Source organism: Suncus etruscus, chromosome 2 (assembly GCF_024139225.1).
Source record: "Suncus etruscus isolate mSunEtr1 chromosome 2, mSunEtr1.pri.cur, whole genome shotgun sequence".
NCBI lineage: Eukaryota > Metazoa > Chordata > Mammalia > Eulipotyphla > Soricidae > Suncus > Suncus etruscus.
In genome coordinates, this window is record NC_064849.1 from 127,459,950 (window position 1) to 127,528,532 (window position 68,583).

The 68,583-nt window shown below is 42.9% G+C and overlaps 1 protein-coding gene and 1 non-coding gene across 2 annotated transcripts; both read left to right on the top strand.

Annotated features, from left to right (window-relative positions):
• Nucleotides 1-22,035: 22,035 nt before the first annotated feature.
• Nucleotides 22,036-58,179, top strand: SLC30A5 (solute carrier family 30 member 5). The gene is made up of 16 exons (XM_049768756.1): nt 22,036-22,176; nt 27,721-27,843; nt 29,998-30,061; nt 32,213-32,298; nt 35,256-35,343; nt 36,581-36,668; nt 38,560-38,636; nt 39,407-39,577; nt 40,527-40,815; nt 40,961-41,169; nt 43,953-44,110; nt 44,923-45,052; nt 48,479-48,686; nt 52,979-53,205; nt 55,817-55,945; nt 57,353-58,179. Exons 1-16 carry the CDS (start codon nt 22,085-22,087, stop codon nt 57,521-57,523), a joined length of 2,310 nt encoding a protein of 769 aa, XP_049624713.1. The 5' UTR covers nt 22,036-22,084; the 3' UTR covers nt 57,524-58,179.
• Nucleotides 53,915-54,053, top strand: LOC126002505 (small nucleolar RNA SNORA58). The gene has a single exon (XR_007493196.1). It is a non-coding gene; the product is annotated as a small nucleolar RNA SNORA58 (small nucleolar RNA).
• Nucleotides 58,180-68,583: the final 10,404 nt, after the last annotated feature.

Here is a 68,583-nt window from a genome sequence, read left to right on the forward strand (position 1 = left end):
AGGCAAGTGACTTAGAGAGATCCAGCCCAGTTGAGAATGATATGAAGAAAAGAGAAACTGTATCGATTCCAGGATCTTCAGTACAGAACATGATACCAACAACAGAGACTGTGAAAAATATAACTGTATGGGCACTACAGACAATGACTGGGATTGGACAAACTAGTTTGCCTGGAGCCTAGAAATGGTCTTATGTCAGGAAACTTCAGGGGTAGGGTCTCCGTGTACTTAGGCCAAAGTTTTTCCTTTCCATGACCCCCATACTTTGGTGGGCCCATGCAAACAATAATTGCCACTCTAACATTGTTTTTACAGTGCTCCTTTGACTCTAAACCTTTAAGAAACCACTAGTAAAAATATCTGGAACTGCATATATGCTTTTAGTTACACTAACATTCTGGGGGATAAAGGAGGGAGATAAAGGATATATGCTTGGGAACAGGGATGAAAGGAGGACAACACTGGTGGTGGAAAGGCCCTCATTTATTATCACGGTGTACCTTAAATATCACTGTGTAAGATTTGTGAAAAAAAAAATAAAATGACTCTAATAATGTAAGCCATTACGATAAAAAAAAAGAAAGAAAAGAGAGACTGTATCAAGAGACTCCTTAAAGAGATTTAATACTACTTCCTAGTCAGATATCTTCCGATCTATTCCACATGAAAAAAGTATATAACTTAATATATCTATAAAGAATTCTGAAATATTTTGGGGGGGGGGTGTTGGTTTGAACCACACTTAGTGGTTCTCAAGGCTTATTTTTGGATTTGTATTCTGGGATTACTCTTGGCAGTGCTCAAAGAGACCATAAGGGATGATGGGGATGGAAACTCAGTCCACTACATGTAAGTCCTGTACTGTCTTTCTAGATCTGTTTAAAACTTTTTGAATCAGTCAAAGACCTCTTGATCCTTCCTAAAATAAAGCAAAGCAGTTAGGACAATTCTAAAAGGAATAAAAGAGAAACAATGCCAACAGCTCCTTTTTTTTTTTTTTTTTTTTTTGGACCCTACCCAGTGACACTCAGGGGTTACTCCTGGCTATGCACTCAGAAATCACTCCTGGCTTGGGGGACCATACGGGACACCGGGGAATTGAACTGCAGTTCATCCTAGGTTAACGCATGCAAGGCAGACACCCTATCGCTTGTGCCACCGCTCCAGCCTCCCAACAGCTACTTTTTTTTTTTTTTTTTTTTTGGTATTGGGGCCACACCTGGCATTTCTCAGGCATTACTCCTGGCTCTGCACTCAGAAGTTGCTCCTGGCAGGCTCGGGGAACCATAAGAGATGACGGGATTCAAACCAGGGTTCGTCCTGTGTTGGTCACGTGCAAGGCAAATGCCTTACCACTGCGCTATGGCTCTGGCCCCAACAGCTACTTTTAAAAACTGCATTACCTCCCAATATTTTTTTTCCTCCTGAATTTGAGTTTAATCATGAATTGCTACACCAAGAGTAATATTCCAGACCCTACAAAGCACAGACTACAATATTCCAACACACTAAAAATAATTCAAGGGAATCGTGTTTAAGGAGACTCCCTTCCATAATCTGGGAGTTCCTCTGCCTTCTTTTCCCTTCCTTCTGTTCTCTAAAATAAAATCTTTTCTATTTTTCCCAGGCAATAAAGCCCAGAAATATGGAATGATTCACAATTCCTTGTAAACCCAACTCCTCCACTATAAACTTTTAAATGTTCTGAATGACTTCTTAAAATTATGTAGCAGAAATAAGAACAAGTGAAATATTATTAATAGGGCCAGATCTATAGTTCATAAATTGCTTCATTGCCAATTTTCCAACTTTCATCTCTGCCAAAAAAGATAATAGGGCAGAAAATAGTAGACCAAGAAACCAAGGAGATGATCCCACAGGCTGGAACATATGCTTTGCATGCAGGAATCCCAAATTCAATCCCCAGCACTACAGGGTCCCAAGAAGACTGCTGGAAGTAAGCCCTTAACACAGTTCCCAAGTTAGGCCCTCAACCTAATCATGTTCTCCTTTCTGTGTTTGAAGTAATGTTTGAAGAAACAGTGGGGAAAGGAGATGCCTTGCATAATCTGGGAGCTTTCCCTGCCTTCTTTTTCCCTTCCCTGCCTTTCCCTTAAATAAAATATTTTCTGAATTCAGAAAAAAATCAAAGTGATGTTAGATCACCTGTCTGAGAATTGCATTGTCCGTCCTGCCTGAGATTCACTTAACATAATGAATAGCAGTTCATTTATCACCATGTTTTCAGCAGTAGGGGATATCGTTTGTCAGGACCAGGAGGCTTGCATTGATGGAGTAAATGCAGATGTTCTCTTAAAAACACACAGCATTCAGAAAGGTTAGGATGGTTTTGTGCATTAACAGCACTTTCCTCAGTCTTTTATTTTATGGTGTTTTCTCCCTTACTTCTGTTGTTGCCTTTATTGCAGTGAGATGTCTTTCTTTTTTTTTTTTTTTTTTTTTTGGTTTTTGGGCCACACCCTGTGACGCTCAGGGGTTACTCCTGGCATGCGCTCAGAAGTTGCTCCTGGCAACATATGGGAATCATATGGGACGCCGGGGGATCGAACCGCGGTCCGTCCTAGGCTAGCGAAGGCAAGGCAGGCACCTTACCTCCAGCGCCACCGCCCGGCCCCAACAGTGAGATGTCTTTCACACAGACTTGGTTACAGTGTTCATTAAGGGTCATATGCTTTGAACTGTGGCTGGTCATCACCCATGTGCACGTCAAGGGGTCACACTCTGACTGCCCAGGGTGTTCACATATTTGGGTGGGGGAGACTATGGAGGTGCTTGGGACCCAACCCAGAGTCTTACATAAGCAAGACAAGTGCTCTACCACTGAACTATATCCTAGCCCTTCGCTCATCTTTTCGTTAAAGTTTTCACAGTGGTCGCACTTTGAGTTGTCACCACCAAACTCCTGGCTACCATGTGGCCAGACATTGCTTGTGATGCCCAGAAACAACACAAAGAACATTAGCCAGGATCGTGCATGATGGCTGTGGGGAATAGTACCTGGCATGCAACTTGAATTCTGACACCTGCAAGGCAGGAGCTTTAGCCCCTGAGCTATTTCCCTGCCCCTAAAACTTTATTTTATCCCAGAAAAATTGTGCCATGCTGATAAATCAGAAAAAGCCACAAAACTTCCCCTTCAGCACTTAAATTCAGCATTTCACCAAGACTCTCACCATTTGAACAGAAGGAGGGATGTGGCCCTGAGGACCACAGAGACAGATGCTAATCATGAATCAATGTCAGCTCAGAGCTTCTAAAGCCCTGGGATTCCTTCTCTGTCTTGTCCTGCTCTTGGAGTAAAGAACTGAACAGAAAGCAGCAGCTTAGTACCTTTTTGGTGGCAGGGAGATGTAGTCAATATGTGCAAATGTCAGAGTTAAGTTTCTAAGGCCTGGATCAGAAAGATAGCACCGTATGGCTCTTACCTTGCACATTGTCATCCTTGATTTGAACACTGGCACTGCATATGACCCTCACCCAAAGTGATCCCTGAACACAAGGCCAAGAGTAAGCTCTCATCACCACCCAAGTATAGCCCAAAAAAACAAATATAGAAATAACAAGCAAGGGTGTTTTTTACATGACTGTAATCATACAACTACAATTATATTTGTAATCACGGTGTTTAAATAAAGATAATTTAAAAAAAGAAATAACAAGCAAAAAATTGTTAACAATAAGTTTTTGGTTTGTTTTTATTTGGGGGGTCATACCTGGCTATGCTCAGAGCTTACTCCTGGCTCTTCAGTAAAGGATCACTCCTAGAAGGCTAAGGGGATCATTTGGGATGCCAGGGATTGAATCCAAGCCCACCATGTGCCTTGATTACTTACTTGCCAGGTAAAGCAAGTGCCCTACCTGCTGTACTATCTCTCCAGCCCCCAACAATAACAATTTAATCGTAACAAACATTAAAGCTTTTTTTTTAATTTGTAAAAACAGAATCAGGAAAAAATATTTAAAAGGCTAAGCCACCCATGAAACATAAAGAATTTTGTTTTCTGCTTTTATCACTTCCCCTTCCTAAAACCTACCAAAATGATCGCGATGAATGTTTTTATAAATAAAAGTATAAATCCAAAAGAAACAAAGAGAATGAGAGAAAATTAGAGAGCCAGAAATGTCAACCATCATCTGAAGGTTGAAAAGCAAACAAGAAGTAATTTGGCAGTACCCACCAGAGAAGTACCAGCAAAGAAAAATGCTAATGAGAATGAAGTCATTTCCCCTAGAAAGGCCTAAGAAGCTCGGGCACTGCAGGAGGGAGGAGTAAAGAGGCAGAAGTGTGTGTAATCTAAATAGAATGAGCTATTCTTGAGGCGCTTTTCCACTCACGGAAAGTCTCAACCTCTATCCAATAGTCCCCCTGGCATGTAGTTCTCATAATCAGCCTATAGGTGGCACTGCGGTATAAACTGAGCGCGAACGGCTCCTCCTAGCTATTATCCTGGGCTTTGTATAAGATGATGTAATTGCTAAAATGTTTGTGAATTTTAAGAAATAGGGAATTTAAACCCATAGATTCCAAACATCCAAATACAATATTACTAGTGACTCATAGTTCTTCGTGCGAGGCCGTTTGTCTTCCTTATCAGCTTTGTTCTGTCATATTCTTATTTGACTGTGATATTTCCCCTTAATGTGAGTTATCCTTGGACCACAAAATAAGTCAGATGCCAAAAAAAACTGCTCCATCACTGCCAAGAGCCATGCCTTGTTACACATCTCCTTTGTCTTAGGGTTTCTTCAAAGGTGTGATTCTATAAGCTTTATCCTCTTTGTTTTTTTAAATGTAATCCTAAAACACTTAATACATGCAATCGTATTTTTCCAAAACAATTTTTGGCCACACCCGTTTGATGCTCAGGGGTTACTCCTGGCTAAGCTAAGGCTTGGGGGGACCAGATGGGACACTGGGGGATTGAACCACAGTCCTTCCTTGGGTAGCGTTTGCAAGGCAGACACTTTACCTCTAGCGCCACCTCACCAGCCCCTTTCCAGAACAATTTAAACCAAGATCTCAAACATATAGGTTATCTGACTGTTTTCCCTTCCCCAATAGTGAAATATATTTTTCTTATGAAAAGCTAATTATTTCTGGGGCTGGAACAGTGGCACAAGTGGTAGGGCATCTGCCTTGCACATGCTAACTGAGGATGGACCGCAGTTTGATCCCCTGGCATTCCATATGGTCCCCCAAGCCAGGAGCAATTTCTGAGCACATAGCCAGGAGTAACCCCTGAGTGTAACTAGGTGTGGCCCAAAAACAAAAACAAAAGAGCTAATTATTTCTTATTTATCTCTTCTTGACAAATCTTGCAATTTATTAAACTGGTAAGATATGGTTTATTTCTTTAATCTGATTCAAATTTGCTAGACTCCCAAGGAATATCTGCTCTTCACCAAGAAGCATCTGTTTTAATTCCATAGATTCAGAATTTTTCTCGGGGCCAGGCAGTACAGCAGTAGAGCATTTACCTTGCACACAGCTGACTTGGGTTTGATCCCCGGCATCTCAAATCACCTTCTCTCCCATCTAATGGCATGGGTGGAGGTTAATTTTATAGAGGATCATGAGGACAACAGGGTTAGGGAAGAGGGGAATCTGTAGATTTCTTGTAAAACTTTGTTCAAAGAACTGGAAATTAAATGGCCATAGGGGTGCTGAGGGATTCTAGTGTGGCTATTCTGATGGACTCTCCACTTGTATCACCAGCAAAACTTCTATCAGTCAGATCCCTCACTCTGAGTTACTTGTCTCTCCCTCATAGCTGGCATCATCTATAACTTGTGCTGACTCATTGTTTATATCTAGGGATCCATGTATTGCCCTTCCCATGGGAGTGCCATGCTGCTATTTTTTTTTTTTAACCAACTCTGTCTCTTGCTATGTATCGTCATCACAAATTCTTGGGTTTATCTTTTTATCTTCTCCAGACCCATTAAAAACTCTTGAGCAGGGCAGGAGCAATGGCACAGCAAATAGGGGTTTGCCTTCCATGTGGCTGACCAGATTCTATCCCCAGTATCCCAGATGGTCCCCCAAGCCTGCCAGGAATGATTTCTGGGCGCAGAGACAGGAGTAACCCCTGAGCACCACCAAGCATGGTTCCAAAACAAAAACTAAAAACAAAACAAAACTCTTGAGCAAGGGAAGTAAGAGACAGTAGAGCAGATAAGGGATACCTGGCACGTGACCAAACTGGAATTACAAGGAGCAGTTCTTTAGCCCCCCACGGCTAGGTGTGGCACACACACACACACACACACACACACACACACACACACACACACACACAAATATCTTGAGCAAGGAAGTTTGATTAATGTTCCTAGGAAAGATAGTCCCACCTTGCCTCTGCATATACACACCCTGGAATTTTCAAAGTTGGGGAGAACGCAAGTAAAGGTTTATTAAAACACAGATTGCTTTACATCATTCCCCAGTTTCTAATGCAGCAGCTCACCAGTGGAGTCCAATTATTGTCATTTCTAACAAGCCTCCAGGTGATACTAAAGCTTCTGATCTTGACACCACACTCTAAAATATACTGCTGAGCTACAGGTTAAAGGTCTTTTGGTAAGATGCCCATCAGTGGTTAGCAGGGGGTAAATTATTTTTATTTCACTGCCACCTGTGAAAAAGGAGTCTCTTCTCTCAGCAGTAGGCTGTAAACATGAAACTTCTCTTATGGCCTTATGGCCAAGAAAATCACAGCCAAACAATTTTCCTTGGCTGCTCTTTTCTAAGCAAGGTTCAGTAGCATTCATTGAGTGCTCAGTCAGCCTTGGTTGTAATGAACACAGGAGCTACAAAACTAGATTTTAACTAGGTCATTTTAACATAATAACCAAGGACTCAGCTAAAAAAATTTAATCAAAAGTAAAAGATAGGGGGTCGGAGAGATAGCATGGAGATAAGGTGTTTGCCTTTCATGCAGAAGGATGGTGGTTCGAATCCCAGCATCCCATATGGTCCCCTGTGCCTGCCAGGGGCGATTTCTGAGCACAGAGTCAAGAATAACCCCTGAGCGCTGCCAGGTGTGACCCAAACCCCCACCCCAAAACAAAAGTAAAAGATAGGTGGTAGATAGATAGATAGATAGATAGATAGATAGATAGATAGATAGATAGATAGATAGATAGATAGATAGATAGATAGATTAAGCTAGAGTTAGGGAGGTAGTACCGAGGATAAGGCACTTGCCTTGCACACAGCTGGCCCAGGTTTGATCCCCAGAATCCCATATGGTACCCAAAGCGTTTCCAGGAGTGATTCCTCTGTCCAGAGCCAGGAGTAATTAAGACCTAAACCAGGTGTAGTCCCAAACCACACAAACAAATAAGAAAACAAACCTGAAGCTAATATTTTTTTTCCCATTTAAACAAAGATTCATCAAACTAGGGGCTGGAGCAATAGCACAATGGGGAGGGCATTTGCCTTGCATAGGAGTGACCTGAGTTTCATGTCTAGCATCCCATATGGTCCCTCAAGCCAGCCAGGAGTAATGGAGGAGGAGGGGGAGGGGGACGGGCGGGCAGGGGGAGGGGAGGGAGAAGGGAAGAGGAGGGAAGAGGAGGAGGTGGAGAAAAGAAAAAACATCATCAAACTAAAACTGCAGTATTTTTTTTTAATTTCCAGTAAATCGAGACTAAGACCCTACCCTGCTGAAGTCCTGGCAGCTACACCCACACCCCTCAGCCACAACCATACAAACCATGCAAACAGCTCAGCTTCACTCCTTCATAACTAATCTCCACAGAGAAGACAAATCAATGAAAGTCACAGATACATTAGTCTTCAGGCTGAAAACTCTGGTTTCTTCTAGGGTAAGGGTGGGCATCCTCCCCTAATCCCCCATAAGTCCCAGCAGCCACAGCTATATCCCACAGTTTCCATCATGTAAACAATTTCACAACTTCATGAATAATCTCAGAAGAGGTGCAAACCAAGCCAACAAAATTCACAAGTACACTGGTCTTCAGGCTGAAAACTCTGGAACCTCCTTAGAAGGGGGGTAGGCAGAGAATTGTCCCAATTGCACAGGTCATAGAGCACCTGAAATGTACAGTTGCATGTGCAGTCACACAACACTTCCAAATTCCACATTACTGGGGCAGAAGTGACAGCACAGTGGTAAGGTGTTTACCTTGCACACGACCAACACAGGGCACACGGTGGTTCGAATCCTGGCATCCAATATGGTCCCCTGTGCCTTGCCAGGAATGATTTCTGAGCACAGAGCCAGGAGTAACTCCTGAGCACCGCTGCGTGTGACCCTCCCCCCCCCCCCAAATCCACATTACTGTCAACCCATTAGAAGCACAGCAAATTAGATGGGAAAAGTCAACTAAGAACAATAAGCAAAAACAACACAGAAGACTCAACTAGCAACAAAAAGCGCAACAAACCCTCAAGGAATGAAATTAGTGATCCCATTATGAGATATAACAATTTTTGCAAGTGTTCTTTTTTTTTTTTTTTTTTTTGGTTTTTGGGCCACACCCATTTGACGCTCAGGGGTTACTCCTGGCTATGCGCTCAGAAATCGCCCCTGGCTTGGGGGGAACATATGGGACGCCAGGGGATCGAACCGAGGTCCGTCCTACGCTAGCGCTTGCAAGGCAGACACCTTACCTCTAGCGCCACCTTCCTGGCCCCATGCAAGTGTTCTTTTACTGAAGTACTTTTCAATAATGTCACTAGTCATTTTGTTGTAACAAATATAATTAATTGTTATATAATAAAATTTATATAAATTATTTTGTGCCTGCTAAGGGGGGAAACTTGGGGAGAGGGGTTACTAGGGATAATGGTAGATGGAAAAATCACACTGGTGGTGCGATTGGTGTTGGAACATTGACTACCCAAAACAATTGTACTGATATGGTAATAATACCCAGAGAGTGTAGAGATGAAGGCCAGAAGGATCAACCCATGATATAAAGCTTACCACAAAGAGTGGTGAGCTCAGTTAGAGAAATAATTGCACTGACAATTATCATGACAATGAGAGAGAGAGAGAGAGAGAGAGAGAGAGAGAGAGAGAGAGAGAAATAGAATGCCTGTCTCAAAGACAAGTAGGGGGAGGGGAAGAGGAAAATGGGGAACAAATGGGGAACATTGGTGGTGGGAAAGTTTCACTGGTGAAGGGGTGTGGTCATTCTATGACTGAAACCCAACTACAAACACTTTTACAACCACAGTGCTCAAATAAAGAAATTATTTTTAAAAACTGTATTATGAACAACTTTGTAAGCTATGTTGTTTAAATAAAGTTAACCAATAAAATAAAATAAATTCTAATACTCACAGTGTGAAGAAATCAGAAGAGTGAAAGATACAGTAGAAAGTAAAGCACATTACATAAGTTCAGTAGGAGCAACCAGAGCTATAGTACAGCAGGTAGGATACTTGCTTTGCATATAGCTGACAAGTTTAATCTCCAATATCCCAGATGGTTTCCCCAACACCACTAGGAGTAACCTCTAAGCTCAAAGTCAATGGTAAGTCCCAAGCACTAGGTGTGACCCCCCACAAAAAAAGCCAAATCAATTACTAAATAACTGATTAGTATGACTGTGAGTGATAGAACAGAAGTAAAGCCACTCTTGCATACAGCTAATCCCAGTTCAATTCCTGGCATTGCACCATGGAATGTGCCCAACTGTCCTCCCCCCAAAAAAGAACTTATTATAAATTCTTAGAACATCTACCTCTGAATAAACCTGAATGTATAAAAACTATCCAAAGCTACCAGCACACAAGGAAGTAAAGGCAACATATCTGAACAGGAGGAGATGCTGAGCACAGAGAGGTAAAAACCATATTATTGTACAGGTGTGAGAAATGTCACCTCCAACTATCCTGTGAACAGGAGAGGAGAATGCTCTGTTTTCACTTGACAGTAAAACTCTAGAGAAAAACTACAAACCTACTCTCTTCCCTAGCTATTCCTTGCCTCTTTCCAGCCTTTTTGCATCAGGCACTTTGTAAACTCACACTGAATTGTGTTGTATTAGATCGTCCTCTAGTGGTTTCAGCACTTCCTCCTCTCCTTTTTTCTGAGGGCAGAATTTATTACTCATGTTCTGAGCAAAGGTCTGTTAAGTGGAAGGAATGAGAAACCTACATGATGATTAGAACTGGATTAACATGATCTGCCTCAGGTCCCTTGGTGAAGTGAGTGTCCAGGGAATTTTAGCTCAGTTTATCCAGGCCTTTGCTGGATTTCCTTTAAAGCAGCTGATTCGGGTTTGCTCTCTCAGACCCGGGTTCTCTCTTGAACACATATCTGGCTTACTTGTCCCTGTATCTTTTTGCTGTTTTTTTTTTTTTTTCCTACTCTGGAGAAGTCCATCTTCTCTCTTGAACACATTCCTCTCTTTCTTCCCCTCACATAATTCTAGTAAGTTTTATTCAATAAAAACTATCTTGCTACACTTAAAATATAAAACTAAAAAATGAAGCTGAAAGTACAATAAAACTTGCTCTTGTCCATTATATAGGTTCAAGAAAATCCAGTGCTGCTTTTTGGAGGTAATCTAGACTAAAAAAAAAATCCCAAGGAATAATTAAAAGTACAATCTTGATTGCAAAACAGAGTAAGACCTTAGTTCTGCCAGTGAGGAGGAGGAAGATGAGGAGAAGGAGGAAGAGGAGAAGAGAAGGAGAAGCAGGAAGAGAAATACAGTTCATTGGAGTGTTGAGTCTGTTCTCCATCCCAAAATCTTGATTCCCAGCAGGTATTTTGGCATATGGCCTCCCATTTTAGCCCTGTCTAATAGTGAATACTTGGCCTTTGTATCCATCCAACACACATTTATAACTTCCGGTATATGGGAAGGACGAAGCTTCCTGAGTGATGGTCAGGAAGGGTGGAATGTGCAGGCCTTTCCTCTGTTCACAGAGTGGGAAGAAACCACATTCAGGGTTGATGCACACAGAATGTTGGGTGTCAGAGAGGGAAGACATCTTCCCTGAAATCATTCTCTGTGAACATATGGCTCCTGTCTTTCTTTTAAAGAAAGACGAACAACAGCAAGCTAAGCATAGCTGAGCATCAGGCCACAGGGGCTGAGTGCTGATGGTATCATCTATTTTAGAATTGGGACCAAAGACATAATATTCTTCCTTTCTCAGATAGCAAAAATATTATTGACTTTCAACCTAGCAGAGACATGTACTCAAATACATTGTCTTTGGGCTAGAGAGATATTAACAGGTGTTAATGCACTTGCCTTTCAGGTGTTGACCACATTTTGATCTCTGGAACCTCTTATGGTCTTCAGAGCACCAACAGGAGTGATCTCTGGATCAGCCAGGAGTAAACCCTGAGCACCACCAGCTATGGCCCAAACACTCACCTTCAAAAGGAGATTGACTTTAAAATATCTTATCAGTGCCATCAGGCTGAATAATTAGAAATATATTCACCATAACAGAATAGATCATAACATGAGAAAAAGTTGCTTAGGCTTAGTAATCATGCATTATTAAATCAGAACTGATATCCTGGGTCAGAGAGATAGATGGCTGAGAATATGCTTAGAATATAGATCTGATCTTTGACACCAAAAGTTCCACTGAGCACAGCCTGGATTTACCCCCCAAGAAAAAAGGCTGGGAGTAGCCCCTGAGCACTGTACAGTCTAACCAAATAACTTAAGATTAAAAAGAACATGGGCCTGGAGAGATAGCACAGCGGCGTTTGCCTTGCAAGCAGCCAATACAGGACCAAAGGTGGTTGGTTCAAATCCTAGTGTCCCATATGGTCCCCCGTGCCTGCCAGGAGCTATTTCTGAGCAGACAGCCAGGAGTAACCCCTGAGCACCGCCAGGTGTGGCTCAAAAAAAAAAAAAAAAGATTAAAAAGAACAAACAAAATAGATCCTGTCTGTACCTTATTGATTACTCATTTGAAGATCAACTAAGAAGCCGAAGCAATGGTACATATACACAGTGGAATTCTACTCGGCTACTTATTTTTGTTTCTTATTATTTTGGGGCCACATTAATTAATCTAGGGGTTACTCCTGTCAAAGGACCATGTGTGATACCCAGGGATCAAGCCCCAGTAGGCTACATGCAAGGCAAATGCTTTACCCACTCTACTAGGCTCCAGCCCCTCAGCTATTTTTTTAAAAAAGTGGGTGTAGGCTAGAGAGACAGTATAGTGAGTAGGGCACTTGCCTTACACGCTAAGCTGGTCTAGGTTCAAGCCCCTACATAAGGGTCCCCCTTATGTAGTGAGCATATCACTGAGCACTTCCAAGTGTGATCCAATTTTAAAAAGAAAAGGATGAAAAAGAAATTGATGGAAGGAAGTTGACCCTGGTTGTGGGTTGAGGTGGGAATATTGTATGCCTGAAACTTGAATATAAATAAAATTTAAGTTATTGCATGTTAATAAATAGTATAAGAATATAACATATGGGCCCGAAGAGATAGCACAGCGGTGTTTGCCTTGCAAGCAGCCGATCCAGGACCAAAGGTGGTTGGTTCAAATCCCGGTGTCCCATATGGTCCCCCATGCCTGCCAGGAATTATTTCTGAGCAGACAGCCAGGAGTAACCCCTGAGCACAGCCAGGTGTGGCCCAAAAACAAAAACAAACAAAACAAACAAACAAACAAAAAAAGAATATAACATATAATAAAGAAGGTCTGAGGAGAGAGTTCAAAGGACTGAGCAAAAGTCAGGCTTGCATGAATGCCTTAAGGAACTATTGTTGACCAAGATCCTTCCCCCAACCCCACTGCTAGGAAGTTTTACAAATATATGAACTCTTGCATTCTGCTACACCATAGATGGAACCTGAGGGTATCATGCAGAAGTTCATTAAGTTCAACAAGTTAAACAATATCACCAGAAACACAAGCACCAACCAGATCAGTAAATCCTTCAGCATTATCAATGCTAAGAACTCAAAGAAACTAAGGCACAGGTAGTCAGCTAAGCACAAGAAAATAAAAGAGCAGAAGTGAGAAAACTGCTATAATCCTAAATGAAGAATATAGTAGTTGTTATAGAAAGACATCTCTAAGTTTTGTTTAGAGCAAGTAATATAAAGTAAATTTGTTTTATTTTTTTACTGGGGGGATAAAATACAAAATAAATTTGTTAGATGTCTGACAAAGATACAGGTTGAATGGGAAAGAGATTCTAGGGCAGGGGTCTCAAACTCAATTTAGCTGGGGGCCGCAGGACACAAAGTCGGGGTGAGGCAGGGCCGCTTAAGGGATTTCACACAAAAAAAAGTCCTCAAACATCATCATTAACAGTTTTAATTATTTCTTCTGAACATGAATAAAACACTGAGTGAAGATCATGAACAGTTCTTCTGAACATGGCATCTTTTGCCTATTCCTTGCTGCCAGAGACTTGACAGTGCTTCTTCTCACAAATCTGAACCACATTTGGCTTTAGTGAGGAAGTAGTTGAGACCCTCAGTATGGCTTGAAGATGATCATCATTAAGTCTAGATCTGTACTTTGACTTATTGAAGTTCAATGTGGAGAATAACTTTTCACACAAATATGTGCTCCCAAAAAGGAACATGGTGCGCTTGAACATTTGGGAAAGCTCAGGGAAGCTGGGGGCAATTCTCTCAAAAATTGCCCATGCATGTCTGCTTTTCCACTAATCTCCCTGAACTTGGCTTTGAGATCAGAGTTGCTTTGCAGGTCAACGAGCTCTATTTGAAGCACAGGAGGGGCATCTTGCACATCAAAGGAGAAGGGGTCCTTTGGAAAGGAAAATTTGGAAAGTGGCTCTGTGCTTTTTGAAGTCTGCAAATCTGTGATCAAATTCCTTCTCTAGCTTAAAAATAGCATCAACATATTTCTCACCACTAAATGAAATGCCTGCATCCACAGTTCCTTGCATGCTGGGAAATGGCAAAGGGTTGTCTGAGAGAGCTGGGATTTCCACAACACTAGTTTTGTGGAGAATGCTCTCACGTTGTCATAGGCAGCACTGCTAAGCTGCCCCGGGCCTTGTAACATCTTGTTTAGTACATTCAGCTTATGTGTGATGTCAACAAGAAAAGCTAAGTCCATGAGCCATTTGTGATCACTCAACTCAGAAACAGCATTCCCATCCTTCTCCATGAAGGCTTTCACTTCTTCTCTCAACTCAAAAAATCTTTTCAGGACATTTCCCCTGCTGAGCCAATGTACCTTGGTGAAATAGAGCACATCTCCATATTCTGACTCCATTTCCTCTAAAAAAGCACGGAACCTCCTGTGCTTTAAGCCTCTGGATCTGATTTGATTGATGAATTTCACAACAACAGACATCACATTGTCACACGGCAGGCATTTACTGCAAAGGGCCTGCTGATAGATAATGCAATGAAGAGCAATGGCCTTCTCTACACCCTCTTCTTCAAGTTTTTTTGAACAAGTGCCACCAGTCCATTTTTCCTCCCTGTCATCGATGGCGCTCCATTGGTTATTATTCTAACAAACCTCTTCCATGGCAAACCTGCATTCTCAATGGCATCACACAGATGCCGAAATATCTCATTAGCGGTGTTCTGACCATGCATTGGAATTATTGTGAGCAGCTCCTCTGTCAATTCAAAATTGCAATCAACACCACAGACATAAATTGTGAGCTGTGCAGTGTCTGTTATATCTGTGCCCTCATCAAGAGCAACTGAGTATGAATCAAAACATTTGGCTTTCTCACACAGTTGATGATAAATGTCACTTGACATGTCAGAAATGCTCTCTGCCAGTGTTGGCAGAAAGGCTGATTTTGCTAAACTGACCTTTCTTTTCTGGACAGATAATACTTGCAGCCTGTAACATGCATTTTTTAACAAACTCTCCTTCTGTGAATGGTTTCCCTGCCTTAGCAATCATCTCACTAACCATATAACTAGCTTCGACTGATGCAACATTCTTTTATTTTATTTTATTTTATTTGGTTTTTGGGTCACACCTGGCGTTGCTCAGGGGTTATTCCTGGCTGTCTGCTCAGAAACAGCTCCTGGCAGGCACAGGGGACCATATAGGACACCAGGATTCGAACGAACCACCTTTGGTCCTGGATCGGCTGCTTGCAAGGCAAACACCGCTGTGCTATCTCTCCGGGCCCTGATGCAACATTCTTTTTGGTTGCTTTCTTGAAGAAATCTTGTTGCCTCATTAGACATGCTTTAAGACTGGCAACTCGCTTGGCTCTCTCATTTCCTTGATATTTTGCACATTCCTCTGCATGTTTAGTTGAATAATGACATTTCAAGTTGTATTCCTTGAGCACTGCAACTTTCTCTGAGCAAATAAGACATGTAGGGATGCCCCTGTGCTTAGCAAAGAAATACTGCGTCTCCCACTTTTCCTGAAATTGTCTGTGCTCGTCATCAATCTTTCTCTTCACTGCAGGTTTTGATGAAGTCATAATGAAGGTATGACAAAATCTAATTCTGTAATAAATTTCTCTCCCTTCGGCCTCCGATAATGAAAGGGACAGCAGGCAGGAGCAGTGGAAATGACCTCTGCGCTAGGCACAAAGTATCCGTGATTATTCACTTACCGAATATTTGCAATAAAAAATCGCATTAGTAAGAAAAAAAAACACAAAAAATCGCATTAAACATTTGCATACTCTGAACGGAACTGCTCAGGGTATGCGAATGTTTAATGCGATTTTTTCTTACTAATGCGATTTTTATTGCGATTATTCGGTAAGTGAATAATCGCGGATACTGAGATATTTGAAGGCCGGCCACAGGCCACAAAATGTACAGAGGGCGGCAAATGGCCCGCGGGCCGGGAGTTTGAGACCCCTGTTCTAGGGACATTGGAAAGAAGGACATTGATGGTAAGATTGGTGTTAGAACATTGTATAACTGAAATAATTTTATTATGAACAACTTTGTAAATCACAGTATCTTTTTTTTTGTTGTTTTGTTTTGTTTTGTGTTTTTGTTTTTGGGTCACACCCAGCATCGCTCAGGAGTTACTCCTGGCTCTATGCTCAGAAATCGCTCCTGGTAGGCTCAAGGAACCATGTGGGATGCTGGGATTCGAACCATCGACCTTTTGCATGAAAGGCAAATGCCTTACCTCCATGCTAGCTCTCCGGCCCCAAATCACAGTATCTTAATTAAAAAACAAGGGAGCCTTGGGGCTAGAGAGATAGCATGGAGGTAGGATGTTTGCCTGGCTTGCAGAAGGACGGTGGTTCGAATCCCGGCATCCCATATGATTCCCCCAAAGCCAGAAGTAACCCCTGAGAGTTTCTGGGTGTGACCCAAAAAACAAAAAACAAAACAAAACAAAAAAAAAAAAAAGGTGCCAGAGAGACAGAAAAGCTTTTTTTGTTTGCCTTGCATATGGCCAACCCGGGACAGATCTGGATTCGGTCCCCAGCATCCCTTATGGGCCCCCAGCCTGCCAGGGGCAATTTCTGAGTGCAGAGCTAGGAGTAATTCCTGAGCGCCACCAGATATGGCCCCAAAACAAAATAAAACAAAAAGCTATAGATAAAAGCTATGTGACACTGTAAACCAATATCTCTTCAATAAAATGTTTTTAACTTAAATTTTGTTTTGTTTTGTTTTGTTTTGTTTTTTTGAGCTACACCAGGTGACACTCAAGGGTTACTCTTGGCTACTTGCTCAGAAATCACTCCTGGCTTGGGGAACCATATGGGACACTGAGGGATCTAACTGAGATCTATCCTAGGTCAGCTGCATGCAAGGCAAATGCCCTACAGCTGCACCACCATTCTGGGCCCTAACAAAAATTTTAACACCAGGGCGTGAGTGGTAGTACAGTGGTAGGGCATTTGCCTTACATGCAGCTGACCCAGATGGACATGGGTTCGATCCCCAGCATTCCATATGGTCCCCTGAACCTGCCAGGAGTGATTTCTGAGTGCATAGCCAGGAGTAACTCCTGAGCATCATTGGGTGTGGCCCAAAACACGCGCACGCGCGCGCGCGCACACACACACACGTACACACACAAAATTGCTACCAATATAACTTTATTACCTACTTCAAATAAGAAAATATGTATTTATAGGCCCGGAGAGATAGCACAGCGGCGTTTGCCTTGCAAGCAGCCGATCCAGGACCAAAGGTGGTTGGTTCGAATCCCAGTGTCCCATATGGTCCCCCGTGCCTGCCAGGAGCTATTTCTGAGCAGACAGCCAGGACAGCCAGAAGTAACCCCTGAGCACCACAGGGTGTGGCCCAAAACCAAAAAAAAAAAAAAAAAAAGAAAATATGTATTTATAGTTTAAAAAATATTTTTTCTGGCACATTCTCTACCCTGAAGATGGTACATGTCAATCTGAGATGTTTGCTCTTGATTTTTTTCCCTCATGCCCTTGAACATACATCTCTCTTTCTCTTTTTTTTTTTTTTTCCCTCTTTTCACATTTATGTAAATTCCTTTAAAGAATACTATTTTAGTGGCTGGAGAGTTGGTACAGCATTTCTTTTTTTTTTTTTTTTTCTTCCTACCCGGTACAGCATTTCTTGATTGTGACTGACATAGGTTTGATCCTGGAACCACATATAATCCTCTGAGAGCTGTGAGAAATGATCCCTGAATCTAGAGCCAGATATAAACCCTGAGAACTGCCTCTTGTGGCCAAAATATTTTTAAAGAAAGAACATAGGGATCAGTGGGCCAAAGAGATAACATGGAGGCAAGGCATTTGCCTTGCAATCAGAAGGTCGGTGATTCGAATCTCGGTTTCCCATATGGTCCCCCGAGCCTGCCAGGAGCGATTTCTGAGCGTTGAGCCAGGAGTAACCCCTGCGCGCTGCCGGGTGTGACCCAAAAACCAAAAAAAAAAAAAAAGAAAAGAAAAGAAAAGAAAAGAAAAGAAAAGAAAAGAAAAGAAAAGAAAAGAAAGAAAAAAAATAGGGATCAGAATTTGAGCTGAAGCTATGGCGCAAGCGGTAGGGCGTCTGCTTTGCATGCGCTAACCTAGGATGGACTGTGATTTGATTCCCCAGGAATCCCATATGATCCCCCAAGCCAGGAGCGATTTCTGAGCGCATAGCCAGGAGTAACCCCTGAGCGTCACCGGGTGTGGCCCAAAAAACCAAAAATAAAATAAAACAAAAAAAAGAAAATAAGAATCAAACCGGGATTCACTATACACAAGGTACCTTACCCCACGTGCTATTTCTTCAGCCCTTTACTTTTAGATTTTGACACCTGTGTTCTACACAGCAAACATAGTATGTGTACTCCCACAATGCCTTTCTCCCATACCCAAAATTTTATTTAAGTTCTAGGCCAGTTTTTTTTCCAGTGAATCCTTTATAGTTAAACCTATTTCCTACCTTAATTAGGGAACCTTAGCATCTGTACCTTTCATGTGTAATGTGGCTAACATACCTTGCTATCGGATTGCTAAATTTTTTCAGAGCAGATTATGAGTCTCATCATCGAGATTGTGATTTCTTGTTTTTATGTTACTGTGTTTTTTCATGTATGTTAAATTAAACAAAGTACTGTAATCTAATCATACTTTTCACTGCTCAGAACATCATTTTCCTTCTTTGAAGTGATTAATATTTAGAATTTTGCTTAATTCTGCCTTAGAATTTCACCTTTGCTAAACCCTGGAAACATTATTACAAAGCGGGTAAAATCCATTAAGCAGATCTGTAAAAAAGAAAATAATTTTTAAGGACGATTTATGGAAACACTATGATTTATAAAGCTGTTCATAATAGAGTTGATTTCTGGTGGCTTCCTCAATCTTGTCTTGGAGCTCCTTGATGTTTTGCTAAATTTCTGTTTTTCTGCTGTTCAGAGCTTCTATTGACTTTTTATATATTACCTACCATCTTCTTAATTTCTGTGATTTCTGACTGTAGTAGTTTTTTCATTTCAACTCTCATACTTTTTTGTGTTTTGCTGACTATTTTTTGCTATTGTTTCTCTGAACTTATTGAACATCCACATCATAGTGTCTAAAGACACCTAAGACTTACTGGTTATGTATGTCTTTGGTGATATCATTTTCACTCATTGAGTTTGGTGGGTTTCTACATATTTTCTTCATTGGTTTTCTGTTCTTGATGTACTGTGGTGAGTCTTTGTCTCTTACAAACCTGGAAGATGCTGAAGAATTAAGCTAGAGGTTTTTCTCTGTCTTCTCTGCCCATCTTCACAAAATGATGGAAAATAGTTTCCCTTGTCTTGTTCTTTGCTGAGTGGATGGGTCTATCTCAAAACCACATACGCAGCTACAAACTTTAGGAGCTGTGCAGCCACATATGTTGGCCCTTAATATGGCAAAGATCATGTGTGGAGATTACTGGGACTCAACCAGGTAGGAAGGGGCTCAGCCTATTGGTCTGGAATAAGCCCAATTGATGTCACCCAGAGGCAATCCTCACCTGGGATGGTGGAGCAGCAAGCAGAAGGTCTAGCTCAGAACACCATTTTTTTTTTTTTTTTTTTGGTTTTTGGGTCACACCCAGCAGTGCTCAGGGATTATTCCTGGCTCCAGGCTCAGAAATTGCTCCTGTCAGGCACGGGGGACCATATGGGGCACCGGGATTTGAACCAATGACCTCCTGCATGAAAGGCAAACGCCTTACCTCCATGCTATCTTTCCAGCCCCAAGAACACCATTTCAATGAAAAAATTCGTCTCCAAATTTTCTCGAGTAATAAAAATAGCTACAGTTTACTGACTGCTATATACCAGTTACATATTAACTTCTTATATTAATATATAATATTCTCCCATCCACCCTCTGATATAGATATTATTATTCTTACTTGACAGATAAGATGTTAAAGTACAGAAAGTAGAGGAAGGATACAGAGGTTGAGGCGCTTATCTTTGATGCCACCCACTCTGGTTCAGTCCTCCACACTGCATATGATCCCTCAATATGATCAGAAGTCATCCAGATCGTTAAACCAGGAAAAGTCCCTGAGAAGCCCTAGGTGTGGCCCCAAATGACATAAAACAAAATGAAAAGATTAAAGTACAGTCCAGATGACACATATGACTAAGCAGCAAAGCCGAGATTTAAAGCGAAACAGACCCAAGAATGACGAACATTTTAGCAAGGGATGGTATTTTTAGAAAAATGCCCTTAACGGGTCTAATCCTGCTTGGCATAATTCTCTCGATGTGCCAAAATTAAGCAGTATAGTTTAAAAGTCATCTTTAGGGGCCAGCACAAATAGTGCAGCTGATAGAGCGTTTGTTTGCCTTGCACACAGCCCACCTGGGTTCAATCCCTGGCATCCCATAGGATCCCCCCGAGCACGCCAGGAGTAATCTCTGAGTCTAGAACGAGAAGCAACCCCTGAGCACCTCCGAAACGAAACAAAAGAACCCAACATTAGAAGAAATTCTTGGGGCCGGAGAGATAGCACAGCGGTAGGGCGTTTGCCTTGCAACGCAGCCCATTCAGGGCGGACGATGGTTTGAATCTCGGCATCCCATAGGGTCCCCCGAGCCTGCCAGGAGCGATTTCTGAACGCAGAGTCAAGAGTAACTCCTTCAAAACAACGATGAGATACCACCTCACACCGCAGAGATTGGCGCACATCACAAAGAATGAGAACAATCAGTGCTGGCGGGGATGTGGAGAGAAAGGAACTCTTATCCACTGCTGGTGGGAATGCCGTCTAGTACAGCCTCTATGGAAAGCGATATGGAGGTTCCTTCAAAATCTGGAAATTGAGCTCTCATTCGATCCAGCTATTCCACTCCTAGGGATATACCCTAAGAACACAAGAATACAATACAAAAACCCCTTCCTCACACCTATATTTATTGCAGCACTATTCACAATAGCCAGGCTCTGGAAACAACCAAGATGCCCTTCAACAGACAAATGGCTAAAGAAACTGTGGTACATATACACAATGGAATATTATGCAGCCGTCAGGAGAGATGAAGTCATGAAATTTTCCTATACATGGATGTACATGGAATCTATTATGCTGAGTGAAATAAGTCAGAAGGAGAGAGAGACGCAGAATAGTCTCACTCATCTATGGGTTTTAAGAAAAATAAAAGTCATTTTTGTAACAATCCTCAGAGACAATGAGAGGAGGGCTGGAACACCAGCTCACTCCATGAAGCTCACCACAAAGAGTGGTGAGTACAGCTATAGATATAACTACACAGAGAACTACCATAATCAAGTGAATGAATGAGGGAACTGGAAAGCCTGTCTGGAGTACAGGTGGGCATGAGGTGGGATGGAGGGAGATTTGGGACATTGGTGGAGGGAATGTTGCACTGGTGAAGGGGGGTATTCTTTACATGACTGAAACCTAATCACAATCATTTATGTAATCAGGATATTCAAATAAAGAGAAAAAAAAGAAAAAAAAGAGTAACTCCTTAATGCTGCCGGTGTAACCCTCCCAACTAAAAAGAAATTCTAGAATTTGCAAATTCTAAAATTCTATTTAAATTTTAATTATTTATATAATTAATATATATCATATAGAATAAATTATTATCATTTAATTATTTAATTCCCAAATTCTAAAATTTTGGAGTATTTTGTTGTTTGTTTGTTTGTTTGTTTTTTTAAAAGCCAGTCCAATTGAGCAGTGGGGTAAAATTCTGTTTTAAATCCACATTGTCCTTTTCTGGCATTCCTCCGCGTAACCTGCTCTAAGATCCCGTTGTACCCCCAGACAGCCTACAGGTGGCGCTGCAGAGAGAGACAGGTGCGAGCGCAGCCGAACCGAGGCACCCGGACGGCGCGAGGAGGAGGCCTCGCTCAACGCCGCTCCCTCCCAGGGGCTGCCGCCGCGGTGGGCGGAGCCTAAAGACAGCGTGCGTCCAGTCAGTTAGCTGTGCGCAGGCGCGGGGCGGGCGCGCCAGGGCGAGCGAGGGCCGCTGGGGCCGGTGACGTGGCCCGGCAACGTCCGCTGACCGGAAGTGGCGCCGGCCTAGTCGTCCAGGCGCGCGGGTGAGACGGAGCCCGAGCCCGGCCATGGGGGAGTGACGCCCGCGCCCGCCCCGCGGTTCCGCCGCAGCGGCCCGACATGAGGCCACCCCGCGGCAGGGGCAGCGGCGGCGGCGTCTCCTGAGCCCGGGATGGAAGCGACCTACGGCGGGGACGTGCTCCCTGGGCCCGCCGGGGGCGGCGGCGGCGGCAGCCTGGGGCCGGTGGACGTGCCCAGCGCTCGGTAAGGGGCCGGCGGAGGGCCCACTGCGCCTGCGCCCGGGACGGACCCGGGGCTCGGCACGGCCGGTGGCTAGCGGCTCCCTCCGCCCCGCTGCCTGCCCTCCGCTCGGCGGGCTCCTGCTTGCCCGCTCTGGACGCGGGCCGGCTCCGGGTCTCCGGGCTGCGAGGCTGGCCCGGGGGAAGTTGCCTGCCGACGGGGTGCGGGTCCCGGAGTGCCTGGCTCGCGGCCTTGCTCTTCTTGGCCGGGTGGAGGGGCGCCTGCACTCCCTCTCGTCCCGCCGGGGACCTCCGAGCCAGCTGTCACCGACCTTGCTTCTGGACCAGAAGCCCCAAAGTGACGGACCTGTGTGTTGGGGGGACCCCGCGCGCCAGAAACACAGCCCCTCTCCCCCATCCTCTAGTTGAACTTTTTGGGGGTTGACTTTCCTGTTCCATAAGATCGGCCTACTCGTTGTGGTCTTCATCCCCCCCCCCTTGAAAAACCCCCAAGCACACAGTGCAAAAAAGTGACTTAAAAGTGAAACCCCCGTGGTGCCGGAGAGATAGCATGGAGGTGAGGTGTTTGCCTTGCATGCAGAAGGACCACGATGGTTCGAATCCCGGGATCCCATATGGTCCCCCGAGCCTGCCAGGAGCGATTTCTGAGCATGGAGCCAGAAGTGACCCCTGAGCCCTGCCGGTGTGACTTAAAAACTAAAAAAAAAAAAAAAAAAAAAAAAAGAAAGAAAAGTGAAATCCTTCTCTTCCACTCTATGCACTGTCTCTTATTGAACTGAACATGTGTGGGGTCATGTCCCAAAGGCATCAAACTTAAGCTCCCAGCAACTTAAGCGGGAGCAGTATTCATTGCCTTTCATTTGGGTTGATTTGGGTTTTTGTTCTTCTCATTCTTGAATTTATCCTTGGTGATTTTTGAAATCTGAAGACTTTAGAACTTCATTGTGGGAAGGGAAAGAGCGCCTAAAGTGCTGGAACAATCCAAATCCATCGCGTTTTGGTTACCGACATTTCAATTTCTGATTTTTGGTGTGTGTGTGTTTTAGTAACTGACATGTAAATAACAGTATATCAGTTACTGTTTGCTAAAGTGGGAGTGCTAAGTGCAACAGGCAGAGTAAATGGAAAACAGTGCTATAAAGGATTGTACTAGGTCAGTTGACGAAAAAGGACTATGGACAGCAGATTAGAGTGTCATATCTGTTAAATTACCTAAACTCGATAACCACAGATTTTTATAAGATGCTGCCCATGTTCTTGAAAATACGAAAAGTTGGGCCGGAGAGATAGGGAGGTAAGGGAATTGGCCTTGCGTGCAGAAGGGGCAGTGGTTCAAATCCCGGCATCCCAAATGGTCCTCTGAGCCTGCAAGGAGCGATTTCTGAGCTCATAGCCAGGAGTAACCCCTGAATGCACACCGGACCCAAAAACCAAAAAAAAAAAAAAAAAAAAAAAAGAGAATACAAAAGTTTAGGAGTATGGAGGGGGAATGCTGTTAAAACTTTCTCTTAATGCTGGGAATGAAAGGTACTTGGAGAAGAGACGTAAATGGGACACTTGACTAGTTGCGGCATCTAGGTCAAAGGGTTTGCTGTTGTAATTTATCTGTGAACTTGGATGGCTTGATTCCTGGATTGCTGTTGTCATTGGCAGATCAAATTCAACCTGGGACTGGTTGGATTTTTTTTCCTCTTTTGTTTCATTTGAGGGTTACCATTTGGGTGGGGATATTCAGATTAGTGCTGGGAAGGGGGTGGAGTGAGTGTTCTCAGGTCCTAGGGGACCTGGGACTCCCACATACAAAGCATGTGCTCAGTTTCTTGAGCTTTATCTCTGGACTGGTTGGATTTTGGCGGAGGAGTATTGGGTTTTTGGGTCACACCCGGCAGCACTCTGGCTCTGCGCTCAGAAATTGCTCCTGGCAGGCTTGGGACCATATGGAATTCCAGGAATCGAACCAGGGTCCATATAGGATTGGACGCATGCAAAGCAGACTTCCCACTACTGTGCTATCACTTCAGCCCTGGACTGGTTGGATTTTGAAGAGGTTTCAGATGGCCAAGAGTTGCCTTTCTGTAAGTTAAAAAATATTGAGGGAGGACGGGGCCGGGAAGGTGGCGCTAGAGGTAAGGTGTCTGCCTTGCAAGCTCGATCCCCTGGCATCCCATATGGTCCCCCCAAGCCAGGGGCTATTTCTGAGCGCAGAGCCAGGAGTAACCCCTGAGAATCAAACGGGTGTGGCCCAAAAACAAACAAAAAAAAATATTGAGGGAGGAGCTAGAGAGATAGCATGGAGGTAAGGCGTTTGCCTTGCATGCGGAAGGACCGTGGTTAGAATCCCGGCATCCCATATGGTCCCATATGAAGCAATTTCTAAGCATAGAGCCAGGAGTAACCCTTGAGCGCTGCCAGGTGTGACCCAAAAACCAAAAAAAAAAAAAAAATGGAGGGAGGGACTGGAGCTATAGTACAGCTGATAGGGCCCTTGCCTTGCACATAGAGGACCAAAATTAAATTCCTGGCACCCCAGAAGCCCACCAGAGTTAGTACAAAGCCATGAGAAATCCCTGAGCACCCCAGGGTATGACCCAAAATCCAAGAAAGAGAATTAGTGTATCTGCAACAAATTCTATTTGACAAATCTTTTAATTATGGGTAGTATTTTGTTTCTGAGTTCATAAATACTGATTGTTTTAAAGAATTTCTGTTTGGGGGCCAGGAAGGTGGCGCTAGAGGTAAGGTGTCTGCCTTGCAAGCGCTAGCGTAGGACGGACCGCGGTTCGATCCCCCTGTGTCCCATATGGTCCACCTAAGCCAGGGGTGATTTCTGAGCACATAGCCAGGAGTAACCCCTGAGCATCAAATGGGTGTGGCCCAAAAACCAAAAAAAAAAGAATTTCTGTTTGGAAAAGGCAGAGGGTGACATGCAAACACTTGCTAAACACCTCCCGCCCCCTTGTTCAGGATGCTTTGAATACAGTATCTCACTTAATTGTTACAACAGTGTTAACACACTAAGCGTGTTTTTTCCTAAATACTTTTTCCCAGTTACATACCTCATAACTGAGAATCTTATTATCCTAGACCCCCACATAGTGTCTCCTACATAGTACAGCATACATGTTTATTGAATCATTGAACTTGAACACACTGGTTCTTGTTGGGTTTTTTTTTGGGGGGGGGGCGGCACACCCAGCGACACTCAGGGGTTACTCCTGGTTCTTTGCTCAGAAATTGCTCCTGGCAGGCACGGGGGACCACATGGGATGCTGGGATTCAAACCAACATTTGTCCTAGATTGGCTGTGTGCAAGGCAAACACCCTACCACTGTGCTATTTCTCCCACCCCTGGTTGGTTTTTTTTGGTTTGGTTTGGTTTGGTTTGTGTTTTGGGTCAGACCCTGCAGTGCTCAGAAGTCACTCCTGGCAGGCTTGGGCGACCATATGGGATGCCGGGAATTGAACTGGAGTCCATCCAGGGTTGGCTGAGTGCAAGGCAAACACCCTACAGCTGTGCTATCTCTCCAGCCCTTGTTTTTTTATTGGAGATCTATGAACTGCTGCAGGAGACAAAATCCAAGAATCAGTTTTGAGCCCAAACACAAATTTCAGTCATCCCAAATTTAGAGAACTAGGGCTATTTCAGATTCTTCCTCAAAAAGATGACCCAGGTTGGGGCCGGACTGAAAGTATAGTGGTTAGGGTGTTCACCTTGCACAGGGCTAGCCAGGTTTGATCATCAGCATTCCTACCAGGAGTGATTCCTGAGTGCAGGAATCTGAGCATAGAGCCAGGAATAACCCCTGGAGTTAACCCAAGATGTGGCCTAAGAACAAACAAAAAAGACCCATGTTGGGGCCGGGAAGGTGGCGCTAGAGGTAAGGTGTCTGCCTTACAAGCGCTAGCCAAGGAACGGACCGTGGTTCGATCCCCCGGCGTCCCATATGGTCCCCCCAAGCCAGGGGCGATTTCTGAGCACATAGCCAGGAGTAACCCCTGAGTGTCAAACGGGTGTGGCCCAAAAACCAAAAAAAAAAAAAAAATCATGAAAAAAAGACCCATGTTACTTTGAGTGAGACTAGTTAATAGCCAGTATGTATTTGTAACCTGGGAATGTGCATTGGATTCCCTTGATTTGCCCATATGGTCAGTCAGTGCCTCAAGCCTGTACTAGCCTCCCTTTCCATGCTTCACCTTCCCCCCTTAGTAAATGAAAGTGAGTTGTTTTCCTCTGCAGCATGAACTAGGATTACCTACTCCTGTCCTTGTATTTCCATTCACACTCCAGTATCACTGGAAATGGAATGACTCCCAAGCTTTATGCTGATAATAGACTAACTGTTTAGCAGACTAAATGACTAGGTGTGCACTACGCTTAACTCTCCTTCCCTACCAGTCCAAAAAAAAAAAAACACAGAAGACTGCTGTTTAGGGACTTTTCCCCTCGTGGATTCCTCTAAAGTAGGATTCTTTGGTCAGGAGATTGAAGCCTGGCTCTTAGAATATTGATATTAAATGAGGGAAGGGGAAATCTGGGGCAAGAAAAGAAGCGTTTTTTTAATCTTCAAGCTCTTAGATCAGGGCTTTAGCCTTATGTCTGGACCCTTCCTGAGGCTCATGTTCTCTTGATTACCTGATTTTACTGGGTAAGAATCTGGTTCTATTATTGTAAGACTGACCAAAGAGCCTTCATTTCTCCAGATCTCTGTAGCAGGTACTTTCAATTCCAGAGCCTTTCCAGGCTAGAGTTACTGTCACTTGGCTTTTTAGCCATGATGCTTACTGCTGTCACTTGGCAAAACAGGGGAGGAGGAAACTTAAGGCCTCCCCATTTGTATTTCTTCCTACATTACAGTCCTCTAGATTCATCAGGGAGTTTGGTTTTCATTTTTGTAATATGGGGTGCAACTGGCGCTGTTGATAGGGAGTAGGATGTTGAATTAGGACAAGGAATATAATATCAGGATCAGACTTGGGGCTTCACGTACGCTATCCATGTACTGTTCTGCCACTTAATACCTATCTCTGGCCCTAGATTTCTATCTTTATTCCTTTAGAGAAATTGTTCATTTTATCTTGTCCCCTTTTTTCAGGGTGCTGGGGGTGGCAGAGGCCTTCTAAGCAGTTCCCAGAGACCTGAGTGCCATGCCCAGCATTACTCTAGCACTCAGACATTACTCTAGCACACTGACAGCCAAGGGTAGAGCCAGAAGATGCAGAGCAGCTGGACCCCTGCAGTGCTGGGGATCACTGTGCTTTCGCCAGTAGGGGAGATCTTGAGGTACACAGGAATCCCTAACTTCTGTACTATCTCCCTGTTGTTTTTAAAATTTTAAGAGGCTTTGTAACATACATTTATGCACAATGAAAGGATTCTGAAATACAGATATTAAAATGTTAACAGTTGTATAGTTGGTGAGAATTTTAGTACTGTTTCATTTTTATTTATATGAATTTATGGTTTCTGTTACCTGTCTAATAAAGGAGAAGAAAACCCGTTCTCGGGGTTTTAACGATACTGAGACTTGTTTTTGCTTATATTTTTCAGATTAACGATATATATCGTGTTACTATGCATCACTAAATTTTTGAAGGCTGTGGGACTTTTTGAATCATATGATCTCCTAAAAGCAGTTCACATTGTTCAGTTTATTTTTATATTAAAACTTGGGTAAGTGTCATTTTTTCTTGACTAATGTTTCTTATTTCATCTTTTTAGTGATCCTGTTTTATCTGAATATCATTAGGAAATACTGCATGGAATGTTTTGTTCCTTTTATTGCTCCTGGCAAGCATTTGATAATTTATTTCAAAAATGAGTACCTGAGGTTAGCAGCCCGCCATAAGTGTTCAAGAGTGCAGTACGAGAAAAAAACCCTGAGCATTGCTGAGAGTGACCCAACCCACATCCACTCAGCTAAGTAAAAAGAAAATATATTTTTAAGAAATTTTGGGGGGCCGGGCGGTGGCGCAAGAGGTAAGGTGCCTGCCTTGCCTGCGCTAGCCTTGGACGGACCACAGTTCGATCCCCCGGCGTCCCATATGGTCCCCCAAGCCAGGAGCAACTTCTGAGCGCATAGCCAGGAGTAACCCCTGAGCATTACCGGGTGTGGCCCAAAAACCAAAAAAAAAAAAAAAAGAAAGAAATTTTGGGCCTGGAGAGACAGTGCAATGTGTAGAGCACTTGCCTTGCATTTGGCCAATCAGAGTTTGGTCCCTTGCACCCTATATGGTCCTAAGTACCGCAAGAGTAACCCTTGAACACAGAGGGAGGAGTAAGTCCTGAGTATCACTAGATATTCCCCCCAAACAAATATTGTTAAAAGCTCTAGTGAGTATAATTTTAGTAATTATGAAATGAGACTCAATTAGGAAAATTGAAGCACCACTCTATGTTATTTTATGTAACTAGTTTAAAAATAAATGTAGGGTCAGATGTCAGTACTTCATACTGTTATTTTAAAATTTGATGTTATTGAAAAAAATAAAATTTGATGTTACCAAATTTGGGGTAAAATATGAATTATTTTTGTTAAAGAATGAAAGAATGCTGAGGCACCTTCCATTTTGTGCTTTGTGAACTGATTGTAAAGATGGCTACCAAAATATAGGAATTCTCAAAACATTGCAATAGAAGCCTTACTTAAATAAGTATGGTTCTTCTATAAAATTTCTCTAGAAAATAACATATTTTGCTATTTCTGGAGTGCTCATTTAAAATAAGTGTCTTGGATCTGGAGTAATAATAGTACTGGGACCTAGAGCATCTATCTGCTTTGAAAGCTTAAGGTTTGGAGTTCAGATTCTAAGAGTCAGGAGCGAACTTAGTGTCCTGGTGCATGTACTTTGCATGCTGGAGCCCCAGGAGTGACTGCCAAGCGCCAAGCAGAGTAGCCCCTGAGTACCTACCTTGCTGGGTCTGACTTAAAAGCAAGAAATATCCTTTGTGTGTTGTTTATTTCAAGCAATGCTCTTAGAGCCCGGAACCTCTGCTGTCTGATCCCTGATATTGAAGGCAAGTGTCTGGCTACATGCAGCCAAAAAGATGTCTGAGCATCGTGTCCAGACATAAGACCCCCAGTTGAGCACATAAGTGAGCATTGCAGATGTCCCTGGCAAACACCACAATCATAGCTTGTTTGCACTCCACTAAGAGTGTGATCCCATGAGCACATCTGCCAAGCACTACAACTAAAGGAATACAAACTAGATGAGCACCACTACTGCCTATGTAAGCAGCAATGCCCAATATTCAACCCCTAGAGACCATTGCCAATATTTGTAAGTACCACAGCCAGACCTAGTGCAACCCCTGATCTTTTCAACATCAACAACTAAGGGAAACGGGGATTTTTAAGCATAGAATTTTGGGGGTCAGAAATAGAGCAGCAAGGGGCCGGAGAGATAACATGGAGGTAAGGCATTTGCCTTTCATGCAGGAGGTCATTAGTTCGAATCCCGGCGCCCCATATGATCCCCTGTGCCTGCCAGGAGCAATTTCTGAGCCTAGAGCCAGAAATAACCCCTGAGCACTGCCGGGTGTGACCCAAAAACCACAAAAAAAAAAAAAAGAGAGAGAGAGAGAGAGCAGCAAGTAGGGTGCTTATTTTGCATGCAGATGACCTGGGTTTGATCGCTGGCATCCTAAATGGTCCTCCAAACCCACCAGAGGTGGTCCCTGAGTGCAGAGCCTGTAGTAAGCCCTGAGCAAGGCTGGTGGGATCCACAAACAATAAAAGCATAGATTTCTTATAAATAAAGTGTGGTTACTTCAGTCTATACTTACATATGAGATTGATTAATGTTAATGTTTCAATATTCACAGGACTGCATTTTTTATGGTTTTGTTTCAAAAGCCGTTTTCTGGAAAAAGTATTACCAAACGCCAGGTGAGTTAAGAGTGAAACCTTTGGGGGACGGAGAGATAGCATGAAGGTAGTGCATTTGCCTTGCATGCAGAAGGATGGTGGTTCAAATCCTGGCATCCCATATGGTCCCTCAAGCCTACCCGGGTCGATTTCTGAGCATTTAGCCAGGAGTAACCGGAGCACTGCCGGTGTGACCCAAAAACCAAAAAAAAAAAAAAGAAAAGAAAGAAAGAAAGAAAATGAATTAATTTGTTTGGTGGGGAGGGTGTTGGATCACACTCAACAGTAGAGGCTACTCCTAGCTCAGTGCTTTGGGATCTCTCTTGGTAGTACTATGGATCAAACTAGGGTCCCTCACTATTGGTTCGCAGTGTACAACTTAGTTTCACCCAAAACAAAGATCTTCCTTGGTTTCTTTGTTTTGGGTGAAACCAAGTTGTAAACAGACAAGAAGAAATCAGGAATGATCTTTGTTTTGAGTGAAACCAAGTTGTAAACAAACAAATATAACCCACTATATGCTAAGTGCCTCATAGTCTGTACTTATCTCTCTGACCCTAGGATTTATTTATTTATTTTTTGGTGGGGGACACCCTGTGGTACTCAGGAGTTATTCCTGGGGAGACTGGGGATTGAACCTGGGTCTGTCCTGGATCTACAGTGTCTAAGGCAAATGCCCTACTGCTGTGCCCCTAGAACTAATATTTTTAAACTTCATCTTAAACTACCGCTCTGCTAGGACTAAATATGTATTTTTTGTGTGTGGGGGGCACACCCAGCGATGCTCAGGGGTTACTCCTGGCTGTCTGCTCAGTAATAGCTCCTGGCAGGCACAGGGGGACGATATGTGACACCGGGATTCGAACCAACCACCTTTGGCCCTAGATCGGCTGCTTGCAAGGCAAATGCCGCTGTGCTATCTCTCCGGGCCCCTAAATATATTTAAACTTTAAACTGCTTTTCTCTTTTTCTAGATGATTCAAAAAAAAATCTGACTATTGCTTACAGGAGAAAATGTAAAGACTGAAACATGTTTTTGTTAAAAAAATAAATTAGTAAGACTTTGGGGCCAGAGTGATAGCACAGCGCTAAGGTGTTTGCCTTGCACGTGGCCAACCCAGGACGGTTCTGGGTTTGATCCCCGGCATCCCACATGGTCTAAGCCTGCCAGGAGTGATTTCTGAGCTCAGAGCCAAGAGTAATTCCTATGCATGCTGGGTGTGACCCAAAACAAAAACAAATTAGTAAGAATTTTAATTTTATATTTTTTTTTTTTTTTTTTTTTTTTTTTTGGTTTTGTTTGGGCCACACCCGTTTGACGCTCAGGGGTTACTCCTGGCTATGTGCTCAGAAATCGCCCCTGGCTTGGGGGGACCATATGGGACGCCGGGGGATCGAACCGCGGTCCTTCCTTGGCTAGCGCTTGCAAGGCAGACACCTTACCTCCAGCGCCACCTACCCGGCCCCCTTAATTTTATATTTTTAGTGAAGTAAAATAGTTTTACTGAAAAAGGAGTCAGATTCTAAGGAGAGTTGGAGGGAGAGAGACACAGATGGACAGGAAAGGAAAGGAGGGTGGGGGAGGGAGGGATGATGGGATAAAGGGAAGGATGAAGCTAGGGGGGATGGGGACCAAAAGAGAGTAAAAGAAGAGAAATTAGGCACTCCAAGCTTGGATCAGGGTGATTTTAGGAAAGAGTATGCGAGAAAATTGTGTTTTGGAGATAATAAAATCTAAGAATCAGAGATGTGCCTGCAAGGTAGGGCACATACTCTGCACATGTATAGCCTGGCTTCAACTCCTGGAATTGAGAAAAGGCGGTGAGAAGGTGAAAACAAACTTTCCAAGATCCAATATTACCTATCATGCAAACTTAAATTGAGTTAAGGAATCCTAACATTGTCAATTTACTTTAGAATATGCCTTTATTGGGGCCAGAGTGATAGCACAGCAGCAGGGTGTTTGCTTTGACCATGGCCGACCTGCAAGTGTGACCCCAAAACAAAAAAAAAATATGCCACATTATGTAGTCTTTTGATTTTATTGCACCATTATCTTTATCTGTTTCTCATTATCTTTCATTGTCTTACTGAATATTTTGAGATAGTTCTCAAAGCATATATGTATATAAAACTGAATTTTTAGATGATGATGTTTCTTTTTATTTATAGTGGATCAAAATATTTAAACATGCAGTTGCTGGGTGTATCATTTCTCTCCTGTGGTTTTTTGGCCTTACCCTTTGTGGACCATTAAGGTAAATTAAAATGTCTATTTTTAATATTTCTATTTTCTAATACTAGCTTTTTCTATTATACTTGTCAGATTACTTGTAAATGTTATTTCTGTAGTGTTAGCTATAACAGCAAATGTGTAGATCAAGTTACATGTCTGTAGGCTAGTTCTCTGATGAATTCATTAATGTTACAGATATTTATTAGTGTGAGTTCACAAAGTTTCAGAAAATTATTTGCCTGTTCGATTTTTTTTTGGGGGGGGGATTCACACCCGGCAGTACTCAGGGGTTACTCTTGGCTCTACGCTCAGAAAAGACTCCTGGCAGGCTCAGGGGACCATATGGGATGCCGGGATTCCAACCATCATCCTTCTGCATGCAAAGCAAACTCCTTACCTCCATGCTATCTCTCCGGTCCCGCCTGTTTGATTTTTTATTCATTGGTGTTTTAGTAGCTGATAGTTAGAAATTAAAAGTTCACAGAAAAGAAGCCAGTAAAAAAAAAAAAAAGAGCAGAATCTTTGAAATGTTATTTGGATATTTTTCAAAGTACTGTGATTTGATTGTACATTTCGTGTGATTCGAAATATCTTGGGAAGACTATCCATCCTCAGATTAAAGATTGAATTAACTGGGGTTGGGGGTAGATTAATTTGGGGACTGGGAAGATAGTTGAAAGGGAAGAGGGAGACCCAAGTTCTATCATCAGCACCTCATGGTCCCCCAAGCACTCTTGGAAGCAAACTCCATACACTGAGCCAGGAATGAAGAGCCACTGGGGCTATGGCTATAACATAAAATCCACAATTGTGAATGTTAAGAGCAGGGAACAGTCTATAGAGATCTATTGTAACCCATCAGAATAGAGATGCAGAAACCAAGCCTTGGGAGTAGGGGACATATTAGACACACCAGCTAAAGTACAGCAGGAAGGAAACTGGGCTGGGGTCTCATTCCCAGGACAATGCTATTTGAAACATTTTGGAAGCAAAGATTGCCATTCTGGTGGGGTTATTTTAGGTTAGATAGGGAAGGGTAGTTTCACATCTCACGTACCTCTCAATCTGTTTGCTCTAATACTTTTGTGTAAGTGGTCCAGTTCCATGGGACAGTGATAAAAGAATAAAAAGAGCCTCTTGGGCCTGGAGCTGTGACGCTAAGCAGTAAGGCGTCTGTCTGCCTTGCATGCGCTAACCTAAGATGGACCACAGTTTGATCACCCAACGTCCCATCTGGTCCCCCAAGCCAGGAGTGATTTCTGAGTGCATAGCCGAGAGTAACCCCTGAGCATCACTGGATGTGGCTGAAAAAACAAAAACCAAAAAAAAGAGCCTCTTTTTTTTTTTATAATTATCTTTATTTAAACACCATGATTACAAATATGATTATAGTTGTATGATTACAATCATGTAAAGAACACCCCCCTTCACCAGTGCAACATTCCCACCACCAACTTTTTTTCTTTTTTTTTCAGGCCACACCCGTTTGATGCTCAGGGGTTACTCCGTGCCCCTGGCTTGGGGGGACCATATGGAACACCGGGGGATCGAACCTCGGTCCTGATCCTTGGCTAGTGCTTGCAAGGCAGACACCTTACCTCTAGCGCCACCTCGCTGGCCCCAAAAAAGAGCCTCTTAATGTAAAAGGCATCATAGCATGTAACTGAAAAGTTATCTTTTAATATTTTCCTATGTCCAAAGAGTTTTTATTGAATAAAAGTATAAGAATGAGGGATCTTGGGCCCGGAGAGGTAGCACAGGGGCATTTGCCTTGCAAGCAGCCGATCCAGGACCAAAGGTGGTTGGTTCGAATCCCGGTGTCCCACATGGTCCCCCGTGCCTGCCAGGAGCTATTACTGAGCAGACAGCCAGGAGTAACCCCTGAGCACCGCCGGGTGTGGCCCAAAAACCAAAAAAAAAAAGAATGAGGGGTCTTGCTATTGATGAATGGAGGGAAATATGAGATGGTGGCTTGGAATAAAATGTGTTCTCTGGACTGGAGCAATAGGACAGTGGTAAGTCATTTGCCTTACATATGACCAACATAGGACGGACCCTGGTTCAAATCCCGTCATCCCATATGGTCCCCCAAGCCTGCCAGGAGCAACATCTGAACACTGAGCCAGGAGTAACCCCTGAGCGCTACCAGGTGTGACCTAAAAACCAAAAGAAAAATAATGATGTTCTATCTCATTCTGACTATAGAAGTGGGCAAAGTTAGACGAGATAGTTGGGAAATGCTTTATGAAAAATTCTTTGCCACTACACAGCCTGTAGAATAGCCACTAGATTTTGATTCCTTTGACTTTGGGTTTGCTTTCTTTTCTTTTTTTGGTTTGGTCATGGTTTTTTGGGCCATATCCAGAGGGTGCTCTGAGGGGTATTCCTGGTGTGGTTCTGGAGGACTGCTTTATAGTACCATGAATCCAACCCAGGTCTTCTGTCCTACAGGCAAACCACACGGTACTATATTTATATGGGCATTTATGTTTCCAATCTGGGGCTCCTGCAGTCATTGTTGTTACAGACATCTTCTAAGTGTTTTCTATACACATACACAAGAAATATTTGGTATAATCTCATAAGTATTATTGTTGACATTAATTGTACTACTAGCGGATCTGAAATGGTGGTGCATGCGGTAGGGCATTTGCCTTCAATGTGCTGACCTAGGACTGACTGCGGTTCAATACCCCGGTGTCCCATATGGTTCCCCAAGCGAGGAGCGATTTCTGAGTGCATAGCTAGTAGTAACCCCTGAACGTCACCAGGTGTGGCCCAACTTTCCCCCCTCCCCCAAAAAAAATAATACTACAAGCTTCAGACTTTCTATGCAGGTAATGCCAAAATATTTCCTAAATCATTTGTACCTATTATTCCCATAAAATCGGGACTTTTTTTTTTCTCTAACTCCAATTTAGTTACTTGTTCGGTAAACATCAGATACATCTCACCAATGATAATGTTTTATTTCTGTAGGACTTTGCTGCTTTTTGAACACAGTGATATTGTTGTCATCTCACTACTTAGTGTTTTGTTCACTAGTTCTGGAGGAGGACCAGCAAAGGTAGAATTTTTTATTATTAATGACTTGAAAATTGAAAGTATGCAAGCAAAATATTATCCCAAACAATATATTGTAGCACTTTAAAGTATGCAGGACTTCTTGTTGTTAATTTCATTTTCTTACAAATATTTGGTTGTTACTTCCCCCCACCCCCCACCCCGTTGGACAGCAGAGGTGGGAGCAATACCAGCAGTACTCAGAGCTTACACCTGTTTGTGCTAAAGAGGGCACTCTGAATGGTGCTCAGGGGACCATACATGGTACCAGGGATCCAACTGGCTTCTGCTTTTTGCAAGGCAGGTGCCTTCTCTCCTGTACCATCCTTTTAGCTCTGGTTTTTGAGTCACACCCGGCAGCGCTCAGGTTACCATGCTATCTCTTTGACCCCTAATTTTTACTTTCAATTTGGAAATCATATATTCCTTAGAAGTTTCAAAAAGAGGGGCCGGAATGATAGCACAGCAGGGATGTTGTTTGCTTTGCACACTGCCGATCCAGGCTGGACTCAGGTTCGATCCTCGGCATCCCACATGGTCCCCCGAGCCTGTCAGGAGTGATTTTTTTAAGTGCAGAGCCAGGAGTAACCCCTAAATGCTACTTAGGTGTAGCCCCAAAACAAAAAGAAATTGCAAAAAGAGCTCAGTGATCTCTATATATACCCTTTGCTTAGTTGAGTCAGTTGGCTTTTTGTTTTAATCTGTTTTTGTTTTGGGCCACCATATACAAGTAGTGCTGGGGGAGGGGACTATGCAGTGCTAGGGGTCAAACCTAGGCCCCCCCCATATACAAAGCATGCACTCTCATCTGTCTCTGTAAACCAGTTACTCTGTTCCTTTAAATACTCTGCAGAATATGTTGATGTTCTTATAAATCTATCTCATTTGTATAGCTTAAAGCTGTTATGTCAGATATATATTTTTTTTTTTTTTTTTTTTTTTTTTTTTTTTTTTTTTTGTGGTTTTTGGGTCACACCCGGCAGTGCTCAGGGGTTATTCCTGGCTCCAGGCTCAGAAATTGCTCCTGGCAGGCACGGGAGGACCATATATGGGACGCCGGGATTCGAACCGATGACCTCCTGCATGAGAGGCAAACGCCTTACCTCCATGCTATCTCTCCGGCCCCAGATATTTTTAAATCATTTTTGAAAATTTTTAGTTTAGTATTTTATGTAGTTGTAGTTTGAAAAATCAAGTCTTTAAAGAAAAACCTTTCTCACTATTATTTTCTTTATTTTCAGACAAGAGGGGCTGCTTTTTTCATTATTGCTGTGATTTGCCTGTTGCTTTTTGACAATGATGACCTCATGGCAAAGATGGCTGAACACCGTATCCTTTTATAAGTACAGAAAACTAGAAGAATGGTAGAATTGGGATAGAAGGAGTGACTGCAGTAAATTATCACAATTGTTTATAGCATCTTGATACCTTCTACAGCACTTCAGATTTAGGGACAGTGGAAGGTATTTTAGAATGTTCAGTGCTAAAAAAATGTATAAAGGAATATTGATGATTTATCCCTCAACAAAATCAATTTACTTTTTTTTGTTGTTGTTGTTTTTTTGTCCACACCCGTTTGATGCTCAGGGGTTACTCCTGGCTAAGCGCTCAGAAATTGCCCCTGGCTTGGGGGGACCATATGGGATGCCGGGGGATCGAACTGCGGTCCTTCCTTGGCTAGCGCTTGCAGGGCAGACACCTTACCTCTAGCGCCACCTCACCGGCCCCAAAATCAATTTACTCTTATATTTAAGTTAGGGGTCTCAAACTCAATTTACCTGGAGACCGCAGGAGGCAAAGTCGGGGTGATCCTTGAGTGCAAAGTTAGTAGTAAGCCTTGAACATTGGGGAGTGTGACCCAAACAACTAAAACAAAATAAAACAAAAAAAGGTTCCTCTAGGGCAGAGCCACAAAATGTTGTACTGAGGGCTGTTTGCGGTTCACGGAGTTTGAGACCCCTGATTTAAATGTTCTTTTTAGAAATCAGTGGCAAGTATGAACTTTAGTTGAGAGTAAATGGAAAGTGTGGCATCTTTATGACTGAATAAAAAGTTCAGATTCTCTTGACGTGATAAGTACATTCCTGACCTAAATTATTTCTAGTTTAACCCTCTCTTCTATAAACTCCATTTTCCAATCAAGCTCATATCTACAAGCCTTGTCCATTCCATCTAGCATAATCAGAACAAGTTTTGATTGTTATGCTTACTGATACTCCCTACCCTCCAACCTATCACTTAACTGATAGTAATTTATGCTTTGTTTAAAGTAACTAGGTAAGATGACTTTGATTAACTCTGGGTTGCTTGTATTACTCTTCCACCCCACTCTCTAACTTTACTGATGCTTATTTGGTCAGTGATTTAGAAACAGATTTACAGCTGATCTTTGAAAAGAACAACCTTAATTTCATTTGTAGGAACTTCCCAAGACGTTTCCTTGCTCCTGTCTCTGTCCTGCAAACATGTGTTGTACATGTGTTATTTCAAGGTTGAATGCTAAAATTAAGCATAAATGAGGCTGGTGAAGTTGGATCCAGGCCAGTAGAGATCTCACAGATACAAAATACATCCACAAGCCACTTGGGGGGTGGGGGAAGGATAACTCCAACAACCCTTTAAGTGAGGATGGAATATTTATAATTGTCTCAGCCAATCAGGTTAGGAAGAAAACAGGAAAAGTAGGGAAAGCAGGATAAGTTTCTGTTTAAGGAAAAAATAAGTTTTGTACTCTGTTTAAAGGAAAAACAGGACATGGACTCTATCTAGGGAGAAATATCCTCTGTTAGGTTCTGTGTATTTAGCTACAATAAGCAACCATGTTTTTTTATGGGGGGGGAGGTTGGGACCACACCTGGAAGTACTCGGGTTACTCCTGGCAGGCTGGGGAGGGGGTGCATATGGAATGCTGGCAATCGAACCTGGATCAGCCGCTTGCAAAAGCAAATACCCTATTGCTATGCTAGCTCTCCGGCCTCAGCAACCATGTCTTAATCACTAATATACTGGCTTTGGAGACAACAAAAAGAATAAGGCTTATCTAACTGATAGACATCGGAAATACTTGGTTTTGTTTTTAAGGGAACAAGCTGTTGAGCATAGTCATATTTGGGAAGTCTGGGCTAGACTGTTCACCCCAAATAATTTAAAATTCCAGGAAGACTTATGGATTCAGATTTAATATTTGGAGTTTTTTTCCTTTACTCTAATTCACCCTTAGCTGAAGGACATCATGATAGTGCTCTTACTCACATGCTTTACACAGCCATAGCCTTCTTAGGTGTGGCAGATCACAAGGTATGTGCTTTTCTTTGTTGCTAACATATTCAAAATAACTTTAAAAATGCATTTAAAAGGGGCCGGGGAGAGAGCATGGAGATAAGGCATTTGTCTTACATGCAGGAGGACAGTGGTTCGAATCCCGGCATCCCATATGGTCCCCAGAGCCTGCCAGAAGCGATTTCTGAGCCTATATAGAGCCAGGAGTAATGCCTGATCACTCCGGGTGTGACCCAAAATAAAAACAAACAAAAAAAAATTGCATTTAAAAATAAATTATTGGGGCAGGAGGGAGAGGTAGCACAGTGGTATGGCATTTGTCTTGCACTTAGCCAACAAATGATAGATCTCAGTTCGATTCCCGAATCAATATGGTCCCCGTGACTGCCAGGAGAGATTTCTGAGCTCAGCCTGGAGAAACCCCGGAGAGCCACCAAAAAACCAAAAACCAAAAAAATAAAAATTAGTAAAATTACAATACTGCATGCCATTAGAAATTTGATATGGGAAAAGCATTAGTTCTTTTTGTTGTTGTTTTTGTTATTTTTGGGCCACCCTGTGGTACTCAGGGTATTCCTGGCTCTGCACTTAGAAATTACTCCTGGCAGGCTCAAGGACCATATGGAGTGCCAGGGATCAAACCCAGATTGGCCACATGCAAGGCAAATGCCCTCCTACCTGCTGTGCTATTGCTCTGGCCCTGTTCCATTTTTTTTCAGATATGGAATATACAAGGGCTGAGTCTTATATTGCATGATTCTAACGAAACTTGTTTAATTTTCCCTTAGGGTGGAGTGTTGCTGCTAGTACTGGCTTTGTGTTGTAAAGTTGGTTTTCATACAGCTTCCAGAAAGCTCTCTATAGATATTGGTGGAATCAAACGTCTTCAGGCTTTATCTCATCTTGTGTCTGTGCTTCTCTTATGCCCATGGGTCATTGTTCTTTCTGTAACAACTGAGGTAAGTACAGAAATTTATTGTTTATAACTAAAAAGTATTAGTATTATGTTATAGTTTAGTATGTTGTTTCTTCAATTTAAAGTTACTTGAGTCTTAAGTTATCTTTCTTTTTTTTTGTAAATAAAATTTTTTGGTGTTTTACTGTTTTTATTTTTTGACTGTGAGGTCACACTCAGAAGTGTCTAGGGTTCCTCCAATTGGGTGATTAATTGGGAACCATGTAGTGCTGGAAAGTGAACCTAGGCCACCTGCATGTAAAGTATGCACTCCAGACTATTGAGTTTTTTCTCCAACCCTCATTTTATTATTAGTAGAAAATACAGAGCCGAGGCCAGAGTTCTGTGGCGCAAGCAAAAGGTGTCTGCCTTGCCTTGCCTGTGCTAGCCTAGGATGGACTGCAGTTTGATCCCCCGGCATCCTGTATGATCCCCTAAGTTAGGAGTGATTTCTGAGTGCATAGCCAGGAATAACCCCTAAGCGTCACCGACTATGGCCCAAAAAACAAACCAGAAAAAAAAAAGTAGAGGAGCTAGAGAAAACACGGCATCTAAGGTTGTTCACTTTCCTTGTTGTGTGGCCAATTGCTGTTCAATTCCTGCTACCACATGTTTTCCCAAGACTCACAAGAGTGATGGCTTAATTATGCTCAGAAGTAAGCTCTGAGCACTGCCAGGTGTGAGCTAAGTACCACCCTCCCTGTACCCCCCCTAAAATACAAATCAAGTATTACTATATATGTTGCTTCCATTTTTGTAGCCCAAAGGAATCAGCTGAAGAAATAATTTGTTACCTCTTATGAGTTAGGCACAGTGATTATGGGATACTTTGTAAATCATACTGAATTGAGGATATTTATACATAAAAGGTTTAAATAAGACATCATGAATTTTATACCCATATAGTATTGACAAATTTTGTTGGTTTTTGTTTGTTTGTTGTTAATTTCTAGAGTAAAGTCGAATCTTGGTTTTCTCTCATTATGCCTTTCACAACGGTTATCTTTTTTGTCATGATCCTGGATTTCTATGTCGATTCCATTTGTTCAATCAAACTGGATGTTTCCAAATGTGCCCGCTATGGATCCTTTCCCATTTTTATTAGTGCTCTCCTTTTTGGAAATTTTTGGACACATCCAATAACAGATCAGCTGCGGGCCATGAACAGAGCCACACACCAGGAGAGCACAGAACACGTTGTGTCTGGAGGAGTGGTCGTGAGTGCAGTTTTCTTCATTTTGGGTGAGCGATCTTCCCTGCAGCATGTTCTTTTCTGTGTAATCTGATATTCATGGCCTTTTCTTATTTTGGAAATTGGTTTGTTGGTTTTGGTGGCTGGAACTTTTAACATTTTTGTAATTGTCTTTTTTTTCAAATTGTCTTTTAGCTGCCAACATCTTATCTTCTCCCTCTAAGAGAGGACAGAAAGGTACCCTCATTGGATATTCTCCTGAAGGAACGCCTCTCTATAACTTCATGGGTGATGCTTTTCAGCATAGCTCCCAGTCCATCCCTAGATTTATTAAGGAATCACTTAAGCAGATTCTTGAAGAGAATGACTCGAGGCAGATCTTTTACTTCTTGTGCTTGAATCTGGTAAGAGTTTTAACTATTCATGACATCTTTTAAAAAGCTTGCTCCTTCAACAGTTCTTTCCAAAAGGGGTGTAATTTGGCAGTTCTCAGATTTCTAGTAATTAGAGATGCTCACTATATTTTCTTTAAATGGAAGAGAAATTATGGAAATATATTACAACTAAGCAAAGCAATTTGAATTATTTCAAAAGCACTGGTTTAGTGTATCATTTCATATCAGTAGATATAGCAGCTTCTAAAAACCTTTATCTACTCATAAAGAAATACCTCTTTTATAACTTAGGGTGATGTTTTTAGTGTAGCTCCCTAAATGTATTAGACATAAAATTAGTCAAGTGTGCTCACTGGACCCGTGAACATGGTACCACATGATATGTCACTCTTGTCTCCCCTCTTATGATGGGGATTTTTTGTTTGTTGTAGTGTCTTTGTTTTGGGCCACACCCAGCAGTACACAGAGGTTACTCCTGGCTCTGCACTTAGAAATCGCCCCTGGCAGGCTTGGGGACCATACAGGATACTGGGAATTGAACCCTGGTCCATCTTGGGTTGTCTGCATGTAAGGCAAACACCCTACCACTTTGCTATAGCTCCAACCCCAAGATGTGGATTTTTATACTTTCACTCTGGGACCTGTACCTAGGTTCTCTCCACCTTTAGAGAAATCCACATTATTCTTTGTGTGTGTGTGTGTGTGTGTGTGTGTGTGTGTGTGTGTGTGTGTGTGTCTGTCTGTCTGTCTGTCTGTCTGTCTGTCTGTCTCTCTCTCTCTCTTTCTCTGGCCTATTTCTGTCTACCTCCACCCTCTCCCTCTCTTCTCTCTTGCGGTTTTTGGGCCATATCCAGAGGCACTCAGTGGTTACTTCTGGTTCAGTGCTCAGAAAGTACTCCTGGCACGCTGAGGGAACCATATGGGATACCAGAGATCGAACTTGGGTTGGTTGCATGCAGGGCAAACATTGTACCCACTGTACTATTGCTCTCTCTTTTTTTTTTTTTTTTTGGTTTTTGGTTTTTGGGTCACACCCGGCACACTCGGGTTCCTCCTGGCTCTATACTCAGAAATCGCTCCTGGCAGGCTCAGGGGACCATATGGGATACTGGGATTCAAACCACTGTCCTTCTGCATGAAAGGCAAATGCCTTACCTCCATGCTATCTCTCCAGCCCCCCCATTTTCTCTTGATTGCATCACTCTCTCCCTTTCTAATACTTTCTGTCCCCTTCTTCAATACCTTTGAATAAAGCCTGTTTTTATTTCCAGAAAAGGGCATAAAGGCTGGAGCTGTAATACAGTGACAGAACACTTGCCTTGCACACAGCTGACCCGGGTTTAATTAAGGGCATATGGTCCTCTGAGCCCTACCAGGAGTGATCCCTGAGTGCAGACACAGGAGTAAACCCTGACCACCATAAGGTGTAGGCCAAAAAACAAAACAAACAAGATATAAAATTAAGGTATGCCTATAGCCCAGAATGATAACTTTCTTTTCTTGAGAGAGAGAAGAAAGGGAGACACGACCAATGGTTGGGGTCACAACCAATAGTGCTCATCACTTAACTTCTGGCTCTATACTAGTGACTACTGGCAGTGCTTAATGAACAATATGCTATTGAACTCTATGTCAGTCAATCAAGGCAAACCGCTGTACCTGTTACTGTCTCTGACCTGGTAGAATGTTGACATTTTATAGACTAGTAATTTGTTGAGTTCTGAAGACCCATTTTATAAAATTTCTTTTCTTCTTTTTTTTTTTTTTTTTTGGTTTGGTTTTTTGGGTCACACCCGGCAGCGTTCAGGGGTTACTCCTGGCTCCAAACTCAGAAATTGCTCCTGGCAGGCTCAGAGGACCATATGGGATGCTGGGATTCGAACCACCGTCCTTCTCATCCTTCTGCATGCAAGGCAAACGCCCTACCTCCATGCTATCTTTCCTGCCCCCAAATTTGCTTTCTTTTAAATAACTTACAAGATGAAGATTCCTGATTTAGCTTACCAGTTTCTTCAAATCTATGTAATCAATTTGTAGTGCAAGTACCAGGGAAGAGGCATTTGTATCCAAGATAAGAGTTGGATGATAGGGCCCGGAGAGATAGCACAGCAGCATTTGCCTTGCAAGCAACCGATCCAAGACCAAAGGTGTGGTTGGTTCGAATCCTGGTGTCCCATAAGGTCCCCCATGCCTGCCAGGAGCTATTTCTGAGCAGACAGCCAGGAGTAACCCCTGAGCATTACCGGGTGTGGCCCAAAAACCAAAAAAAAAAAAAAAAGAGTTGGATGATAGGGGGCCGGAGAGATAGCACAGCAGCGTTTGCCTTGCAAGCAGTCGATCCAGGACCTAGGTGGTTGGTTCGAATCCCGGGGGACCATGGTCCCTCGCACTTGCCAGGAGCTATTTCTGAACAGACAGCCAGGAGTAACCCCTGAGCACTGCCGGGTGTGGCCCAAAAACAAAAACAAAAAAAAGAGTTGGATGATAGAGGCCAGAGTGATAGCACAGTGGTAGGTAGGGTGTTTGCCTTCCACGCTGCAGACCCAGGTCAGACCTGGGTTTGATCCCCAGAATCCCATATGGTCCCCCAAGCCTACCAGGAGGAATTTCTGAGAACAGAGCCAGAAATAACACCTGAGCGGCACCTAGTGTGGCTCATAAAACCAAAAAGATAAAAAAAAAAAAAAAAAAAAGAAAAAAGAGTTGGATAATAGTTTGAATCTCTATAAATACTGTGATACAGTATTTCTCAGTGCACTCTATTCTTAATTTTTTTTTTTCAAATATTCTAGCTTTTTACCTTTGTGGAATTATTCTATGGTGTGCTGACCAACAGCCTGGGTCTGATCTCAGATGGATTTCACATGCTCTTTGACTGCTCAGCTTTAGTCATGGGGCTCTTTGCAGCCCTCATGAGTAGATGGAAAGCAACACGAATTTTCTCCTATGGGTAAGTACATTATTGGATGTTATCGGTAATTTAGCACAATTTTAAGTGAAGTTTCTGTCTACATAATAAGATTGTTACCTATTTTTTGGTTTTTGAGCCACACCCTATGACGCTTAGGGGTTACTCCTGGCTATGCGCTCAGAAATCACTCCTGACAGACTCGGGGGACCATATGGGATTCCAGGATTCGAACCACCCTCCTTCTGCATACAAGGCAAACGCTCTACCTCCATGCCATCTCTCTGGCCCCAGATTGTTACTTTTTTTTTTGTTTTTGTTTTTGTTTTTGGGCCACACCCGTTTGACGCTCAAGGGTTACTCAGAAATCGCCCCTGGCTTGGGGGGACCATATGGGACGCCGGGGGATTGAACCGCGGTCCGTTCCTTGGTAGTGCTTACAAGGCAGACACCTTATCTCTAGCGCCACCTTCCCGGCCCCAGATTGTTACTTTTAATGCAGAGAATTTTTAGACCTTCATTTTTCTTTAATTTCAAGTAGATATGTGGAAATTTTATAAATGTTGAGTAGCATTAATTTCAAGATCCTTGTCATGACAAATTTCTTTCAGGCCAGGAGCAAAAATTAGATGAATGTTAGGCAGGTTCTGTAAGCTACTGAGCTTTCCTCTGAGCCCACTAAAATCTGCAGTTTGAACAGAGACACATGGAAAAATTCTTTTAGCATAGCTGTTTCAAATTTCGAGTAATTTTTTAAAAGTTTACTGTACATGAATATCTGCTTGCTGCCTCACCTATAGTTTTGATTATTCTAAAATATTTGTCAATTTTCTTTATATACTTTATATTTTTAGGTATGGAAGAATAGAAATTCTCTCTGGATTTATTAATGGACTTTTTCTGGTAGTAATAGCTTTCTTTGTGTTTATGGAATCAGTGACTAGATTAATTGATCCTCCAGAATTAGACACACATATGTTAACAGTAAGTCATAATTTTTCTTTGAATTTCTATTCACAGTGTTTTCCATGCTCAAGTGTCACTGTAGTATGGATGTAGAAGGTTTATGTTTCCTAAGTCGGCATTATCTCCAGTCTTGATATTGGCATTTTTACACAGCTAATTCTTAGAAATTAATCCTTTTCTCTATAGTTTCACTACTCAAACTATTAGGTGATATTCTAAAATATACAGATTTCTGATTTGTCAAATATTTTTCTTTGAGGGTGTGGTTTTTTGTACTTGAGGGAATTTGCAAAATGTTAGCAATAGAATTAGAAAATACTACAATTTTAGAGCCTTTGTCTTTTAGTATGGTATGTCTATAGAAACCTTTAATATTCTAATAATCTTCCTGTACCTCCAGATCTTTACATATGCTTTTTTTTGGGGGGGGGGCACACCTGGTAACTCTCAGGTGTACTCCTGGCTATGCGCTCAGAAATCGCTTCTGGCTTGGGGTCCATCCTAGGTTAGCGTGTGCAAGGCAAACACCCTACCACTTGTATCCCTGCTCCAGCTCCTTTATGTAGGCTCTCAAGCTAGTTTGTCCTTCCCTTTTTCTTTTTTTTTTTTTTTTTTTTTTTTTGATTTTTGGGCCACACCCGGTAATGCTCAGGGGTTACTCCTGGCTATGTGCTCAGAAGTTGCTCCTGGCATGGGGACCATATGGGACACCGGGGGATCGAACCGCGGTCCGTCCGAGGCTAGCGCAGGCAAGGCAGGCACCTTACCTTTAGCGCCACCGCCCGGCCCTGTCCTTCCCTTTTTCAAGCTAGCTTGACCTTACCTTTTGAAAAGGCCTTTTCACCCTTTCTCAAGGCTCTCCTGATAGGTTTCCTCTACAGAGATATTTTCCATAGTATCTCTTTCCTCTTCAACGTGTATCATATTTTTCTTTTTCTACATTCTCATTGTATCTATCTTGTACTTTGTTTTTGTTTTTAATTTTGGGGGGGTCACACCGGGTGACTTCAGGGCTTACTCCTGGCTATGTGCTCAGAAATCACTCCTAGCTTTGAGGACCATATGGGACGCCAGGGTATTAAACCACAGTCTGTCCTAGGTCAGCGCGTGCAAGGCAGATGCCTTACCACTGTGCCAGCGCTCTGGCCCTTTTTATTTTATTTTATTTTTTGGTGGTTTTGTTTTTGTTTTTGTTTTTGTTTTATTTGAGGGGGGGAATCACATCCAGTGGTGGCACTCAGGGGTTACTCCTGGCAGGTTCAGGGACTCATATGGAACCCTGGGATTCAAACTGGAGTTCGTCCTGTGTTGGCTGCCTGCAAGGCAAACATCTTAACTGCTGTGCTATCCCCTTCAGCCCCACTTTTTTTTCTTTTCAAGTAACACTGAGTTTCAACTGTTACTCTTTTTGTTTTATTATTGTTTTTGGGCCACACTCGGTGACGCTCAGGGGTTACTCCTGGCTATGTGCTCAGAAGTCACTCCTGGCTTGGGGGACCACATGGGACGCCGGGGTACCGAATCACGGTTAGGTCCTAGGCTAGCGCAGGCAAGGAAGGCACCTTACCTCTAGCGCCACGGCAACTGTTACTCTTTTATCTTTGTTTTTTTTTTGGGTTTTTTTGTTTTGTTTTGTTTTGGTTTTTAGGTCATACCTGGCAGCACTCTGGTTACTCCTAGCTCTGCACTCAGAAATCGCTCCTGGCAGGCTCGGGATCGTATGGGATGCCAGGATTCGGATTCAAACCATCATCTGTCCTGGACCAGCTACATAAAAGGCAGATGCCCTAGGCTGTGCTGTCGTTCTGGCCCCTATTATTACTCTGTTTTGTTTTGTTTTGTTTTGTTTTGTTTTGGAGCCACACCTAGTGGTGCTTAATCTTACTCATGATAGGCTTAAGAGGACCATATAGGACCATGTGGATCAAACCTGGGCCGGCTGCATGGTATCGCTCCAGCCCAAATGTTATTTTTTTTTTTTTTTTTTGGTTTTTGGGCCACACCCATTTGACGCTCAGGGGTTACTCCTGGCTATGTGCTCAGAAATCGCCCCTGGCTTGGGGGGACCATATGGGACGCCGGGGGATCGAACCGCAGTCCGTTCCTTGGTAGCGCTTACAAGGCAGACACCTTATCTCCAGCGCCACCTTCCCGGCCCCCCAAATGTTATTTTTTAACAATTAAGATATGTGAAGTGTCTTCAGAACCTCAACAGTATATCTGACTTACAGCAGGATATCAACAATTAGTAGTTGAATGACTAAAAGTAATTACTTATCTTCTTGGTGAAACATAATAGTAAAATAATTTGGAGTTAACATTTTGGGTTTTGTTGTTTTTTAGTTTTGATTTGGGGCCATACTTGGTACTCAGGACTACTTCCAACTTAGGGATCAGGGAACAGAGTGGTGTTGGGGATGCTTAGCTTTTGCTCTAGTTCTTTGAACTTTTCTCCTTGGCCTATTATGACATTACACTTGGAAAATACATTTTGGGAAAGATCACACCTGGTGGTACTCAATACTTCCTCTGTGCTCAGATATCACTCCTGGTAGGCTCAGGGACTACATAACGTTGTTAGGGATCATACCTGGGCAGGCTGCCTACAGGCAAGCACCTAGCCACTGTACTCTCTGGCAGTTACTTCTTACTGGATTTTTTGGTGTGGTGTTTTTTTTTGGTTTGTTTGTTTGTTTGTTTGTTTTGGTTTAGTTTGTTTTGGGATCATCTTCAGCTGTGAATTTTAGTTTCTTAAATTAAGTTAAAATGTTCTCCTCACTCAAAGTTTTGATGTTTATGGTTAAATTGCTTCTTTTAAAATTTACTACTTTTGGGGGCCTCAAGACAGCACAGAGGTAAGGCATTTGCCTTGCATGTAGCTTTCCCAAGCCAGGAGTGATTTTGGAGCGCATGAGTGCCACTGGGTGTGGCTCCCCAAAAAAATAAAAATGTACTACTTTTTCTTGGGGGGGTGGGGCACACCTGGTGACTCTCAGGGGTTACTCCTGGCTATGCGCTCAAAATCCACTCCTGGCTTGGGGACCATATGGGACGCCGAAGATCAAACTGAGGTCAGCCACATGCAAGGCCACTGTTAATGCTCCAGCTCTCTGAACTTCAATTTTTTTTTTCTGGTTTTGGGGTCATACCCAGCAGCGCTCAGGGGTTACTCCTGGCTCTATGCTCAGAAATCGCTCCTGGCAGGCTCGGATGACCATATAGGGTCCTGGAATTCGAACCATCCTTTCTGCATGCAAGGCAAACACCTTACCTCCATGCTATCTCTCCAGCCCCTAAACGTCACATTTTTAAGCTTTGTATTTAGTTACTAAGATTTTACTTTGTGAAGTTTTACTACTAACAGGAAAGATCATAGTGATAGAGATAACTTTTAAATAGCATATTAACTTTTTAGTTATAAATCAATTTTTTTTCTTTTGCTAGCCAGTATCCGTTGGAGGCCTGATAGTCAACCTTATTGGTATCTGTGCCTTTAGCCACGCCCATACCCATTCCCATGCCCATGGAGCTTCTCACGGAAGTTGTCACTCATCTGATCACAGCCACTCACACCATATGCATGGACACAGTGATCATGGACACGGTCACAGCCATGGAATTGGTGGTGGAGGCATGAATGCCAACATGAGAGGTGAGTACTAGCCAAATAGTGCTTTATCTTTTAACTGTCTCTTGAATTGACACCGCTTATTTGTATTCAAAACTGGGTCAGAGCCTTTGGGGACCAGAGTGATAGCACAATGGGTAGGGCATTTGCCTTGCACATGGCTGGCCTGGGTTTGATTGTGGCATTCTGTATGGTACCCTGAGCCTCACAGGAGTGATTTCTGGGTACTGAGTCCAAACCCACCCCCCCCAAAAAAAACAACAACTGGGGCTGGAGTATTAGCACAGTGGTAGGGCATTTGCCTTGCACCCTGCCAACCCGGAACAGACCTGGATTCAATCCCCAGCACTCCATATAGTCCCCTGAACCTGCCAGGAGCAGTTTCTGAATGGGGGGCTAGGAGTAACCCCTGAGCACTTTTTTTTCCTATATGTAGGAAGACATAGACATATGAGGCAGAACAGGATGGTTCTGTATAAAAGGCGGGAGCCCCTTTCTAGAGGCTATAAATAAAATTAAAAGAAGAAAAGGGGGGTGCAGATGTGGTAAGTTTTTTGGTTTATTTTTGTGTTGTTTTTTGTTTTTTTGTTGTTGTGTTTTGTTTTGTTTTGTTTTTTTGGTTTTTGGGCCACACCCGGCATTGCTCAGGGGGGGTTACTCCTGGCTGTCTGCTCAGAAATAGCTCCTGGCAGGCACGGGGGACCATATGGGACGCCGGGATTTGAACCAACCACCTTTGGTCCTGGATCGGCTGCTTACAAGGCAAATGCCACTGTGCTATCTCTCCAGGCCCGTTGTTATTGTTTTTTAATAGATGCTTACTATTCAGGATGTTAGAAAGGAAATTCCCTTGACCTAAGAGATACAGGGTGTCTCCACCCTTGAAGCATACTATTATGAGACTGACTACAGGCTGTGGGCATGTTATTTGTCAGACCCCAAGGTCTTTCTTTATGGTCCCAGGAAAAGTTCTGCTCAATCATGGTTGTCAGTCAGGCCTCTGTAATTAGAGATTTTGTTTTTTGCACAGATCCTAGGATAAAGTCTTTATGACCCAAGAAAAGTTCAAAAGCACTGTTAAAACTTTATAATAAAAATACAACCAGGGGCCAGAAAGATAGCATGGAAGTAAGGCGTTTGCCTTGCATGCAGAAGGATGGAAGTTCAAATCCCAGCATCCCATATGGTCTCTCAAGCCTGCCAGTAGCGATTTCTGAGCATAAAGCCAGGAGTAACCCCTGAGTGCTGCCGGGTGACCCCAAAAAACAAAACAAAACAAAAGCAACCAGCCCCATCAAAAAATGGAAAATGGGAGGAAAAGATAGAAACTTTCTCAAAGATGACATATTGGTGACCAAAAGGCATATTATAGTCTTAAACTACTGAAATTGGCACACATCACAAAGAATAGAAACAACCAGTGTTGGCATGGATGTGAAGAAAATGGGATTCTCATTTATATTGGTGGGATATTGAATGTCCCTTTGGAAAAACATGGACTCTCCTTATAAAGTTATGAATTGAGGCTGGAGAGGTAGCACAGTGGTAGGGCATTTGCCTTGCATGCAGCTGACCTAGGACAGATGGTGGTTCGAATCCTAGCATCCCATATGGTCCCCGGAGCTGCCAGGAGTGATTTCTGAGCGTAGAGCCAGGAGTAACCCCTGAGCGCTGCCAGATAAGATCCCCCCAAAAAAAGTATGAATTGACCTAGTAATTGACCCATATGACCCAGCAATTCTACTTCTTGGCATCTATGCCAAAAACTATTTAGAAAAGACATTTGCACTTGAATGTTAGTTGCAGCACTCACTGTTCAACATCTGGAAGCAAACCAGGTATCCAACGATGATTGGATAAAGTAACTATGGTACATAAACACAATGGAATACTGCTCACCTATAAAAGATGAGATTATATAATTTGCTGCTATATAGATTGATCTGAAGAGTATCATGCTGAGTAAAATTGCCAGAAGGAGAGAAAAAAAGACACAATACTCTCTCATATAGAGGATATAAAGAAACATATTAAAGGAATAACAAATGCCCCCAAAGCAACAGTAAATGAGAACTGGTCTTCAGTTGGAAGCTTACCCTGAGGGAAAAAGGTGTAGGCACTGGGAAATTGGTGAAAGGAATGGTGCTGGAATGATTTACACAAGAATTCTATTTGCGGGGCTAGAGAGATAGCTTAGAGGTAGATCTTTTGCCTTGCATGCAGAAGGACGGTAGTTTGAATCCCATTATTCCATATGATCCCCGAGCCAGCCAGGAATAACCCCTGAGTGCTGCCAGGTGTGACCCAAAAAACAAAAAAAAATAAATACAATTCTATTTGCAAGGGCCTGAGTGATGGTACTGAGTATAGGTCATTTGCCTTCAGGTGGCCAACTTGGGTTCTATCCTGGCAACCCATATGATCCCTGAGCCTACTAAGAGAGATCCTTAAGCAGAGGCAGAAGTTATCCCTGAGCTGTATGAGGTATGGCAAAAAAGGAGAAAGAAACTCATTAATAGTATTATAAATTATAGTACTGAGGCTGGAGTTATAGCACAGTGGCAGAGTGTTTGCCTTGCACACAACAATCTGGGACAGACCCAGGTTCGATTCCTGGCATCCCACATGGTCCCCTGAGCCTGCCAGGAGCGACTTCTGAGCACAGAACCAGGAATAACTCGAGTGTTGTCAGGTGTGCCCCCAAACTAAAATAAAAAATTTAATGAATAAATAAATAAAAAGTATGGTGCTTAATAAACTGGAGAAGGAGCAATGGCACAGCGGTAAAGCATCTGCCTTGCCTGTGTTAGCCCAGGACTGGCCACAGTTTGATCCCCCGGCATCCCATATGGTCTCCCAAGCCAGGAGGGATTTCTGAGTGCATAGCCAGGAGTAACCCCTGAGCATCACTGGGTGTGGCCCAAAAACGAAAAACAGAAATTTTGATTTAAATTAAGAGATTCTGTAAGCAGAAGGAATCCTATTGTAGTTGCTTCTGTGGTGAGGTTGTGCAGGAGGAATAAAGGATCTCAGTGCCACTCAGAAAAGGCTGGGAGGGACCGGAGCAGGGGCACAATCTGTAGGGCGTTTTGCCTTGCATGTGCATTCCATATGATCCCCCAAGCCAGGAATGATTTCTGAACATATAGCTAGGAGTAACCCATGAACGTTAAAAAGCGGGGGGAGGGCCCGGAGAGATAGCACAGCGGCGTTTGCCTTGCAAGCAGCCGATCCAGGACCAAAGGTGGTTGGTTCGAATCCCAGTGTCCCATATGGGTCCCCCATGCCTGCCAGGAGCTATTTCTGAGCAGACAGCCAGGAGTAAGCCCTGAGCACCGCCGGGTGTGGCCCAAAAACTAAAAAAAAAAAAAAAAAAAAAAAGAGGGGGGAGTTACTGACCACCTACCTATTGGATTAATATAACTAATAAGATACTTTCTTTTTTCTTTTCTTTATTTTTTATTTATTTATTTATTTATTTATTTTTGTGGTTTTGGGATCACACCCGGCAGTGCTCAGGAGTTATTCCTGGCTCCAGGCTCAGAAATTGCACCTGGCAGGCACGGGAGACCGTATGGGACACCGGGATTCGAACCGATGACCTCTTGCATGAAAGGCAAACGCCTTACCTCCATGCTATCTCTCCAGCCCCTAATAAGATAAATTCTAATTAATTATAAGAGGACTCATCCATGACTTAAGTACTCCCTAAACACCAGCACCATAATAAAACTCACAATCCTATGTTAATAGTTGCCCACATTCTTACCTTTTACTAAGAAGTGCATTCTTTTTTTTTTTTTTTTGGTTTTGGGGCCACACCCAGCAGTGCTCAGGGGTTACTCCTGGCTGTCTGCTCAGAAATAGCTCCTGGCAGGCACGGGGGACCATATGGGACACCGGGATTCGAACCAACCACCTTTGGTCCTGGATCGGCTGCTTGCAAGGCAAATGCCACTGTGCTATCTCTCCGGGCCCAGAAGTGCATTCTTTTGATTGTGTTTTAGCCTTTTGTTGTTCCTTTGTTTTTTGGGGGGGTCAAACTCGGCAGCACTCAGGGTTACTCCTGGCTCTGCGCTCGGAAATCGCTTCTGGCAGGCTCTAAAAACCATCTGGGATGCCGGGATTGGAACCTCTGTTCATCTTGAATCGGCTGCATACAAGGCAAATGCCCTACCACTGTGCTATCTCACTGGCCCATTTTAGCCATTTTAAAGTTCATTTTCAAGTGCCAGGTCCATAGTATGTTCTCAGCACTATTTGTGGAATGTATAGGATCAATTTAATGTGTAAAGTTTTATGTATTTTTCTTGCAGGTGTATTTCTACATGTTTTGGCAGATACACTTGGTAGTGTTGGTGTCATTGTATCCACAATTCTTATAGAACAGTTTGGATGGTTTATTGCTGATCCCCTCTGTTCGCTTTTTATTGCTATATTAATATTACTCAGTGTTATTCCACTGATTAAAGATGCCTGTCAAATTCTGCTTCTGAGACTGCCATCAGAATGTGAAAAAGAACTCCATACTGCTTTAGAAAAGGTACTGTGTCTCATATTTGAATGATTTTTTCCTTTCAAAATAGCATATCAGTGGCTGGAGAAATAAAACATCTGTAGGGCATTTGACTTGCATGTGGCCAATCCAGGTTGGAAAAGAAGCTGTACTCAGGGCCCAGGTATTGGCTCATAGGCCTGGAGTATGGCTTTGCATGTTAGAGCCACAAGAGTAAATACCGCAGGACAAATAAATGGGAGGTTGAAAGAGTGTAGGGACCAGGAGAAACAGTGTTAAATACCCCTTTTATGCAGCCATCAGACTGAGAGCAGCTCTGGCCCCACCCCACTTACTAAGTGCATCCTGCACTTTAGATACACAACCCCTCCCTCAGCTGTGTTCCATTTGTAGCACTCCAAAACCAAGTGTCTTTCAGGACGGGGACCAGTCCAGTGAGCTGTTCCCAGTGTGTGCACACATGTGCATCCCCTGTGGGGGCAAAAGGAAATTAGAGCTGTATCTATGGACTATAAGAATTTTTTCACGGGCCCGGAGAGATAGCACAGTGGCGTTTGCCTTGCAAGCAGCCGATCCAGGACCAAAGGTGGTTGGTTCGAATCCCGGTGTCCCATATGGTCCCCTGTGCCTGCCAGGAGCTATTTCTGAGCAGACAGCCAAGAGTAACCCCTGAGCACTGCCGGGTATGACCCAAAAACCAAAAAAAAAAAAAAAAAAAAAAAGAATTTTTTCACGGGGGAATACCCGTAGACCTTGCTTGATTCTGCTTATAGACAGGCAGGGGGGACAGTGTATGCAAGAGAAATCTGGAGTTCATGCCAGCTCTTGTCAGCTTAATGGGTAGCTGAATAAATTGCAGCAGTACTCCTACATTTAAATAATAAAAAAAAAAAAAAGAATGTGGGGCTGGAGAGATAGCATGAAGGAAAAGCGTTTTCCTTGCATGCAGAATGTTGGTGGTTCGAATCCCAGCATCCCATAGGGTCCCCCAAGCCTGCCAGGAGCAATTTCTGAGCGTAGAGTCAGAAGTAACCCCTGAGCGCTGCCGGGTGTGATCCAAAAACCAAAAAAAAAAAAAAAAATTTGGTTTTTTTTTTTTGGGGGGGTGTTTGTGTGTGTGTGTGTATGTTTTTGTTTTGTTTTTTTTGGGGGGGAGCCACACCTGGTAGCACTCAGAGTTACTCCTGGCTCTGTGCTCTGAAATTGCTCCTGGTAGACTCCGGGAACCATATCGGATTCAAGAACTGAACCCAGGTCTGTCCTGGGTCAGTAGCAAGGCAAACGCCCTACCACTGTGCTATCACTCCAGCCCAAGTACAAAACTTCTAAGATAAAAAAAAGAATGTATGTTTTTTTAGGCACAGACATAGAGAAAGCCTTTTATCTTAAAGTTGAGTGTGATGTGGCAAGTTGGGGAAATGGTGCACTGGCTACCATGTTCCCTTCTCTATTGCAGCTGCTGCTTCAAGCACCACCACCTGTCTCCTTCCTTTGGTGTCATTTAAAAGCTTGTACAGAGCAGCAGCTCAACAGATTCCCAAAAAGACAGGACTGAAATTTCTTTGCCTCCAGGCAGGAGCCTACTGATGAATCCAAAGAAACCAAAATTATCTGCCCAATCCATGAGAGCAGGAAGAAAGGAGAGTTGAGAAATATATCTTGCTTAGCTGTTTTGTCAAAGAACAGCAGCATGCATAGCAGAGGGATGGTGAATCTCTTCCATAGTACATGAGGCCAGCTGGGCTATAGCAGCAAAACTAGCCCCAGAAATATTGAAAATCAAGTTATGGTTCTGTTGTGAGCATTTCTTTAAAAAAAAAGTAAAACAAAGCAGTCTGGGTACCCTGGATCTGGAGCATGACTGAAAAGCCAGGCTGAGCTGGGTCCCAGTTTTCCCTGGGACTCTGTCCTCAGACCCAGACACTTAAAAAGCAAATCTGGCCTTGATTTTCTGCCTGTCCTCTCCTCAGACACACTATCCCATCCAGACTCTTGATCACACCTCTCCCAATATCCACAACACATAGATTTCAACAATTGGAAATTGTTTATAGGCAAAGGACTCTATTAACAAAAATGAAGTACAAAAGGCAAACCAGGAGAAAATAATTGCAGCACATATAAACAGGCCAACGCCATGGAATTCAATCCACCATTTTTGGGGGGGGGGCCCACACCCATCAGTGTTCAGGGGTTACTCCTGGCTTTTCACTCAGGAATCACTCCTAACAACTTCAGGAGATCATAGGAGATGCTGGGGATCGAACTGGGGCCAGCCATGTGAAAGGCAAGTGCCTGATCTACTGTTCTATCTCTGCGGCCCTGAAATTCATGATTCTTTTAAACACTTTAGCAGTCCTGTTCTTCTCTTACTGTCTGGCCTCTCCTTGTTATCTTCATTTGTTCTTGTTGCTTGGTGGGGTAGGGCTGGCTCAGGGACACCTGTGCCCAAACCCAAGGCCTTTATCCATGCAGGACACTCTGCCACCTGAACCACATTCCCGGCCCGTTTTTTGTTTCTTCTTATAACTGCTGAACATAGTGGTTCCTGAACTGTAAAGAGCACTTTGTATTGATTAATTTCATCTTTTAAGTCCTTTATGTGTGTAATTTATTTATATTTCATTTTATTTTACAGATACAGAAAATTGAAGGATTGATATCTTACCGAGACCCTCATTTTTGGCGTCATTCTGCCAGTATTGTGGCAGGAACAATTCATATACAAGTAACATCTGAAGTGTTGGAGCAAAGAATAGTACAGCAGGTAATAATTTTTTGCTTTTAAATTGATTTCCTGTGAGTGAGATAGTACAGTGATTAGGATGTTTGCCTTGCATGCAGCTGATCCAGAGTCAATCCCTAGTTCCACAGTTGGTCCCCCAAGCATGGGCAGGAGTACTGGCTCAAAAATAGGAGCCAGAGCGGTGGTGCAGTGGTAGGGTATTTTGTCTTGCATGCGGCTGACCTAGGATAGGCCACAGATCAATCCCCCGGCGTCCCATAAGGTCCCTCAAGCCAGGATCGATTTCTGAGCACAGAGCCAGGAGTAACCCCTGAGTGTCACTGGGTGTGGCCCAAAAACAAACAAACAAAAATTATAAAGAAAAGTTACTTCAGGAGTCAAGGAGAAGACTCAGAGGACTAAAGCCCAGCCTTTACTTGTGGAAGCTCTGAGTTTGATCCCTACATTAAATATCTCCCCGCCGCCCCCCAAAAGCAAGGCCAGAGCAATAGCACAGCAGGTAGGGCATTTGCTTTGTACACAGCAGACCCATCTTCAAACCCGGCATCCCATATAGTCTCCTGAGCCTGCCAGGAGTAACTTCTGAGTACAGAGCCAAGAGAAACCCCTTAGTGTCGCCAGGTGTGGCCTAAAAACAAACAAAAAAAAGAATGTTATCAGAGTGGATGCAAAAATTGGATATGGGGCCGGTGAAGTGGTGCTAGAGGTAAGGTTGTCTGCCTTGCAAGCGCTAGCCAAGGAAGGACCGCGGTTCGATCCCCCGGCGTCCCAAATGGTCCCCCCAAGCCAGGGGCGATTTCTGAGCACTTAGCCAGGAGTAACTCCTGAACATAAAACGGGTGTGGCCCGAAAAACCAAAAAAAATTGGATATGAGGATCATATTATATGTTCACTGTTGTCCTTCATAGTCCGGATTGGAAACAATAACTGTTCTGTTTTTGTTTTTTTATCACTTACATAGGCCTTCCTCCTTTTTAATTTTGAATGTCATATCAACAATTTATTGACTTCCTTATATACTTAATCATTTAAATTAAATAATCACCATTGGGGCCAGAGAGTTTTAGCACAGCGGTAGGGCATTTGCCTTGCACGCGGTGATCCAAGACGGACCTGCCGTCCCATTTGGTCCTCCAGCCAGGAGTGATTTCTGAGTGCATAGCCAGGAACATCACCAGGAGTGGCCAAAAAAAAAAAAATCCAAAAAAAATTAAATAAAAATAAATAAATAGTCAAGTAATAATAAAGTAATTTTAAAAATTTATCTCTGACTATTGCTATTTATTAGACGGGATGTGTTTCTAATGAGAGTGCATACCTCTAATGTTTGAGGCTCTAGGTTTGATGAAAAATGTATCAATTATTTAACTCATGTACATTAAGTGCATTAATCTGAATGCTTTAAAATACATGGATCTTTATAACAGGTTACAGGAATACTGAAAGATGCTGGAGTAAACAACTTAACAATTCAAGTGGAAAAAGAGGCATACTTCCAACATATGTCTGGCCTGAGTACTGGATTTCATGACATTTTGGCTATGACAAAACAAATGGAATCTATGAAATACTACAAAGATGGTACTTACATAATGTGATTAACTCAGGAACTCACACTGAAGTATGAGCAATGAAGATTAAATGACTCAGTATTTATAATATTGTTGCCAGAAGGAAGAAAATTGCATATAATTGTACAGAAACATTTTTCTACATTTGGAGAAAAGAGCTCCCTATGATTAGATCAAGGAATATTCTTCATGGAAATGTAAAGCTTTCATTGTACAAGTAAAATAATTATTTGAATTATGTGTCTAACAGGAATCTTAAAAGTTTGAGTGAATATAAACATTGCATAGCTTCTACCATGAACATGAAATGATGGAGTTTATTGAAGACCAAAATTACTTAAATGTTTGCTTTCTGTCAGAGACTGCTCCATTGTAAATAATGTATTTACATGTTTATTACAATGCCCAGATGAAAAATTTTTAGTCAATTTTTGCATAGTCCTAGGGTAAATAGGAATAAAATTCTATATTTATGAATTTTCTGTATATAAAACTGGTTTCTAATTATAACATCCATTAAATAAAATCTGTATTGCCACTTTAAATGTAAACTAAATTATTGCAGAGAAACTTCAGTCACTGATGTGAGAGGAGCAGTGAAAACAAGGAAGTTTAACATTGTAGTTTCTGATGTATTAAAAAATCAACCACTCTGTAAAATAAATTTTTTTTACTTTGGGTAATTTCTTGCAAGTGAATAATTACTTTGTTAGGGTAAAAAATTTACACCACGTTGTGTCCATGTTAGCATTCACTTGTCTTCTTCCCCTATAGTATGCCATTTCTTTTTTTTTTTTTTTTTTTTTAGTTTTTGGGTCACACCCGGCAGTGCTCAGGGGTTACTCCTGGCTGTCTGCTCAGAAATAGCTCCTGGCAGGCACGGGGGACCATATGGGACACCGGGATTCGAACCAACCACCTTTGGTCCTGTATCGGCTGCTTGCAAGGCAAACACTGCTGTGCTGTCTCTCCGGGCCCGCCATTTCTTGATACACATCTAGCTTTTCAAAGAGCTTGCCCAGCTGTTATCCAAGAAATGCTAGAAATTTAATCTTTTCTTTGAGTTCTATATAGTGTGGAATTGAAAGAATCATAAGCAGTTTTCAGCTGAATTGAATTTTCCACCTATGCGTGTAACATTTTTTCCTGCAGCCTTATATATAGATACATGAAAATCTATATATCATTGTTTATAAATATACATAATCTATACATTAATTGTATAAAATGCAAAAAGATTATCAAAGAGTAAGTAGTTTTTTAAGTTCTTAAATCTTTCATAAACACTTGTTTTTTTTTTTTTTTTTTTTTTTTTTTTTTTTTTTTTCATAAACACTTGTACACCATGAAACAAATATCCTATAAGTAGTTTCTATAGTAATATATAATTCATATTTATTTTCCAACGTAAATGGAATGTAGTCTGCAAAGACTATATGATAAAGATATCCAAGAATATATGCCATTTAATGAGCACCAAAGAATGTTCTATTTATAAGCATATGAATATTTTCATTCTTTCCTGGGAATTTTGATAGTATAAATTAATTTTCGTGTAGGCACTATTTTTTTATCTCTACCATAATGACACACCTATATTGTAAACCATATTTTTGTCTTAACAGTTTGATTATGTGAGCAGTTTTAGAAATTTATTATAAGTTATTTTGATACTCCTTGTCTTTTTGCACATTATTTGGTTCAGATTCTTCAATACATATTAAAATCTTTAAGTGGTGGGAAAACTCATACTGATGTTTTAATGCAGTTTTTGTACATTTAAAAAAAAAAGTAGGCTGGTACATCAAGTATTCACCATTGTCGTTTCGTTTAAAAGCATACCAAAAGGGGAAAAAATTAAATTAAAAAAAGAGCATATACGGGCCCGGAGAGATAGCACAGCGGTGTTTGCCTTGCAAGCAGCCGATCTAGGACCAAAGGTGGTTGGTTCGAATCCCGGTGTCCCATATGGTCCCCCGTGCCTGCCAGGAGCTATTTCTGAGCAGACAGCCAGGAGTAACCCCTGAGCACCGCCGGGTGTGGCCCAAAAACAAAAAAAAACAAAACAAAACAAAAAAAAAAGAGCATATTAGTAGAGGCAGGAGAGATAGTACAGCAGGTAAGGTGCTTTCCTTACACAAGGGTGACCTGGGTTTGATCCCTGGTTCCAAATATGGTTCCCTAAGCCCTTCCAAGCCAGATAATAAGCGTTGAGTTTATCTAGTGTTGCCAAAAATCCAAAGAGTTAAGAGCGTCAATAGAAGAGAAGTTCATATAAGAGTAACAGTGGTTAAGAGAAGTCAAGGTAGAAAGTTGAGGGAGTGTAGATGAGTAAAGTGAGAGTAAACTATGAGACTGGAGCAAATCAATCTGAGTACCTAAAATCAGAATTAAACTTCAAATTCATAGGGTTATAAGGAAAATATGTGACTATGAAAGTTGAAAAAGAATGTAAAGAATAAACTTGCAGTCCTCCACACTTGATGGACTTGTAATGAAGTGAGACAACTCTTTACTGTTTGTTAACTAGGTCAATGTAGCTGTGAACACTAGGCATTCCTAGATGGGATGATAGTCCTTTTGTGCCTGACTTTGTACTGGAGCACTTTTGTCACCAGTATTGTGTTTTCAAGCAGAGGCCTTGTGACCTCTGTATTTTGTATCGTTCTTTCTCAGCCATAACTCTTGGAGGTAGAGTTTCTTGTCAAGCACAAATACTTCCCATCTGATCAAAAGCCAGCTTGACTTATTTTGGGCTTTTGGCTTTTGAGAAGATTGTTCCAGAAGAGTCCCCAGAGTGATTTCTGAGTGCAGAGCAAGGAGGACACCTGAACACAGCTGGGTGTGACGCCAAGACAAGCCCCTACCCCCAAAAAATTAGTAACGTACAGCTTTCATTGAAAGAAATTTAGAGATGTAAAGGGAGATAAAGAGGAATTTATACATGTTAAAAAGAGGAGGTTTGGGGCCGGAGAGATAGCATGGAGGTAAGGCATTTGCCTTTCATGCAGAAGGTCATCGGTTCAAATCCCGGCGTCCCATATGGTCCCCTGTGCCTGCCAGGAGCAATTTCTGAGCATGGAGCCAGGAATAACCCCTGAGCACTGCCGGGTGGACCCAAAAACCAAAAAAAAAAAAAAAAAAAAAAAAAAGAGGAGGTTTGGGGGGAAAAAAGCCCCGAAGGAGATCTATATTAAGAGAATGATATTAAGAATCTATATTATATATTAATATATTTCTGAGCCTAGAGCCAGGAGTAGCCAGCCCCTCAGCACTGCCAGGTGTGAACGCAAAACAAAAGAAAATCAATTAAAAAACTATATTAATCTGTTGGGCCAGAGCAATGGCACAACTGGTAGGGCTTCTGCCTTAAACGCACTAACCCTAGGACAGAATCCCCCAGCATCCCATATGGTCCCCCAAGCCAGGGGAGATTTCTGAGTGCATAGCTAGGAGTAACCCCTGAGCGTCACCAGGTGTGGCCCAAAAACAAAAAAAAATCTGTATTAAGGGGCCGGAGAGATAGCACACCCGTAGGGCATTTACCTTACCTGCAACCAACCTGGGACAGATCTAGGTTTGATCCCCAGCATCCCATATGGTCCCCCAAACCTGGCAGGAGTGATTTCTGAGTGCAAATCCAGGAATAATCCCTGAGTGCCACCAGGTATGGCCCAAAAATAAAAATTATATATTAAGAGAACATGGGTTTGGAAAAAAGAAAGCCCTAAAAGGAAACCCATTTTAAATCTATAGGACAATTAAAGTGGGTATAAAGAAGTGAGTACAGTGATCAAGGTGTTTGCCTTGCATAAAGGGGACCAGATGTGATCCTTACCCCACTTATAGTCCCCGGAGCATCAGCAGGAGTGATCTCTTCTGAGCAAAGAGCTAAGAGTAATCACTGAAACACTTATCAGGTATTGCCCCAAAGGCCAATTACAGTAGTGACAAAAAAGTAAAATGAGGCTTCACATGGTGGTTGGGTCTCCCAAGCAATGCCTCACACATTAATAGTTGCTCCCCAGCCCTTTAAGCTATCTGCTCCAATATTTTTTTCATAAGGGCCCTCCCTACCCAGACTGCTGAGTGAGTGATGGGGTTCTACATTACTCCCAACAGAACTCATCTCTGAGGATCAGAAGTGCTCAGAAATCATGAGGGCCATTTCCTATTATGCTGGGATTGACCTAGGTGACATCTGGTGATTCCTGATGCTGGAGGAGAAAGCAGAAGGAATATGTGGTTCTGGGAATAGAATTTGGGGGCCTGAGGGGCTGAGCAATAGCACAAGCGGTGGGCATTTGCCTTGCATGCACCAGACCCGGGTTCCACCTGAGCCTACCAGGAGTGATTTCTGAGTGAAGAACCAAAACTAATGCCTGAGTACCAGCTAGGTGTGGCCCAAAAACAATTAACAAAGACTTTGGGGCTTGAACATAAACAGCATGATTTTTGCTACGTTATTTCTACATCCCTGGCACCAAATTACTTTCTTTTCCTCCTCTTTTTTTAGTTTTTGGGTCATACCTGGTAGTGATCAGAATCAGACACAAAATCTGATGTAATCTACTGATTACAGCAGGGAAAATAAGACGTAAACCAGTGTAATTCAAGAATTAAAATTGGGGGCCAGAGAGATAGCATGGAGGTAAGGCATTTGCCTTGCATGCAGAAGGTCGGTGGTTCAAATCCCAGCATCTCATATATCCCGAACCTGCCAGGAGTAACCCCTGAGCGCTGCCGGGTGTGACCCAAAAACCAAAAACCAAAAAAAAAGAAAAAAAAATAAAAGAAAATTTGGTGTTAGGTGGGGCCAGAGAGATAGCATGGAGGTAAGGCATTTGCCTTACATGCAAAAGGTTGGTGTTTCGAATCCTGGCATCCCATATGGTCCCTGAGCCTGCCAGTAGTGATTTCTGAGCTTAGAGCCAGGAGTAACCTCTGAACGCTGCTGGGTGTAACCCAAAACCAAGAAAAAAAGTTGGTGTTAGGAGAGTGAACCAGTTTAGAAAAGAAGGATTACTTGGGACCAGAGCAATATAGCACAGTGGGGAGGTGTGTGTTTGCCTTGCATGCAGTCAACCCAGGTTCAATCTCCAGCATCTCTGAGTTTGCCAAAGTAATATCTGTTTTTTGTTTGTTTGATTTTTGTGTTTTGCGTGGGTTTCTTTTGGGGGGGTGTCACACCCATCAGTGCTCGGGTTATTCCTGGCTCTGTGCTCAAAAGTCACTTCTGGCAGACATAGGGAACTGTATGGGATGCCAGGATGCAAACCATCATTTGTTCAAATCAGCTGCATACAAGGCAAATGCCCTACCACTATGCATCTCTCTCTGGCCTCTGCCAGGAGTAATTTCTGTTTTGTTGGGGGTTTTTTGGTTGTTGTTGTTTTTTGGTTTTTGGGGGGCATCACGCCCGGCAATGCTCAGGAGTTACTCCTGGCTCTATGTTCAGAAATCATTCCTGGCAGGCTCGGGGGACCATCTGGGATGCTGGGATTCAAACAACCGTCTTTCTGCATGCAAGGCAATACCTTACCTCCATGCTATCTCTCTGGCCCCAGGAGTAATTTCTTTTTTTTTTTTTTTTTTTTTTTTTTTTTGGTTTTTGGGCCACACCCAGTAACGCTCAGGGGTTACTCCTGGCTGTGCTCAGAAGTTGCTCCTGGCTTGGGGGACCATATGGGACACCGGGGGATCGAACCGCGGTCCGTCCAAGGCTAGCGCAGGCAAGGCAGGCACCTTACCTTTAGCGCCACCGCCCGGCCCCAGGAGTAATTTCTGAATGCAAAACCAGGAGTAATCCCTAAATGTTGCCAGGTGTGACTCAAAAGAGAAGAAAAGTATTACTTGGGGCCGGAGAGATAGCATGGAGGTAAGGCGTTTGCCTTTCATGCAGGAGGTCTTCGGTTCAAATCCCTGTGTCCCATATGGTCCCCTGTGCCTGCCAGGAGCAATTTCTGAGCCTGGAGCTAGGAATAACCCTTGAGCACTGCCCGGTGTGACCCAAAAACCACAAAAAAAAAAAAAAAAAGAAAGAAAGAAAGAGGGCCCGGAGAGATAGCACAGCGGTGTTTGCCTTGCAAGCAGCCGATCCAGGACCAAAGGTGGTTGGTTCGAATCCCGGTGTCCCATATGGTCCCCTGAGCCTGCCAGGAGCTATTTCTAAGCAGACAGCCAGGAGTAACCCCTGAGCACTGCCGGGTGTGGCCCAAAAACCAAAAAAAAAAAAAAAAAAAAAAAAGAAAGGAAGGAAGGAAGGAAGGCGGAAGGAAGGAAGGAAGAAAGAACGAAAGAAAGAAAGAAAGAAAGAAAGAAAGAAAGAAAGAAAGAAAGAAAGAAAGAAAGAAAGAAAGAAAGAAAGAAAGAAAGAAAGAAAGAAAAGGATTACTTAATTTTCTTTTAGAGTCACATGCAATGGCGTTTAGAGCTTACTCTTGGCTATATGGTAAGAGATCATTGTTGATAGTGCTCAGGGGACAATATGGAATACCAGGGATCAAATAAATCCAGGTCAGCTGGATCCATCGTACTATTGCTCCAGCCCCTCATTTTCTTTTTGCCTTTTTTTTTTTTGGTTAGTTTTAGGGGTACTCATGCTTGGTGCTTAACTCCTGGCAGGACTCATAAAAAATAAGTGGACCCCATACGAAATATGAGGATTAAACCAAGTTCGATAGTATGCAAGCCAAGTGCCCTGCCCACTGCCTGCCTGTGGCACTTGATAGATCTAAAGCAGGTGAGGTATGGGATGGTAATACAATGGTGAGAGGATTGATTCCCTCTGGTGTAAAATGGTTAAACCCATGTGTTGCATTTTGGTTCCCAGAACTGAGATTAGTAAATGTGTGTGATTAGAAAGACAATAGGATATTAAGGGCACTAGAATACTAGATTACAAATTGCCATTCACCTGGCAAGTAATCTAATGTGGCCTAATTGTCTAGCCCTGTTAATAGCTTATCAGATATATCAGATTTCTTCTTCTTTTTTTTTTTTTTTTTGGTTATTCAGGCCACACCCGTTTGATGCTCAGGGGTTACTACTTCTGGCTAAGCGCTCAGAAATTGCCCCTGGCTAGCCAGCACGGGAGGGCAGCTGGCAGGCCTCCGCATGTGCCAGCGGCCTTTTGGCCCGGCCTAGGGTAGGGGGGCTCGGACATGGGTCACCCGACCCCCCTCTCCCCCTTTCCTTCGGATCTCCAGGTGGGTTTCTGGAAGGAGCTGATGGGGCACCCTGGGTTTTCCCCACTCCTAGGCTGGCTACAGAGGTTGGCTAAGGGGGTGGAGATTGATCTGGGGGGTGGCAGATAGCTGCTCAGCTATACTCAGGCTGTCACTGGCAATTTCATACCAGTCTACATTTTGCAAACCGCGCGGGGGCTAGTGCCTCCGCGCGAACATATGCTCCTCCCAACCATTAGTACCCCAGATTTACTCTTCTTAACTTCAGTAACACACAGTTCTATTCTCTGACCAAAGACATACAGTAGATCTAACAAATCCCAGAACTACTTAGAAGGACAGAAATTGAACACATATATCTTTTGAATATTTTTGGGTATTTTCTTTAACTGATGTAACTCTCTATATATTCTTCTACTATGATGTTTCTATCCACTTTTCATCTTGTCTTTTCTTTGTAAGCTGTTCAGTAAGGATTGTTGGTGGAACTGTCCCTCAGTTTGATGCCTATGATTGAACTATGTCATGGAAATTGCTGGTCTTGTTCCCATTGCCTCCAGATGCACCAATAACGCTTCATGGCATTGATCCTTGTTTGCATAGACACATTAAAATGGGAAAACACCATACATACAGATAAGTTCTTATCTAATAAATCTCAGTACACTGTACCTTACACCCTGAACATTGATATAATGACCTGGCACAGGCCTCAGAAGAATGGGCATCCTCCATTCACACCGGAACCAGGCAAGCTATCTACGAAACATCCAAGGTCTTTTATAGCAACAGCTGGAAGCAGTCCTCTACCAGGAAAGACTCTACCAAGGGTCTGACATCGACCTCCTAAAAAGAGACTTCCGTTTACACTGAGAAGACTTGACAACAACAATGACCTGCTCTACAGGACATGGTTCTCTCTATTGCCCCATAAGTGTGAGGTGAAATGAGAGGATGCTCCGCACCATCCTGACTACAATATGGGATATGCAGACTCCAGGATCTTTAATACAGAAGCATGATACCAACAACAACAGAGACTAAGTGAGGAATGGAGGTGTATTGCCACTACAGAAGATGACTCGAATTGGACAAACTAGTGTGCCTGGAGCCTAGAGTCAGTCCTATGCCAGGAAACTTCAGGGGTAGGGTCTCCTTGTATTTAGACCATAATTTGCCTTTCAATATCCCTTATGTTTTGGTGGGCCTATGCAAACAAATGCCACTTTAATACCGTTTTTTACTATGTTCCCTTGACTCCAATCCTTAAGAAAAACAACCCACTAAAACTTTTGAGGCTAACTTAAACTAGTAAGCATGTGCATGGAACTAGAGAAATGTACTTTGCCCTCAATGTTTAAGGAGTTACATAAGTCTAATGTCTTTAGATTATATTGTGTGCTGCTAAGAAATAGTATGTACTACAACTGGGGATTTGAGGGACAAAGTAATTGTATTGTACATGGGTTCAGTTTTGTTTTTCTTAATGTTCTTTGGCTGAAAGTTCAAGGCTGGGATATCATCGATGGGACTACCGAGAATTCTGTTTATGGGTGATTGGGCTTCCACTGTAACTTTACCCTGTCCTCTTTCTTTGCATCTTTGTTGTCATAATTAAAATAATAAAAAAAAATTAAAAAAAAAGAAAAGAAATTGCCCCTGGCTTGGGGGGACCATATGGGACTCCAGGGGATCAAACCACATTCCATCCTAGGCTACCGCTTGCAAGGCAGACACCTTACCTCTAGTGCCACCTCACCGGCCCCAATTATGTCAGATTTTATTTTCAAATGTCTTTGTTTTTGTTTTTGTTTTTTTGTGGTTTTTGGGTCACACCCGGCAGTGCTCAGGGGTTATTCCTGGCTTCACACTCAGAAATTGCTCCTGGCAGGCACGGGGGACCATATGGGACACCGGGATTCGAACTGATGACCTCCTGCATGAAAGGCAAACACCTTACCTCCATGCTATCTCTCCGGCCCCTATTTTCAAATGTCTTAGCTGGAGCCAGAGAGATAGCACAGCAGTAGGGTGTTTGCCTTGCACGCAGATGACCTGGACAGAGGTGGTTCGAATCCCGGCATCCCATCTAGTTCCCCAAGCCTGCCAGGAACAATTTCTGAGCACAGAGCCAGGAGTAACCCCTAAGCGCCGCCAGGTGTGACCCAAAATATTTTTTTTGGTTTTTCGGGTTACACCCGTTTGATGCTCAGGGGTTACTCCTGGCTAAGCGCTCTGAAATTGTCCCTGGCTTGGGGGGACCATATGGGACGCCGAGGATCGAACCGTGGTCCTTCCTTGGCTAGCGCTTGCAAGGCAGACACCTTATCTCTAGCGCCACCTCGCCGCCCCCCCCCAAAAAAACCTTTTTTTTTTATTATTATTATTAAAAAAAAACCCAAGGGGGGCCCGGAGAAATATAGCACAGTGGCGTTTGCCTTGCAAGCAGCCGATCCAGGACCTAAGGTGGTTGGTTCAAATCCCGGTGTCCCATATGGTCCCCCGTGCCTGCCAGGAGCTATTTTTGAGCAGACAGCCAGGAGTAACCCCTGAACACCGCCGGGTGTGACCCAAAAACTAAAAAAAAAAAAAAAAAAAAAAAAAAAAAACCCAAGGGGCCAGAGTGATAGCACAGCGGTAAGGTGTTTGTTTGCCTTGCACTCAGCCAACACAGGATGAACCCGGGTTCGAATTCTGACATCCCATATGATCCCCTGAGCTTGCCAGGAAGAATTTCTGAGCGAAGAGCCAGGAGTAAATCCTAAATGCCACAGGGTGTGACCCAAAAACAAAAGAAACAAACAAAATTCAAATGCCTTAGCTTAGGGTCTCCATTTTTGGGTGTTCTCATTTTCCACAGAAGCAGATGGAAATACTAATAGGACATGCAAAAAATACATCAAGACCCAGGGTATCCACACAGGGGAGCAACAATCTTAGGAATACGACACACACATACACAAAAATAAAATCACTACTAGTTGTGCTTAGGCTGTACTATGTGATGTCCAGTTGGGGACACACAGATTAAATACCTTACTGCCTAGTCTCTCCAGCCCCAAAATCTGAACTTGTTTTTTGTTTGCATTTTTGTTTTTGGGCCACACCCAGAAGTATTCAGTGTTTACTTTGGGATTGTTCCTGGCTATTGCTTGGGGCACCAAACCTCAGTTGGTTGCATACTAGACAATTGCCCTATCTGCTGTGCTATCTCCCAGGCCTGGCCCCAAAGTCAGTTTTTAATACTAACAAAGGGAAGGTCTAGCCCTTATGTGGTACTTATTTATGCTAATAAACAAAACTGCCATTCTTACTAACAATGAACATGTTTGTGCATCGTTTACTCCAAATAGCTGAGTCAAGGTGGGGAATCCTAAGATCTTTAAAAAAATAAAAAATGTAGAGTCGGAGTGATAGTTCAGCAGGTAAGTCAGCTTGCACAACACAAGGCTGACTCCTCTTTTTTGACTTCATTTGTCTGTCCTCGAAGCCCTTCCAGAAGTATATCAAGATCTCTTCTACTCCGTGTCAGTTTGCAAGGGAAAACAAACTACAACATATATATATATATATATTGTGGTTTTTGGGTCACAGCCGGCAGTGTTCAGGGTTATTCCTGACTCCAGGCTCAGAAATTGCTCCTGGCAGGCACGGGGGACCATATGGGACGCCGGGATTCGAACCGATGACCTCCAGCATGAAAGGCAAACGCCTTACCTCCATGCTATCTCTCCGGCCCCCAGGGGCGATTTCTGAGCCCAGAGTCACCCCAGAGCGTCACCGGGTGTGGCCCCCAAACAACAAACAAGAAAACCCACTTCCCTGTCCTCCCCCAAGGAGGCAGCCAGTGCTGCCCAAGAGCGCAGGCGCGGCGTCAGCCCGCGTGTGGGCGGGGCCCCG

What these genes read in the sequence shown, in the direction of transcription:
- SLC30A5 (XM_049768756.1), top strand. Translation starts at nt 22,085, where the DNA reads ATGGAAGCGACCTACGGCGGGGACGTGCTCCCTGGGCCCGCCGGGGGC. An exon ending in TAGGTGTGGCAGATCACAAG is followed by an intron (nt 38,637 to 39,406) that starts GTATGTGCTTTT and finishes ATTTTCCCTTAG; the next exon opens with GGTGGAGTGTTGCTGCTAGT. An exon ending in TTCTTTCTGTAACAACTGAG is followed by an intron (nt 39,578 to 40,526) that starts GTAAGTACAGAA and finishes GTTAATTTCTAG; the next exon opens with AGTAAAGTCGAATCTTGGTT.